This window comes from Microcaecilia unicolor, chromosome 2, assembly GCF_901765095.1.
Source record: "Microcaecilia unicolor chromosome 2, aMicUni1.1, whole genome shotgun sequence".
Lineage (NCBI taxonomy): Eukaryota > Metazoa > Chordata > Amphibia > Gymnophiona > Siphonopidae > Microcaecilia > Microcaecilia unicolor.
Genome location: NC_044032.1, coordinates 345,153,012 through 345,225,100, shown reverse-complemented (window position 1 = coordinate 345,225,100; position 72,089 = coordinate 345,153,012). Strand labels below are relative to the sequence as shown.

Here is a 72,089-nt window from a genome sequence, read left to right as displayed (position 1 = left end):
GGAGGCGGATATTGCAATGGATAAAAATTGCTGAGCACACTTATTGCTAATATTTGCTAATGGTCTGTCTGGCAGAAGTTCCTGAAGGGTCACTAGATTGTATTCTGCCATACGAGATATATTTCCAATTTTGGCAGCATTGCTCTTTTGTGGTATAATTTTTTGTTTGGCACTAGCTGTAACATAGTAGATGACGGCAGAAAAAGACCTGCACGGTCCATCCAGTCTGCCCAACAAGATAAACTCATATGTGCTACTTTTTGTGTATACCCTACCTTGATTTGTACCTGTCCTCTTCAGGGCACAGACCATATAAGTCTGCCCAGCACTATCCCCGCCTCCCACCACCGGCTCTGGCACAGACCTTATAAGTCTGCCCAGCACTATCCCCGCCTCCCAACCACCAGTCCCACCTCCCACCACCGGCTCTGGCACAGACAGTATAAGTCTGCCCAGCACTATCCCCGCCTCTAAACCACCAGTCCCGCCTCCCACCACTGGCTCTGGCACAGACCGTATAAGTCTGCCCAGCACTATCCCCGCCTCCCAACCACCAGCCCCGCCTCTCACTACCGGCTCTGCCACCCAATCTCGGCTAAGCTCCTGAGGATCCATTCCTTCTGAACAGGATTCCTTTATGTTTATCCCACGCATGTTTGAATTCCGTTACCGTTTTCTTTTCCACCACCTCCCGCGGGAGGGCATTCCAAGCATCCACTACTCTCTCCGTGAAAAAATACTTACTGACATTTTTCTTGAGTCTGCCCCCCTTCAATCTCATTTCATGTCCTCTTGTTCTACCGCCTTCGCATTTCTGGAAAAGGTTCGTTTGCGGATTAATACCTTTCAAATATTTGAACGTCTGTATCATATCACCCCTGTTTCTCCTTTCCTCCAGAGTATACATGTTTAGGTCAGCAAGTCTCTCCTCATACGTCTTGTAACGCAAATCCCATACCATTCTCGTAGCTTTTCTTTGCATCGCTTCAATTCATTTTACATCCTTAGCAAGGTACGGCCTCCAAAACTGAACACAATACTCCAGGTGGGGCCTCACCAACAACTTATACAGGGGTATCAACACCCCCTTTCTTCTGTTGGTCACACCTCTCTCTATACAGCCTAACAACCTTCTTGCTGCAGCCACCGCCTTGTCACACTGTTTCGTCGCCTGTGTTTTGCAGTATCGAATGGTGAGCTGTTATTTTCTCTGTTGTTGATATAAGTTCTTGTTATATATTGCGAGGTGTCATGGGCGGGGTCACTTCCCTTTGGGGTTTGTTTGTGTTAATGGTGGGTGAGGATGGGCTGGGGGAAGGGTTGCAGGGAGGGGAGGGTAGGGTGCGGATGAGGATGGGATGGTTGAAAAGTTGGCTGAGGTCAAGGGTTTTTTTTGGAGGGGTGGATAGAGTGGGATTTTTAAATTTGGTTTAATAGGGTATATAGAAGCTGGGGTGGCAGTTTTTCTCTTTTTTTGTGTGTGTGTGCTAGTCTGGATGGGATACAGTGTAATTTCTCTTTTTCTTAGTATCCTTGGTTCATGGGGGACTTTAAGATAATAGACTGCAAACGCACCTCTGGTACGATGTAAGCCACATTGAGCCTGCAAATAGGTGGGAAAATGTGGGATACAAATGCAACAAAATAAATAATTGAATGTAAATGGTTTGAATACTCCTTTTAATAGGCAATGCTTATAAAAGGAGATTGCTAGATTTTGGGCCCTTTTTACTAAGCCGCATAAGGCTCTACATGCGCCAAAATGGACTTACCGCCCGACTACCGCATGCCTCTTGCGGTAATTTCATTTTTGGCGCGCGTCCGCAAAACATTTTTTTCTGGCGTGCGTAGCGGATGCGCACCAAGTGACATCTGACGCTAGTAGGTCCTTATCGCCCAAATTCTTTACCGCTAGGTCTATGGCTGGCAGTAAGGTCAGAGACCCAAATGAATGCGTGGCATTTTTGATAGGTACGCTGAAAAATAATTCTGCGCGTGCCCAAAACCCGCGCCTACACTACCGCAAGCCACTTTTTACTGCGCCTTTATAAAAGGACCCCTTTCTGCCTCTTTGTTGTATTCAGGAGACTTATTTTCTGAGGACAGCTGAGAGGCTTTTCTCTTGGAAGCATTTCTCTCATGCTTTCTTCTCGTCCCACCCAAAGAAAAAAGTTCAGGGAGTAGGAATTTTGTTTAAGTATCTGCAACCTAAGGTACTGGAGCCCATTAAAGATCCCAAGGGCTGATTATTGGCTCTCCAGGTAGAGCTCGATGGTGATGTGTATAATGTGGTCTTGATTTATGCCCCTTTTATGTTCATTTAGGGCAACAATTGTCTAGGTTGGGCCCTTTCTCATGTATTCTGAAAGGTGATTTTAATGTGACCCTGATTCATGCCTTGGATTCCTCTAGTGCCGCTAAGTATTTTCTAGAGACACTGGGGGTTGTGGATGTTTGGAGAGTGTTTCATGAAAATGATAAATGTTAAACTTTCCATTTTGTGCCACATAGTTCTTTGTCTCACACTAATTACATTTTGATAGATAAGACCCTGATACCCAGGGTGGTTGAAGTGTGGATTGAATCAATAGTATGGTCGGATCATGCGCCTATATGGGTGCAGGGTAGGGGGCCTGACATGGATACAAGACTGACATTTTGGAAGCTTAATGAGTGTCGTTCAGGATTTTTGTCAGGAAATCTCTGAGTTTTTTTTCAACAGAATGTTACCCCAGGTATGAAGATGGGAATGGTGTTGTAATAGAAAAGTTTGTGCTTGACATTGAGTTCTGCCTAAGTATTGATATAATATTTCCTTGAAAGTACATAATGAGTTCTGCCTAAGTGTTGATATCATAGTTAATGTTCTCTTGAAAGTAATAGACTCTCAGGACAGGAATTGATAGTATTATCATATTAAATGAAGTAATTTGTACTAAATGGAATGACAACATTCTTAGGGCTAAGGATGATTCACATGAATCTCTGGAAACCTGGCCACTTCCTGGGGATGCATTAAGAAACTATCACTCCTTAGCTACATGTCAGCCTTATTCAATTGAATGAGATCATGTTTAATGGTCAGTATAAAAGCTGGGAGTTAAAGGTGAACAAATAGAGGTCTCAACTAGGAACAGACGTGTTGCCTAGGCCCCTTGTGCCCGCTGAGACTCTCTCTGTTTGGCTGTATCGGGACTTCCCAGCCTCTGACAGGAGATGTTGTCAACTCAAGCGGTAATGTATGGTTTGTGATTTACTAACTTGAATAAAGTTTATTTAATAACCTTTGACCGCCTCAATAGTCTATGTCTGACAGAGTAGATATCCTCGAAAGAACCTAAAGCAGAGCAGGTGTGGGATAGTTTTAAGGCTTTTGCTCGGAGTATGTTTATATTACGGGCTAGTAGACTTAAGAAAGAGTGAACTCGAAAAGATTTTGAAGAGAACTAGACTCAAATTGCTTGAGGAAGGGTTTAGCAAGGCCCCATCTACAATCAAGTTGAGATCCCTCAACATATGTAGGCAACAACGTCAGGATCTCTGGGCGGAAAAGGTGACACATGATTTTCTGTTAGTTAAGAGGGTCTATTTTGAAGAAGGTAATAAGGCAGTAGGCTTTTGGCCAGGGAAGTAAAAGCTATGGAGGTGCAGGCTTGAGTAGTTTGTATTAAAGATGATACTCAACAATTGCTGACTACGTCAGATAGGATTGGGGGAGTCTTTTCTCTCCTTTTATCAATCTCTTTACACATCTGAGGTTCAGGCTTCTCAATCTGATCTGCAGGATTATTTGCATGAGACTGAGTTGCCCACAGAGAGGCTTTAGATGGTCCTATCCAGGGTGAGATGATTGATGCTATTAAGCGCCTCAAGCCCCATAAGGTTCCTGGTTTAGACAGCTTGTCATCCAGATTCTATAAAACCTTTTCCCACTTTTTTTGCGCCTGTCCTGGTGGAAGTATTCAGTAGGGTGATCCATTGCCATCTTCTATGCTGGAGTCAGGTATTACTGTTCTCCCTAAACCCAGGAAAGACTCTAAGCGGTGTAGTTTGTATAGACCTCTCTCCCTTTTAAATTTAGATGTCAAGCTTCTGACCAGTATTTTGGCAACTAGGTTAAATGTTTGTATTTGTGATATTATTCAAGAGGACCAGTGTGGGTTTATTCCGGAGAGAACTACTGTTGATAATGTTCGGCAGGCAGAACATCCCCCGTGGTACTGTTTATGATTGACGCTGAAAAGGTGTTCAGTCGGGTTGAATGACCTTTTTTTGAGGGCGGTCCTTCTACGGTTAGGATTTGGATCACAGTTTATAATGTGAGTTGAGGTGCTGTATTCAGGTCCCACAACACGTCAGGTGCCCATTATCTCCACTTTTGTTTGCTCTAACAGTTGAGCCTCTAGCTTCGCAGATCCAGAAAAATTGGAATATTAGAAAAGGAGGCGTTTAAAATTACTTTATTTCCTGACAACAATATTTTATTAACAGTGGTGGATCTGGAGCATACCCTCCCATGCCTAGTAGATACTTTGGCATCTTTTGGTCAGTTCTCCAGTTTTAAAATGAATACCTCCAAATTTGAATGTAACATTGCATGGACCTAGAGTACAGGCTCTACAGCAGGATTTGCCCTTTTGCTGGATAAAAGGTAGCCTTAAGTATTTGGGAGTCCAGTTGAGTCCAGTTCATATTAAGTTGTATAAGCTGAATTTTGGTAAGGTTTTTCAAAACATTTCTCATTATCTTGATAGACTAGCTGTTGAGCCTGTAAAAACGGGCTAGTAAAGGAAGGGGGGGGGGGTTGAAAGGCCCCCCCCCCCCCACCGGAGTCCCCTCCGCCACCCCTCCACCCGGGTCGGGTACCTGGCTTCACTATTCAAACCGCCAGAACGCAGCACACAGCTCATCTGAGCTGCCGTCGGCCTTCCTTCTTCTCTGCGTGTGTTCCGCCCTCGTGTGACGTAAGATCGGCGAAGGCGGGACACAAGCAGGTAAGGAAGGCCAACGGCAGCTCAGAGGAGCTGTGTGCTGCGTTCCGGCGGTTTGAATAGTGAAGCCAGGTACCCGGGCTGGGTGGAGGGTGGGTGGCGGCGGCGACTCCGGGTGGGTGGGGGGAGCGGTAGCTGCAACCCTGGGGGGGGGGGGGGGAAGAGCGGTGGTGACGGCAGTTCCCTCACTCGCAGGTGTGCAGGTTCCCTCTTTGTCATGCCCCCGTCATCACGTATTGACGCGGGGGCGGGACAGAGGGTCTCTACTGCGCATTTGCGAGTGAGTACGCCTCTTGTCATTTATATGTTTGATGGCATGGGATGACCCATTCTTGGTTAGGTTGGATTACCCTAGTTAACATGATGCTTCTACTGTGCTTTTTGTATCTTTGTCAAGCTCTTCCTTGGTTTACCTGCAGAGGAAAATTTTTTCATATGTGTGGCAGAAGAGATCACCACAAATTTCTAGTAGAATTTTGACTAGAAGCAGGGATAGAAGAGGTCTGGGAGTCCCAGATTTCGCACGTTATTATCAGGCTTCCCATATTAGATCAATTATGGAATGGGGGGCAGTGGAATCTAAGGTTTGGGCTCGGATTGAGCAGGCCATTCTGGTCTCCAGCTCTAGGTATGAAGCCTTGCGGGCTTCCTGAAAGGGTGATAGATAAAGTTTTTCTTAATCCCTATCTGGGGAGCTGTGTTCGATTATGGAATAAGCTAAGTTTATCCTGATGGGGAAGCAGGGGGTGTCAAAGTTAGCTCCCTTGCTGATACTGCATCATTATACTCGGGGGTGGGATGTGAGGATGTTGCAGCTTTGGGAATATAGAGGTCTACTTATTAGCCAGCTGTTTGATGGTTGCATCAAGCTTCTCATACGCCTCACTCTGAATTTTATTTTTAATTTACAATTGTGACATTTATTATCCTTCTCCCCTCTGAAATCATGGCTAGCAGGTCGCCTTTCCTCTTTTGAAGAATTGATGCAAGGTGGAGCATAACAACGGAAGCTGATTACTCAGCTCTATGATTTGTTCATAGGTCCAGACTCTGGCCAAGTAGTTTTTGAAAAACAATGGGCAGTTGATTTGGGTTGAACCATCACTGAGCAGGAATGGGGGCTTCTTTACCATAACACTTTACATGTTTCAATTTCAACTAGTCTGGTTGAGGGACGTGTGAAATCAGTGTATCTGGTACCTTCTCCCTACTAGAATTGATCAATTCTGTACTCACCTTGATAGATGCTGTTGGATGGGCTATGGTCAGATTTGGGAGTGTTCAGTGCTTCAATGTATGTGAGTTCAATGTGCTTGTATACTTACTGCTATATGGGGCTTACTGATTGATATGGACCCTGCTTTATTTTTGCTTAATTTACCTTCTGTTGCTGTTCCACTCCCACAAGTGAGGGTGTTATTACCATGTATTGTTGTTGTACGTTGGGAGGTTGCCAAACGATGGAAAGAGCCCCGATCCCTGGGCTGCCTCATTTGCGACAAGCGTTTTTGGATGCCTGTTATCTTAGCAAACTTACAGCTATCAAGAATGGACAAGTGGAGTCCTTTGAAAAGCGATGGACTCCTTTTTTTTGCTTTGGTATGAGGAGATTGGTGGTGCTGAGCAGCTGCCTGTGGACATGTTTATGTTATTTTCAGATTTCTATGGCCGGTTGTTTTAGAGGGATGATTCTTCAGGCCTACTGATCCGGGACATCTACTGGTCTATCCCTTTGTTTTTCTTTCTTTTGTATGGTATGGCTTTTATGGGACTGGGAGGGGGAAGGGGGATGGATAAGTGAGTGGCAGGTCTCTTACTGGAAGGCTATATGATTGTCCTGTTTTGTGTTCTTTGCATAGTGTTGTATCTGCTTTCAAATGTTTTTTTTTTTATACTTTTTAAAAACTGTTATAAAAATAAAGTTAAAAAAAGAGTTTGAAAGTGTTCTTGCTACAAAGGTCTGATGGCTGAAAGTTTCAATACAGAAAGGCACAATAAAGTGACGTCTCATCCATTGGAAACTTTATAAATATTATAACATTGCTGGAGAATGAAGAGGTTATGATCACCTGGGTCATTCCTTTTCCAACTGGTAAAAAAGCTGGATGCAAAGAAACTGGTCATAGTGGTAAAAGAGAAAAACATCAGAATGGCATTGTTCAGTGAGTCCAAAGCAATTATTCTGAAATGCATGGAAGAAGAAAATGTGGCAGAAAAATACAGAAGTATATTTTTGTGCCACAGGCTTGATTAAATTGAATTTTCAAGCACACTTGGTTAGCTTGTGTATTCATGTGCAGACTGGGTGGACCGTGCAGGTCTTTTTCTGCCGTCATCTACTATGTTACCACGTTACATTTAGGGCTGCAAGTTAATGGCAGTGAACTGTACAATTAATGCATTAATTATTACTCTTGATTTTAACAAATCACATTGCAGCGCTGCCTGTCTCCTCCAAAGATCTCTTGTGCTCTTTTCCACTCCCAACCCCTGTCTTCAGTACCATCCAGCATCTTTTCCCCTGCCCACAATTCAACATTACCTCCACCCCCCCCCCCCCCCCCAGAGTGCTGGTCTATCTTAAAGGTGGTCTCCTGTTAGTCCCCAGTAGCAGTGGAGGCTTTACAATATGTACAATTGCTGCCTGAAGAGCCAGAATCATGAATGTATGTGTCAACTAGTGATATGCAGGCCTACGTGACTACTACTACTACTACTACTTAACATTTCTAGAGCGCTACTAGGGTTACGCAGCGCTGTACAATTTAACAAAGAGAGACAGTCCCTGCTCAAAGAGCTTACAATCTAATAGACAAGTGAACGGTCGGTCCGATCGGGGCAGTCAAATTGTGCCTTCACTGAATTCTGTGTTTGCTGGACTTTATCTTTCTCACTTTAGGACTTTGGTCTCTTCAGAAATGTCACCTCAGGGAGGTTGGCTATGAATGGACAAAGTGGCCAGCTTGAAATTCCACCTGTTTGACTGCCGGTGGTCCAGGTGGTGTAATGTACCATCCTTAACTGGCTGCTGGCTATATTATCAGCTTGATTCTCCCCTTTTTTTCAGATGGAATCTGGAGGATGGGGGAGAGGAAATGCCACGTTTGCTTGGTGACAGCTTTGCATTGAGCCTGTGGATCTGGCTTACAATGGGGATTTCCCTGTATGATTCATCAATGGTTATTTGCGCAGTTTGTAGATACAATGTAAGATTCTTGCAAAAAAGTGAAGTTATTGCCCTCTATTTCTTCCAATGGGGTGTAAACATAGTCGTGTTGACTCTCTTACATGATGCATCTTCATATACTTTGCTCCAGTTAGAAAACAACATTCTCTCTGTTCATGAGCTATGTTATATTTTCAGTGACTTAACGGATACTCTTGGTTCAGAAAATTTGCTGTTCAGAGCTTGGAAGATTTCCTTAAGACAATATACTTCAGGAAAATTTCATGATTTATATATTTTTTATGACTAAGATCTGTAATAGAGTGGACACCCGGGAGGGAGTGGAAAACATGAAAAAGGACCTGCGGAAGCTAGAAGAATGGTCTAAGGTTTGGCAATTAAAATTAAATGCGAAGAAATGCAAAGTGATGCACTTAGGGAATAGAAATCCACGGGAGACGTATGTGTTAGGCGGGGAAAGTCTGATAAATATGGATGGGGAGAGGGATCTTGGGGTGATAGTATCTGAGGATTTGAAGGCGACGAAACAGTGTGACAAGGCGGTGGCCATAGCTAGAAGGTTGTTAGGCTGTATAGAGAGAGGTGTGTCCAGCAGAAGAAAGGGGGTGTTGATGCCCCTGTATAAATCGTTGGTGAGGCCCCACCTAGAGTATTGTGTTCAGTTTTGGAGGCCGTATCTTGCTAAGAATGTAAAAAGAATTGAAGCGGTGCAAAGAAAAGCTACGAGAATGGTATGGGATTTGCGTTCCAAGACGTATGAGGAGAGACTTGCTGACATGAACATGTATACCCTGGAGGAAAGGAGAAACAGGGGTGATATGATACAGACGTTCAAATATTTGAAAGGTATTAATCTGCAAACGAACCTTTTCTGGAGATCCGAAGGCGGTAGAACGAGAAGACATGAAATGAGATTGAAGGGGGGCAGACTCAAGAAAAATGTCAGGAAGTATTTTTTCACGGAGAGAGTAGTGGATGCTTGGAATGCCCTCCCGCGGGAGGTGGTGGAAATGAAAACGGTAACGGAATTCAAACATGCGTAGGATAAACATAAAGGAATCCTGTTCAGAAGGAATGGATCCTCAGGAGCTTAGCCAAGATTGGGTGGCAGAGCCGGAGGTGGGGATTGTGATGGGCAGACTTATACGGTCTGTGCCAGCGCTGGTGGTGGGAGGCGGGACTGGTGGTTGGGAGCGGGGATAGTGCTGGGCAGACTTATACAGTCTGTGCCCTGAAAAGGACAGGTACAAATGAAGGTAAGGTATACACAAAAAGTAGCACATATGAGTTTATCTTGTTGGGCAGACTGGATGGACCGTGCAGGTCTTTTTCTGCCGACATCTACTATGTTACCATGTAATCTGGTTTGTTGAGTAACTATACTTTGTTATCCTTGAGACTCTCCGTGGCATGAATTATATCTTTGGATTGTACTGGGAAATCTTTTATTGGCTTTTCTTTACAGTTGATCATATATCGGAGGGGTTGCATGAACAATTATATACCCTTGCTTAGTCGCCTATATACGTGGCTCTGTTTGGGAGAGGACTTCTCCTGTTTATGAGATATGTCATGTTTTCAGTGACTTCAAGTGTTACCCAATTTAATATTATTTTGTCCAGTTACTGGAAGCTCTTATTAGGGCTCATGATCTCACAGTGAGTTTTCTGTCATAAGTACATAAGTGTTTCCATACAGGGACAGACTGAAGGTCAGTCAAGTCGAGTATCCTTTTTCCAGCAGTAGCCAATCCAGGTCACAAGTACCTGTCAAGATCCCAGAACAGTACAATACATTTTATGCTGCTTGTCCCAGAAATAAGCAGTGGATTTTCTCAAGTCCATTTTAATAATGGCTTATGGACTTTTCCTTTAGGAAGCTATCCAAACCTTTTTTAAGCCCTTCTAAGCTAACTGCTTTTACCACATTTTCTGGCAACAAATTCCAGAGTTTAATTACACGCTGAGTGAAAAAATATTTTCTCTGATTGTTTTAAATTTGCTACTTTGAAACTTCATCGCATGCCCCCTAGACTTAGTAATTTTGGAAAGAGTAAACAAACGATTCACGTCTACCCGTTCTACTCCACTCAGTATTTTATAGACCTCTCCCCTCAGCCGTCTTTTCTCCAAGCTGAAGAGCCCAAGCCATTCCTCATAGGGAAGTCGACCCATTCCCCTTTATCGCTTTTGTCACCCTTCTCTGTACCTTTACAAATCCACTATATCTTTTTTGAGATGCGGTGACCAGAATTTAATGTCCTCATTTTTGTTTTCCATTCCTTTCTTAATAATACCTAACATTGGTAATGTTGGAAACAGGATACTGGGCTACATGGACCATTGGTCTGACCCAGTATCAGACCTGTCAAGTCTTTCACATTCAACGGGTCATCTCCCACACTCCAGCCAAAGTGGGAAAGTCTCCCGCTGAGACACACTGCCAGGCCATTTTCCCCACACTGCCCCTACCGCTTCTCCCGATGAGTAGCAGCAGCTGTGGCAAAACAACAAAAAAAAGCATGTGCGGGGCTGCAGCAGTCTTCAGGCATGCGCTGTTGGCTCTGCCAGTCTTCTGCCCCCAGAACAGGAAGTTGACGTCAGTGGGGACAGAGGTATGGGAGAGCCAACAGCGCATGCCTGAAGGCTGCTGCATCCCCATGCTTGCTTTTCTTGTTGTTTTGCTGCTGCAGCAGCCACTGCTAATAATCTTTGGGAGAAGCAGCAGTGGCCAGGAAACAGATACTGGGGAGGGGAAGGGCATGGAGAGGGAGGCAGGAGGTGCTGAATGGAGAAAGCAGAGGGACCAAAAATGATAGAAGAGTTGGGGACACTGGATGGAAGAGGGGTACAGATAGAGATGAGTGGAAAGATGGGGAGAGAAAGAGAAGGCATGGAAAAAGGCAGGAGAGAAAGAAGCTGCTGGGGAGAAAGGGGGAGACCCTGGCTAGATGGAGACAGAAAGAGGGGTGAAGCTGGATGAAAGGAAGGAGAGAAAGAGGGAAGTTGCTGGAAGGATGGGGGCAGAAAGAAGGAAGACGCTGGGTGGAAGGGTAGGGGAAGAAAGAGGAGAGACGAAGGGTGGGGAGAGAGGACATGTTGAATGGAAAAGGGTAGAGAGACAGCGAGACACTGGATGGAAGGAAGGGAAAAGAGAGAGAGAGAGACTGGATGGAAGGATTGGAAGAGAGGTTAGATGTTGGGTGGAAGGATGGGAAAGAGGGAAGACGCTGGATGGAAGGGTAGGGATAGAAAGGAGAGATGGATAGGATGCAGAGAGAAAGGGGGAGACCCTGGAAGGATGGGGGGGGGGAAGAAAGAGAGAGACTAGCTAGAAGGAAGAGAAGAGAGAGGGAGACATTGGATGAAAGGATTGAGAGAGAGGGTAGATGGGTGGAAGGATGGGGAGATAAAGAGGGAAGATGCTGGATGAAAGTGTACGGAAGAAAGAGGGAAGATGCTGAATGAAAGGATAGAGAGAGAAAGAAAGAGGAGACGCTGGATGGAGGGATGCAGAGAGAAAGGGGGAGACACTGGAAGGATAGAGAGAGAAAGGGGAGATATTGGATGGAAAGGGGGGAGAGCTAGAGATAGTGAAATACTGGAGAATAAGAGAAAAGAGGCATGAGGAGAACAAGGGTGAGGAAAGATGAAAAGCCATAGTTTGATGAAGTAAAAAGAGGGAAATTAAAGATTGGATTGTAAGAATGAATTAAACCTGGACAGAGAGAGGCAGGAAAATAAATGGAAGAAAACAAAGAAAAAAGGAGAGAGAAAAATGATGACCGGACAGGAAACCCTGGCAAGGGAGTTAAGAGAAGATGAAGGAAAGCAGAATCAAGAGACTGGGACCAACACAATTAAAAAAAGTAAATGGCCAGACAACAAAGGTACATAAAATAATTTTATTTTTAATTTAGGAGAGAGTAATGTGGTAGCTGTGTTAATAAAGGTTAATAAATGCAAATAAAACACAAAATAGAAAATAATGTGATACCTTTATATTGGACTGATTTTAATACATTTTTGATTAGCCTTCAGAGACCAACACTTCCTTCCTTAGATTAGGAGAGGATTCCATAATAGCAGTATACGGTCCTGACCTGACCTGAAGCAGAGATTTTGGCCTCTGAAACCTAATTTTCCATTTTCAAGTTCTTATAGCCTCTCTTAAGGACTAGCACAGACCAATTCTAATATAGTCCACAGGCTGCTAATCATCACACTTTTTTCTTTTTTAATATATGTGCCAAAATAGTGCAATATTTAACCACAAGTCTGAGCTGTATTAAATGCCACTTAACTTTTACAGAGAGGGTGGTGGACTTTGGTCCTGGGGAACTGAGGAATTGAGCTCTATTCCCACTTCAGGCACAGGCAGCTCCTTGTGACTCTGAGCAAGTCACTTAACCCTCCATTGCCCCATGTAAGCCACCGCATTGAGCCTGCCATGAGTGGGAAAGCGTGGGGTACAAATGTAACAAAAATAAAAATAAACTGTATTAGATTAAATTTGTCTGTGCTAGACCTTAAGAGAATCTATGAGCACATAAAACAAAAAGTTTTGAAATAATGGCATTTTATTGATCTTCTACAGATATTTAAACTTAATGCTTTGAAATTCACAATGGGCGGGATCTGAATATAGTAGTTGTTGCCTCCAAGGAGGTTTAATAACCAGGAGTGGAAGTGAGCCTATCTAGGCCATTGTAAGCAATGAAGCCAATTAGGACAGTCTGATTCCTCTTCCCAGTGCAGCCATCATCCCCATTTACTCAAAACAAAGCAAGCAAACCTATGAGCTGGTGCATCCACATTGTCGTCTTTTTTTTTTTTTTTAATTGTTGGTCCATCTGTAACAAGTCTAAAGCTGTTTCAATTGGATAGGCAGTGCCTTAAAAGGTGAAGGACAAAATTTTGTTTTTTTTTTATTTATTGGACAGCTTTTTAATTTATTTGAAAGCTTCCATATGTAGATATAAATATCATTAAATAACAATTGAATATCACTAAAACAGCTTAAAAATTATTATTATTAATTTTAAACTCGGTATTTTGTGCTCATTTTTCTATACTAAAAACTAAATAAATACACTGTATACAATACAGATGGCCACATTTCAGTGAGGATATCCTGTTTCCTGATGGGTTAATTTTAAATGTTGTTGTAATCTGCCTTGGGAAGCCTGGTGTTATAAAGATGATGGAATATATTGAAATTAAATGGAAGTTGAATTAAACTACTTTCATTGAGGCACATGGAATCACATCTTCATCTGTTTTGTAGAACTTTACCTTTTAGATACACAAATGGATTATTCTGTTGTTTGAGCATGTTTCAGAGACAAGTGGTTTATAAGTCAAAATAATAAAAATATTTTCTGTCGAGGGTCACGTGATGCTGTGAGCAGTGGAAGACATGCTGAGAGAGAGCTGCTCAGGGGACTCCCTCCCGCCGTAAATTTACCTCCCACGAACCGCTTATAAAAGAAACTTGCCGTTGCTAAAGGGGAGAGGAAGCGAATGGACAAATTTGTGGCCAAGACCGAACGGCAAATGCCTGCTAAAACGCCGAGAAAAGGACCGGATCGCTCGCGCCATAGCGAGGACAAAATGGCGGCTTCCTCCCCACCGGCTTCGCCGGCACTTCCAGACTTCATTCCTGAGCTAACGGACGCTGTGGTGAAAGCACTTGACTCCCGCTTTGTGCAGCTATCGGAACAAATAGCAGGGATGGTTCAAACAACAGCAGAGCTGTCTCGGCGGACAGGCGAGCTTGAATGCAGAGTCGCGGATGTGGAGGACACAGCACAGGAGCATGCAGAGAGTATTACAGTACTGAAAGCTCTTACAGAGTCACAGCAAGCCAAAATCGAAGATCTTGAAAATAGAGCTAGAAGGGAAAATCTGAGATTTGTGGGCTTCTCAGAAACTATAAAAGACACAAATTTATTGACATGGCTGGAAGGCTGGCTGTTGGAAAATTTCCCAGAGGTGGGGGAACAGGGCCTGATCCGCCTGGATAGAGCACACAGACTTGGACCGGTGCGGACCTCGACAGACAGACCAAGGATTGTGATAGCGAAGTTCCACAGCTTTACTCAAAAAGCGCATATTCTGCGTCTATTTAAATCTCAAAAAGAGGATCTACAATTTGAAGGCCGGTCGATCCGGATATTCCAAGACTACTCGACAGCACTAACCCTAAAACGCAGGGCATACTCAGGAATATGTTCGCAGCTGGTAACAAAGAACATTCGTTTCTCAGTGCAATATCCAGCCACATTGAAGCTGCAGCATAATAACAAGTGGCACTCTTTTAGCTCCCCGGAAGAATTCCGAACCTGGGTGAGCACACAGGAGGGAATGAGTGATATGACCTGAGAGTATAGATTGTCAAACACTAGGTAAATGGCAAGTTTTAATGCTGTTATTTGTTCCATGTTAAAGGAGGTATGTGTGTAGGCTTGGTAACCATTGAGCGAGGGGGGGTAGTCCCCGCAAAGCATTAGGAGTGACCTGTGGCCCGCTCTTGATGGGGGTGGAAGCCAGAGTTAGAGAAGGGGAGGGGGATAAAGGGGAAGGGGAAAGGGTGGGGATAAGGGAGAAGAGGGGGAGATTAGTAGGACTGTTTGGAGTGAGAGGTATTATAAATGGAGTGGGAGTAATTAAGAAGATGGAAGAAAAAAAGGTGATAGGAACACAGGGGACCACAGGCTGGGGACAGATACCTCTGGGGGAGGCTGGGCTCCCGGGGGTTGTGTATGAGAAGAGAATCAGGAGAGAACAGATTTATCCCAATATAGATGACGGATAAACGTCACTTGAGAATATTGTCATGGAATGTAGCAGGGATCAACTCACCAATTAAACGTTACAAAATTTTATCCCAACTAAAGGCGCATGGAGCTGATATCGCGTGTTTACAAGAGATGAAACTCTCGGATATCGAACATGCGAAGTTATCCCAACAGTGGGTGGGAGAGTGTCACTACTCTTCTTCCGGGAATAGTAGAAGTGGTGTGATTGTTCTATTTAAGAAAGGCCTCCCGTGCCAGTCTAAATTAATATATAAAGATTCAGAAGGAAGGGTGGTGTCCCCGGAAATTTAAATTTCCGGGGACACCAGTTTTATCTGTGCACAGTATATGGGCCCAATAATTATTGTCCTACTTTTTTTCAAACTCTAATCGCATTGGGAATGCAATATACAGATGCTCCCTGGGTATGGACCGGGGATTTCAATCAAGTCATGGACCCAGTTTTGGATAGGTCCTCCCCAGGGGCAATAGCTGCATTGCGAGGAGGGAGGGGTCTTCCAGCACTATGTAAATCACTGCAATTGGTAGACCCTTGGCGCCTGCTCAACCCTGAGACCCGAGATTATACGCACCAGTCTAAGGCGCACCAAACATGGTCACGTATTGATTACATACTAATGACACACACATGGTTTTTCAGAGTGGGGAGGGCATTTATAGGACCCACAGAGATCTCTGACCATGCCATAATTGGAGTAGATTTAGATTTAAATTCTGGAGGGTTGACTAACACTCATTGGCGCTTCCCCTCCTATCTTTATCAGGATAGACAATTTATAGATCACGTGAAATCACGTTGGCAGTTTTATATAGATACAAATGCACAACCTGATACTTCACCAATATTGTTATGGGAGGCTTCTAAGGCAGTCCTCCGGGGGGAAATAATTGCATTTGTGAGCGCACGCACCAAACGATTAGCAGCAGGTATAGTTAGACTAGAATCGGCCTATAGAGCTGCAAAGAGATTGCATCTAGCTAAGCCCAACAAGGAAAACCAAGAAAAAATGGCAGCCGCTCTGGTAGCTTTGAACATGATGATTCATGAAAAATATCAGAGACTTCTGTATGCTAAACGATTAAATTTCCAACGATTTGGGAATAAATCGGGCAGACTGTTAGCACATGTAGCTAGAGCCCAAACAGCCAAAAAATTTATTCCCTATATAAATTCTCAAAAAGGGTCACAGCTCTCTAAACCTGAAGAGATTGCAAACGCATTTAAGGAATATTTTGAGGGGTTGTATGCCCAAAGACAGGGGCAACAGGGCTCTCTGATAAAAGACTACCTGGAAGATGCAGGTATGCCGCGTTTGGGACAGAGGGTGCAGGAGCAGCTATCTCTTCCCATAAGAGCACAGGAACTTCAGACAGTGCTGAAATCTATGCCTTTAAGATCAGCTCCAGGCCCTGATGGGTTTTCAAGCGAATACTATAAAATTCTGAGTCAAGATTTAATGGGACCTCTTATTTTGTATTACGAAGCAGTGATAGAACGCGGGCATCTTTCTCCGGGGGAGAATGAGGCCCTAATTACTTTGATCCCCAAACCAGGTAAGCCCCAAGATCAAGTAGAATCTTACAGACCAATATCCTTGTTGAATGTGGACATAAAAATCCTGGCGAGAATATTGGCAGATAGATTAGCACAACACCTACCGACATTAATAGGAGACCATCAAGTAGGGTTTGTGAGAGGCAGACAGGCCACAGTAAATGTGCGCAAGGTTCTTCTGTCCATAGCATGTAGCCATTCTACAAAAGAACAGCTAATTCTGTTGAGCCTCGATGCGGAAAAGGCATGCGATAAAGTGCAGTGGGAATACCTGTTTAAAGTACTAAACCATATTGGACTGGGGGGCTGGTATATGGAGGCGGTTGCAGTATTGTACTCGAACCCATCCGCGCGTGTAATCACAAATGGTACGCAATCTGCAGCCTTTCAATTACAAAGAGGCACCCGGCAAGGTTGCCCATTATCCCCACTGTTATTCTTATTATACATAGAGCCGCTTCTCCGCACAATTATTAAAGATCCAGATATTGTGGGGATTACTATGCCTTCGCTGGCAGTTAAAGTATTGGCGTTTGCTGACGACATCCTCCTGACCCTGACAAACCCTAGGTCATCAACAAGGCACTTGATGGCAGTCCTGGATGAATTTAGCTTTCTTACGGGATTCTCTCTAAATTACCACAAATCAATGGCACTACCAATCCAGTCAGAAATCCGAGAGCAATGGGCAGGTGATTTTCCTTTTCAATGGGCACAATCTAAAATTAAATACTTGGGGGTTTATATCCCTGTAAATCTCTCAGAGCTCTATAGATTGAACATTATCCCCCTGAGGCAACAGACAAGTGAAGTTTTGCAAAGATGGCAAGCACTCCCGATTAATTTATTGGGACGCATTGCATTGTACAATATGGTCCTATTTCCAAAGTGGACCTATGTGTTCCAAATGCTTCCCCTACTTCTGCGGACCAATGAGGGAGGTTGGCTACGGAGGAAGATAACCTATTTTCTGTGGCAGGGAAAGAGAGCAAGGATGCCATTATCTAGAGTAATGTTGCCGCGCTCAAGGGGGGGACTGGGTTTGTTAGACCTAAAACTGTTTTCCATGGCTAGTAATATGAGACATCTGTCAGATTGGTTTCGCACTACCAACTATTTTTCTTGCACAGAAGCAGAAGTGACAGTTCTGGGTAAAATGCATTTTTCATATTGGCTCCAAGCGCCCTCAAGGGAATTACCTCAATTAGGGCACTACAAATATATTTTTTCCCCGATGCGTGCCACGTGGAAGGGACTAGGTAAGCTCCATCATATAGATACTAAAGTCTCAGTATTATTGCCAATCAAGGGGAATCTGGCATTTCCAGTGGGAAGTTCCTCAATTTCTTTCCAGAATTGGGCTGCAGCAGGGGTTAAGTATTTATTTCATGTGGTCACGGAACAGGGGGTTATAAAGTCATTCGATGTGTTAAGAGAAGAGTATAAGTTGGGAGCAAACGAATGGCTAGCATACAAACAACTGCAACACTATATAAATTCCTTGCCCACTACCTCATTAAGTGCTGCTTCTTGGGAGAAGCTGAACGAACTGCTAGGACTGGATGCACAATTACGAGTGCCACTGAAATATTTTCATCGCAATTTGAGGGATTCATTGAAGGCCAATGACTATCAGATGGTGGCACTTGCCTGGAATACAGAACTGCGGACCAACCTCAAGTCAGAGCAAATTGGGGTGTGCCTCAAGTCCTTATACAAAATTACGGAGAACGCAGCGTGGTGGGAGATGCAGTATAAATTTTTGCTCCGTCTGCACATATCCCCCCATAGGGCATATAGAGCTACTATTAGAGATACAGACACCTGCCCAAAATGCAATGGTGCTAATGCGCACTTGGGGCATATGTATTGGAACTGCACATTGATAAAACCTTTTTGGATTGAATTGAACACACACGTATCTCTGATATGGAATAATTTGTGGAAACCATCACCACGACAATTGTTTGATCTCTTTGGAATACAACAACCAGCTCCAGTGGGATTTAAAGCTTTTTTGAAAAGAGCAGTTTTGATGGCAAAACGTGTCATTCTGCAGCTGTGGTTGGTAGCAGATCGCCCCACTTTATCTCACTGGCGGTCAGCAATGATTCAAGCCTGTGCGATAGAGAAGAAAGGAATAAAGGACCTGGCCTCCAAGCGAGGCGAACAGTTTTGTGACATTTGGTCTCCATTTTGGGACACTCTCACTCCAGTAGCAAGAAGTAAAATATTGAATTCTTAGATAAGGGGGGGGGAGGGGGGAAAGGGAGGGAGGGGGGAGGGAAGGGGGGGTTTAGTTGATATAATGTTTTATAAACAAAAAAGTTAAGCAAATCACACACTGTACTTGTTTCCTGTTTAATCTGAGATTGATGTATACAGATATTGTTTGGCTTGCAATAAATAAGAATTTAAAAAAAAATATATATATATTTTCTGTCAAACAGATCTCTCATTTATAGAAACATAACTAAATGGGCTATAAGCCCCTAATGCAGCCCATTGGTTTTCTTATATTTTGTTCTTGTGATGGCTCATACTGTGCCAAAACTGGAAATATAGTGAGACAGAATAATAGAATTCAGTAACATCCAAAACTTATTTTTTTTAATGTTTTAATCATCTTTATTAAAAGTAAAACATGTTGGTTGATAAGCTTCATACAGATCAAGAAAAAAACAAACAAACAGTAAACCATCCAACATGGCACAATAAAAACTTTTACTTTTACCCCAAGAACCCTTCCCCTCCCGTACTCCCCTCCCTCCCTATAAGCCCACCTGCCAAAATAACACAACAGATGTACAGATCAGTAGGACTCAAAGCATTTCATAACAAGTAAAGCCATAAACAACACAGTTTATACTAAACTGTTTAACCACACTTTGGTTTTGCCTTCGGGTTTAATAAGCCTTCAGGTTTAATTGAACATGAAGAAAAGACAGTCCCTGCTCAAAAGAGCTTACAATCTAAATCAGGACAGACAGACAGGACTTACATGTAAGGTCAAGATAAAAAACAATCTATGTTTAAGACATGTGCCCTAAATATGTAATACTTGGTAGCAATAATTAAACAGTGACGGAATATTCACATAGCAGGCAGCCAACAGATTTATTTTCCACTGAAAACAATCAACTTTGTATAAACTTGGCGACTAATACTATGCTGCTTGCTACTTTGTATTTTGGTGGTGTATTGTTTGCCTGCATAATAAAATCGCACTTTCAAATATTTTTCTGACACAGCTTTAATTAACAAAAGCTACCGTAAGAGGCAGACACAGTTGTATAATTAACATTATAATTTTACTTGTATTTGGGTAATGACTGAGAAAATGCTATTAAAAATTATATAACAAAGCATGAAGTTGACTTGCAGGCTCATTTTCGAAAGAGAAGGATGTCCATCTTTCAACATAAAACAGAAGATGGACGTCCTCACTTTGGACGTCCCCAACTGCAGTCTGTCGCAAGGACATCCAAATTTCAAGGGGGCGTGTTGGAGGTGTAGCAAAGGCGGGACTTGGGTGTGCCTAACACTTGGACATCTTTGACTCATAATCGAAAAAAAGCAAGGACGTCCCTGATGAACACTTGGACGTTTTCACCCGGACGTGTTTTTTTTTTATGAATAAGGCACAAAAAGGTGCTTCAAATGACCAGATGACCACCCTCAAAAAACATCTTTAAAAATATTTTGTGCTAGCCTCTATGCCAGCTTCAGATGTCATACTCAGGTCCATGACAGCGCATGCAGGTCTCTGGAGCAGTTTTAGTGGGTGCAGTGCACTTCAGACAGGCGGACCCAGGTCCACACCGCCCCTACTTGTTACATTTGTGGAGGAAACAGCGAGCTCTCCAAAACCCACCACAAACCCACTGTACCCATATATAGGTGCCCCCTTCACCCATAAGGGCTATGGTAGTGGTGTACAGTTGTGGGTAGTGGGTTTTGGGGGGCTCAGCACACAAGGTAAGGGAGCTATGTTCCTGGGAGCAAATTATGAAGTCTACTGCAGTGCCCAATAGGGTGCCCGGTTGGTGTCCTGGCATGTCAGGGGGACCAGTGCAATACAAATGCTGGCTCCTCCCACGTCCAAATGGCTTGCATTTGGAAGTTTTTGACATGGATGTCTTTGGTTTCGAAAATCGTTGAAAGTCAGAAACATCCAGCTAACAGGAAATGAGGGCGGGACCAGAGGCACAGCTGAGAGAGAAGGGAAGGCAGGCTGAAGCGCTGTGCCTGCTCGCCTTTCACTGCTGCCACTGGACCCCGAGGTAGGAACTTAAATTCTGGGCAGCACGCAGGAACGAGGGGCAGGCGGAGGACTGAGAGAAGAGGGAGGGCAATGCAGGTTGGGCTGCCACTCAGAGGGGAGAGAGAGAGGGAGGGAGGCACGGGGGTCTGGAACTCAGATGAGACGGGGGCATGGAACTCGGAGAGGAGGGAGGGAGGGGGCATGGAACTTGGAGGAGAGGGAGGGAGGAAGGGAGGGAGGGGGCATGAAAATCGGAGGAGAGGGAGGGAGGGCGGGGGCATGGAACTCGGAGGAGAGGGGGGGCCTGGAACTCGGAGGAGAGGGAGAAGAAGGGGCCAGGAACTAGGAGGGAGGGGGCCTGGAACTTGAAAGAAGGGCGATGAAAATGATAAAAGGGATGGAACGACTTCCCTATGAGGAAAGGCTAAGACGGTTAGGGCTCTTCAACTTGGAGAAAAGGTGGCTGAGGGGTGATATGATAGAAGTCTACAAGATAATGAGTGGAGTAGAGCGGACAGATGTGAAGCGTTTGTTTATACTTTCAAAAAATAATAGAACCAGGGGACACAAGAAGAAGCTAGAAAATGGTAGATTTAAAACAAATAGGAGAAAGTTTTTCTTTACTCAGCGTGTAGTTAGACTCTGGAACTCGTTACCAGAGAATGTAGTGACAGCAGCTGGCCTTATGGAGTTTAAGGGGGGTTTGTACAGATTCCTGAAGGAAAAGTCCATTGAACATTATTAAATATATATATATATATTTTTTTTTTTGGGGGGGGGGGGGGGTTGCAGGGTTCTTGAAGCCTGGATTGGCCGCTGTTGGAGACAGGATGCTGGGCTTGATGGGCCCTTGGTCTTTTCCCAGTATAGTGGTGCTTATGTGCTAAGGGAAGGAGCGAGGGGGGCCTGGAACTCGGAGGAGAGAGAAGGAGGGAGGGAGGGAGGCCTGGAACTCGGATGAGAGGGGGGGAGGGGGGCCAAGCTGAAAGAGGATAACCTTGCTAGCGCCTGTTTCATTTGTGTGAGAAACGGGCCTGTTTTACTAGTAAATAAATAAGTAGAAACTCTGAATGTTAAGCACCTGATTCCAGGGGCGTAGCCAGACAACAGATTTTGGGTGGGCCTAGGCAAGAAGTGGGTGGGTACCAAGTGTTCTCCCCCTCCCCCCCACCACCAAAAAAATATCTCAGCTGGCGGGAAAACGCTTCTTTCCACCTTCGCAGTCTGCTGCAGGCATGTGCTGAAAACTGAGCATGCGCAGATGCTGGTTTCATGGAAAGTAGCATTTTTGTTACCTTCAGGGTGAAGTCTTCAGCTGTTGGAGATTGGGAATCCCACCAGCTACCACTAAATGTGTGCTACTATTGGGTGATGTCTGTTTTAGTGGCCCATTACCAGGAGAAAAAAACCTCAGCACGAATATAACACATGCTAGGGTGTCCCTGTAACCAGCCCCTCCAACTGACCACTGATTAAGATTTATAACAAATTAGTACTCTACCTATGAATGAAAAGTTATCCCGTTTTTTTGACTCTTGTCACTTGCTCGTAACCTTTATCTTGTCTTCTTCTCTTCAATAGTCCCTTTCCCTATGTGTCCTTCTGTCTGTCCTATCCTTATCCTTTATTGGTCCTGTCTGTCTGTCCTGATTTAGATTGTAAGCTCTTTTGAGCAGGGACTGTCTTTTCTTCATGTTCAATTGTGAAGCGCTGCGTACGACTGGTAGGTAGCGCTGTAAAACTGATTTATAGTAGTAGTAGTTTTTATGCTTCCTGTGTGTACATCCGTATGCTTTTCAAGCTGGCATGTTTGAAAATATAAGTGAGATTAAATGAAAATGCTGCCAACAATAAAAAATGACAACGCATATGCAGCAGTTCTTAGGTTTGCTTACTTTGTTCTGAGTATACGGGGATGACAGCACCGCAGGTAAGGGAAAACTCAGACTAACCTAATTGGTTTCTGCGTTTTGACGTGACTTCATCTCCTGTCTATTAAACCTCCATGGTTGCCTCTATCTGCCATTTCTAGAGATCCACCTTAAGATGGTGGGAATAGCCTAGAGTGACGCCACAAAGGGGCGGGGTGCAGAGTATCTGAGCATGCTCTGTTGCTTTTACACCTCTAGGGCTGCAAAGAGCGGAAAAAGACTGAATAAAAATAAAAACTTTGTCTTCCCAGCATTTGGGATCCCTGCAAGTTCCAGATCTGGAGAGGAGGGATTATATCTGAAATTCAGGAATCGGCTCAGTATCCTCCTGTCTTAATCGTCTTTTCAGGAACAGAGAAATCTCCAGACAGATTCCATCCTAGCCGCTGCAAAATTCAGAAAGAAATGTCTGCCCTCGTTTCTGATCAGGTAGTAAATCCTTCTCTATCCTCTTGTACACTGTGGATTCCAACAACACTAAAAGGAAACTGTGTCCCTATGCACCTCTTCCAGCCTTCCCTTCTGTTTCCTTGTTTCTCTGTTTTGGAGTAGAGGTGTTGGTAGAAGACTTGAAGATCGCAATATCATGTCTGAAGAATTTAGAAGATCGGAAGGAGGAAATCTGGCCTCGAGGATTTATGATAATACAAGGAGGGAAGAAGAGCTTCCTCTTTTATTTTAACCATGTCTGGCTCCTTTAATAGACTATATGCTCAGAATTAGGGCCCACATTGTGCATTTATGTGGTCAGGAATGTGTGATGTTCCTGTCTGCATTAGCACATGTAAAAGTACTTTGGGATTTCTTAACCTGCAGACAGGATGCTAAAATTAAAAAAAATAATCCATGTCCTATTGGTTAAAGTCTTCTACTAACAGTACTTCCCCTTCACTCCCACCTGTTGTGCATATTCTGCCAGATCTGGCTATCTGAGCCAGAACACCTCCTCCTTTCCCCATGGCCCCTGCATTTCAGCCTCTTTGATGTTATTTATGATATAGTACCACTGTATAATCAGGAAATCAATGCAACTGCTGCGGATATGATATGGAGTCATTTTCAGGATGTCCAGTGGAGAAGTGTGAATCAACTGATAAACTAATTTTCTAGATCACAGTGAGCTGTATTTTCAAAGCACTTAGACTTACAAAGTTATGTGGTAGGGCATTTTCAATATGACCTCTAAGTCCGATTACATTCAAAATCCGAATAGGAAAGGTCATTTTTTAAAAAGAAAAACGTTTTTTTTTTTTTTTTAAATACTGTTTCGAATAAGGTTTTGTGATTTGGATGATTTGTTTTTTGATCCATTTTTCAGAAAAAGAGAATTAAGTGCAAGATGTAAAAAATCAAGCTATTGGGATGTAGGAGGGGCCAGAGGCCAGCATTATTAGTAGACTGGTCCCCCAGACATCCCAGGAGAGCAACCCTAGGGGGCACTTCTGTGCACATCATCATAAGAATGCTCCCAGGTACACATTTCATCTTTGCTCCCTTATCTTGTTCCCTGAGCCCTCCAAATCCCACTAGCCCCCACTGCACACCACTACAATAGCCCTTATAGGCAAAGGGGGCACCTATATGTGGGTACAGTAGGGTTTTGGTGACTTTGGGAGGGGTCACAGTTTCCACCACAAGTGTGAGAGGTAGAGGGAGGTAGGGACCTGGGTCCCCCACTGTGCACTGACCACTACACTACACCAGGGACCTGCATGCTGCTCTAATAGACCTGACTTTAACATCTGAGGCTGTTACAGAGGCTGGTAAGTCATATTTTTATTCACATTTTTTGAGGGTGGGAGTGGGGGGTCAGTGACCACTGGGAGTGTATTGGGGGGTCACCCCTGATTCCATCCAGTGGTCATCTGGTCATTTAGGGCACCTTTTTGTGCCTTATTCATTCTGAAAACATGTCTAGACCAAAACATTTTGGTTTTAGTCCTGATTTAGAGCCAGGTACTGGCATAATTGAGCCTGCAAATAGGTGGGGGAATGTTGGATACAAATGCAATAAATAAATAATACTTCTATAATTAAATGGTTAACGTATTAAGAAATGCAGAACGAATCCTAGATGAATAGGTCTGTAAATATGGAGTCCATATAGTTACAAAACGTTTTCTTGCCTTCACTCCATCCACCCTCCTCCACCCTTAGACTGGCTTTAGTGATTAGTTCATGCATGTGATTCTTCCAATGTGTCAAGGTAGGTGGAGCTAGATAGATCCATTGTAATAAAATACAGCGCTTGGCCATCAGGGTCAACTTTTGTTTTATATGCATACAATATATAAAAATCTAACTCAGATGTATTTTCATGATTTTGTAATAAATTTAATAGCTTTATTGTTTTCTATGACTCCCAACCTCCTTCCTCCCTGATTGTAGTTTTGAGGTGAAGGGGTGTGTGTGTTTGAGTGTGTGTGTGTGGGGGGGGGGGGGGGTGCACCATCTCATCTTTCGCCTCAGGCAGCAGATTGCCTTGGGCCTCCTCTGTTGTTACGCAGTTTGAGTAGTATTTGCATAACAGGGAATGTTCTGAACTGGTTTAAAGGTTTTCCACTATGAAGAGAACTGGTTTGGATAAATGGACTGCAGCTTGTGGAGTCCCGTGGGGATCTCTGCTGTCACCTATTCTATTCAGTGTAGTGATGTTTACAAAATTAGAAGAAGCAGGATTCCAGGTTTTTCTGTACACTGACATCACTTTTTGTATTCCTGTATTCACTGATATTAAACCTAGAATAGATGTGTATTACTTTGATTAGTAGTTGAATGACTGATAGTCATCTGAAATTAAATAGGAATAAAACTAAGTTGTTTCTTGCAGGAGTCAAGGACAAGAAAGATTTGGAGAATTCCTTAACTATAGATAATTATAGGTTGGAACCATCATTAAAACCTTAGGTATTACATTTGATCAGAATTTAACAATGGAATCCCAAGTGAATTCTGAAGAGTTGTTTCTGGATTCTATGCAATTTGAGAATGATTCAGAAATATCTACATCAGGGAAAGTTCAGATGAGTTGTACAAGCCTTTTTTTCACTTAGGGTGATTTCATCCAACAACCCCCCCTCTCAGGCTTTTCTTTGAGCCAGACTCTCCTTTCCTCAAGCAGTCATGAGTTCTGGTACTTCTTTAAGCCTTTAGGTTATTCAGGCCACAAAACAACCTTGTCTAGGAGGCTCTTGGTAATATGCAAATTAGGCCTTTTTTTCTGGGCCCTGGCTTATGCCAGCCAGCACGGCCCCCTTCCAACCAAGGCTGTGGGGTACCCTTCTGACTGCTTCCTTCTGGGAAATGCTTTTATGGGGCTTCTAATACCTGACCCCACCATTTCTGGGCCCCTCCTCCTAACTCCAAATGGGTCCAGAATATTTTTTTTAAGAGGGAAATACCACTTCCACTCTACGACGGGCCCTCCTACCCTTATCCTAAAAAAGGGCAAGACCATTTCCTACAGCCTTCTTGGGTTAGGCTGTCACATGTGAGGCAGAGCTCCCTCTAGTGGCCCCTCAATAGCAAAGCATTCACTCTCCTCACTACACTTCCTACAGAAGCCAGAGTTTATTATAAATGGTATTGTTTAATATTCAAAACTGTTCAGGGAATTGCACCACCTTATAGGTATAGATGAATTAATACCTTGAATTCCAGTAAAAGACATGAGACGTGCGATCAGTTGACATTAGCATTTCCAAAATGTAAGGGTATAAAATATAAAGAGTATTTTTTCTTTGTCATTTTTTTATCGGGCAACAAAAATGTTGAATACACTACCTATATCCATAAGACAAGTAGCAAATTATGATGTTTTTAGGAAGTCTGAAGACAATGTTATTTAGAAAATCGGTAATCTCTATTTAGTGGCGTTGAAGGCCGATTTTACTTATGATCACTCTATTATTGTTTGTGTTTTAAGTTTGATGTGCTCTTTTGTAAGTTCCCAGAATTGTGTTGCTGGCCTCTTTGTATGGAATTCACCTTCAACTTAACGGTACAGCGGAATATAAGAAATGGGAAATGTAATGTAAAGAGCTACTCCTTCCCTCTTTTCTGCCATCTCTGCCCTTTCTAAACAGATTACAGTCTCCTAATAGCAACAATACAAACAGACACGGACACACTAATGCTCTCTCTTTTCTTCCTCTCCCCTGCCTTGGACAACAACTTACCAGCCTCTCTCCCTCCCACCTCTTCAGCCACTGCTGCTTTCTCCACCCATTCCACACAGGCCAAAGTTTCCGGTCCACATGTGCTCAGTGGCGTATGAAGGGCGGGGGTGGGTGTTGGGATGCACACCGGGTGCAGGGAGCAGCCGTGTAGCTGTCTGCTCTGCTGGTTCACTGCTTCCTCTGACATTACTTCCTATTCGAGGTCAGGGAACTGGTGGAGTTGACAGCTGTGTGACTTCTCCCTGCACCCCCAAGAGGTGATGCGTCCGGGGGGGGGGGGGGGGGGGGGTGTGCAGCAACGATCCGCCCTGGCTGGCAGCTGACATAGGAACTCCACTGCATCTGCTGATTCCTGTAGCTCTAACCAGCATGTGAGATTTCTACTGTGTCACTGGAACCAGACAATTTATCCACAATACCAGATAGTTAAGGGAACACAGCTCTCTTCCTACTATAATCTACAGGAGATCTGATCTCACTAGGCCCGGGTGGGCACAGGCCCTCCCACTTTGGACTGAGGCCCACCCAGCAATGGCACAGCAGCGAAGTGGCTGATGGGGGATCCCCAATCCCTGCCAGCTGAAGTCTCCTAGCATCTCTCCCTCCAGGAGAGCGGGGGGGGGGGGGGGGGGCAATCACTTAACACCACTCCCCACACCCCCGGTACGTTTAGATTCTTTAATTCTTCACCAGCAGCAAAACATTCTTCCTGCCTGTGCCATCCCAAGCCTTTCCTGTGATGCATCAGAGGGAAGGCTTGGAGCTTGAGTGAGCAAGGAGAATGAGTTGTTACTTCTTGCTGCTGCTGAAGACCTACAGGATTTAAAGGTATCGGGGGAGGGTCAGGGAAGTGACCACCCAATTGCCTGGGGAGGGGAGAGGAAGAGATGCTGGGGGGCGGGGTAGTCATGCCCACCCACTTTGGGCTCAGGCCTGTCCAAAATTGGGTATCTGGCTACTCCCCTATCACTGGCAGAGGTACTACTACTACTACTACTTAACATTTCTAAAGCGCTACTAGGGTTACGCAGCGCTGTACAGTTTAACAGAGAAGGACAGTCCCTGCTCAAGGAGCTTACAATCTAAAGGACAAATGTACAGTCAGTCAAATAGGGTAGTCAAAATGGGACAGTCTAGATTTCCTGAATAGAAGCATAAAGGTTAGGTGTCGAATGCAACGTTAGAGAGGTGGGCTTTGAGCAAAGATTTGAAGATGGGCAGGGAAGGGGCTTGGCGAATGGGCTCAGGAAGTTTATTCCAAGCATAGGGTGAGGCGAGGCAGAAAGGGCAGAGCCTGGAGTTGGCGGTGGTGGAGAAGGGAACTGAGAGGAGGGATTTGTCCTGTGAGTGGAGGTTACGGGTAGGAGCATAAGTGGAGATAAGGGTAGAGAGGTAATGAGGGGCTGCAGATTGAGTGCATTTGTAGGTTAGTAGGAGAAGCTTGAACTGTATGCGGTACCTGATCGGAAGCCAGTGAAGTGACCTGAGGAGAGGGGTGATATGAGCATATCGGTCCAGGCGGAATATAAGATGTGCAGCAGAGTTCTGCACAGATTGAAGGGGGTTAAGTGGGAGGCCAGTGAGGAGTAGGTTGCAGTAGTCAAGTCGAGAGGTAATGAGAGAGTGGACGAGAGTTTGGGTGGTGTGCTCAGAGAGGAAAGGGCGAATTTTGCTGATGTTATAGAGAAAGAAGCGACAGGTCTTGGCTATCTGCTGGATATGCGCAGAGAAGGAGAGGGAGGAGTCAAAGATGACTCCGAGGTTGCGGGCAGATGAGACGGGGAGGATGAGGGTGTTATCGACTGAAATACAGAGTGGAGGAAGAGGAGAAGTGGGTTTTGGTGGAAAGACCAGCTCATTCAGGGTCAGGGAAGTGACCACCCAATTGCCTGGGGAGGGGGAGGAAGAGATGCTGGGGGGCGGGGTTGTCATGCCCACCCACTTTGGGCTCAGGCCTGTCCAAAATTGGGTATCTGGCTACACCCCTATCACTGGCAGAGGTCATATGTCTCTTACACAAAGATCGGAATGAAACTGTGGCTGAGAGTGTCCTGTTTTGCTGTACTAGGCATCGATCACATTCAAGGATGTTGCTGCTTATTTTTTGGAAGTGGAGTGGGACATTCTGGGAGAATGGCAGAAGGAGCTGTACAAGAAGGTGATCAAAGAGATTCATGACATCCTCACATCACGAGGTAAATATGTCTTCTGTGTCATATACCACACAGGCACATTATGGAATTAATGGTATAAAAATCACAGGTATCAGGTCCCACAGACACCTGTGCTATAAGATAAAATATATACCCTAAACTAGAGGCTTCACATGAGACCAGCTGAAGTCTGTCTCCCTTTTCTAAATTTGGCACTGAAGATCAGAGGGAGGATTTGTCTCTCAGATTTCTTGCTGAGAACTACAATTTCTGTTTATGACATGTCAGCTATGCACTAGTCATCTATACTGTGCAATGTGTAACCCCGTTCGGAGATTGACACCTGTAGTGCCTCCACCTAGGGGGGTCATCAATAGAAATGATTATACCAGCAAATCTCCAATGCTTAATCTAAATGGCAGGCCACAGGTCCCTCCTTTCTCCAAACTTTGTCAAGCAAAATACACACTGAAAGATATATATATATATATACTCATCTACCTGCACACACTCATTCACTGCTTCTTCAGACAACAGGGATTCTATAAATATAATTTTAATGTAATTTTCCTGCTTCTTATTGACAGGTTATTCAATTGTTAATCCTGATGTTATATTCAAAATTAAAAAGGAAGATAAAAAATATTTCACCCAACACTTTGAGCAGGCGGAAAAAGAAAACCTGAATGAGCCCACTAAGTGTAAGCAAATGTTTTCCATTTAAAGGGCTTTGCATTTTCAGATCACAGGAAATGGGACATTGTATAAATCTGATAAGGGGGCATAGGTATAAGGTTAAACACAGCCAAGGAGTTTTTCTCCAAGCAAAGAGAACTTCTCTACGGCTGAAGTGTAGTCCCCTCCCCAGGGGCAGGGGTCGGGATTACAACACTCATATCAAATGTTTGGAGACTTAAATCTATTTCCTAATTTAATATTATCTGATCTTTGGTGAATCCTTTTAGATGTGCTTTTTCATAACAGGTCTTCCGATTGTAACGTCTGTATTTTCACTAAGTGTTAAACAAGAGGAAGATCTCCCCCTCAAGGATCATGTTGAATCAGACATGTCTGAACAGACTCCCCCATCTGTAACAAGTAAGTGTAAGATTTCTCCTTCACATCTTTACTGATTTCAGCTGGGACCATTTCAGGAATTCAGTGCTGGTGGGATAAGAGGCCTTCATCCTCTCTCCTCCTCCCACTGTCTTGTTTCCCTACTTTGGATAGAGTAGGCTGCGAGGCACCTGGTGGAGGTGGGTGTCTTGGGGACTAGGATCTGGCTTGCGAAACCTTTCATCTTAAAGTGTCATAGTGTTGAGAAATGTGTATTGTTGAAAGGGCTGGTGGGGGTGGAGAGGCTTCTCCATTGTTACGAGGGGGTGCATGACTGATGAATGTGCTGCTCTTTGACTTAGCCAAGACGTTTTTGCATTGCTGGTGGATTAGTACAAATCATTGTACATAATGTAGTTTACAGTAATGGATCATTTTTCATGCAGTGCAGCTCATTAAAGGTTTGTTCATTGGTGTTACAGAATATGTAACCTGCTATGAGCGCACCTTACATTATGCACCTGCAGTTTCAGCAGCCATAAACCTGGTGTTACTGGTCACGTAAATGCAGCAGGGACACTTGTAACATACAGTATGCTGTAAGTTTTGCATATAAGAGGGAGCCATGCCCATGTCCCACCCATATGCACAACCCCTTATATTTACACACTATGGCAAATACATCACAGAATAGTGCTTAGGCCCCCTGCTGCCACTTCCGTGGGTAAATGTACACGTATGCACATAAGCACTTGTGTAATGTGCAAGGGATGGATATATGCCCCGAAAAGGCCACTAGACCACTGGGTCTTTTAGAAGGTTGGGAATGGCCTATGGGAAATGGGTTTTCTGGCTGGGGGGGGGGGGGGGGGGGGGGGGACAGGCTGGCAGCAATGGCAGGAGGGCCTCAGTTTCAGCCGAAACCGAGCAGCAGATTTCAGCCATGGATTTGGTTTCAGCCGGAATCAACACTGCCGGTTTCATTCAGCCTCTATTTGGAGTGACTGTAGACACCCAGGGCTCTTTTGCAGCCTTCAAGCCAATCAGTAGACACTCACAGCTTCTCTTCTCCTGGAAACAGATCTCTGGTTTTCATCTTCCTAACGACCACCAGAGAGTACAAAATAACACAAAACTCGCTATGACTTAAAAGCCCACCCTAGGGGTTTATAGGACCTGACAACTGATTCATGGACATTGAGTGCAGGTCACAGACATAAGAGGTAAACTGTGACAATTATCTGCCTGATAGTTCATTGTGTGACTTGTACCCTGAAAAAGCGGCTGCTTTTCTCAGTGCTCTGTATGTGGGGTGGGGGAGCTTTTTGTGCTATTGTACTTCTCCCTCCCCCCCCCCCAACCCTTTCCAAGAATTTTGTTTTTGGTGGGGGCTGAGACTTCTTCCGCTCTGTCTCAATGTTCAGGTATTTTCGAAAGAACATCAGAGTCAGATTTGGGACGTCCTGCTCATAACATCAAAAATAAAATTCCATTTTGAAGAAATTTTCGAACAGGAAATACATCCAGATTTACGGTCTGCAAATATGTGAGAAGGATGTTCTTATGCTGTAGACAGCCATCCTGAACAACCATTTTACACACTGACAGTCGCTCAAAAGTGCATGGTTCGGGATAAGGTATCTTTCAAAGATATCACCAAAACAGGGAAGATAGGGTATCCTGTGTCAGGTTCTCAGGTTCAGAGCCCGCGGGACTGGGCTCTGGAGCAAACGTGAGCCCTTGGGCTGCTGATGAGGAGCGACAGCAGCAGGCAAAACCCACCAACCAACACTGGGTAAACACACCGGCAGGGACTGCAGGCACTGCCCAGCGAACCGGAACACATGGACTGGAATCCCCCAGACTGGAGGACACAGGACTGGAACACAGGACTGGAGCACACTGGGCTGGTCCACACAGCTTCACCTGCACTTAGCTACTAAGCCCCCCAGAAGTTGAGCTTCTGGGTTCGAGTAGCCGACAGGACTTACTGGATACCGGGTGACATAGGGACCAGGACTGGAAACAGAAGTGCTCCTAACCCTAAACTGATCTACGTGCTCCCAAGCCCTAAACCAGCAGGAGTGTTCCTAACAGTAAACTGACAACAGGACTTCCTAAGCCCTATACTAAAACAGGAGCTTCCTAATCCCTGCTCAAGAAAGGGACTTCCTAAGCCCTAAACTAACAGAGCAGGGAACTAAACACAAAGCTAACACAGGTGCTACTAAGCACCAAGCTACAAGCAGAGCTTTACACTAATAAGCTAAACACAGAACTAACCAGCTACCTAAGCACTGCTCTAGCAAGCTAGATACAACTAACAAGGTGCTTCCTAAGCACTACTCTGGCAAGCAACCAGAAGAGCTCCTAGCACTAAAAGGGAAGACAGGGGAGCCACAAGGAAAAAGAAGGGAAGCTAACACATAAGCCAAAAGTGATTCTAAATCACCAAACACCAACAGCAAAGACTGCAATGCTCCCAATAGCACAATCCCAGAAGTACTTCTAACAGCAAACTCTGCAGTGTTCCTAACAACACCAAACCCTGAAGTACTTCTATCAACAACAGAGCTTCCAAAGCCCTACACACAGCAATGCTTCCAAAACCAAGAGGGAAAAGCAGGGGAACCAAACACACAAACACCAGTGCACACTGCACTAACACTAACCTGGACCTTAGCAAAAGCAAGCAGGGAAACTAGACACAGAGTCAGAAGTGCACACTGCACCACCCTACCTACAGCAAACACCACTGTTGCAAAGGCACTGAAGGAAAGAACCCACTTCCTTATCAAGGCCCTCCCTGATGATGTCACACTCCCTAGACCTAGGCAAAAGCACACTGACCCAGAGAGGCCCAACCCACACCAATGCAAAACCGTGAAACACTTGAAGCCAGTACACCCAAAGAGAGTTAGAGCAACTCAGACTACACCCACAGCTGCAGTGAAGAGACAATTAGAGCCCTGCTGCTGGAAGCTGCCAGCACAGAGAGACAGAGCCAGCTCAGAAAGGACAGAGAAAGAAACAGAAGCCAGCTAAGAAGCTGACTCCCAGGAAAGAGGTAAGTTTGAGAGGGGTTCAGACCCCAATCATAACATCCTGATAGTGAGGTTGCAAAAGAGACCGTAGTAGATCAGTTGCCCCTAAATAAAACTAAAAATCAGACAAAAGATTGCAAATTAATACTGTCAAGTACTAAGCATGATTTGAATAGGAGCAACAAGCACAGTTTGAAATGTCTATATGTGAATGCCAGGAGCCTAAAAAATAAGATGGGAGAGTTAGAATATATTGCACTAAATGAAAAATTAGATATAATAGGCATCTCTGAGACCTGGTGGAAGGAGGATAACCAGTGGGACACTGTCGTACTGGGGTACAAATTATATCGTAGTGATAGGGTGGATCGAATTGGTGGAAGGGTAGCATTGTATATTAACAAGAGCCTTGAATCAAATAGATTGAAAATTCTGCAGGAAACAAAACACTTCTTGGAATCACTGTGGATTGAAATTCCATGTGTAAAGGGGAAAAGGATAATGATAGGAGTGTACTACCGTCCGCCTGGCCAGGATGAACAGACAGATGCAGAAATGTTAAAGGAAATTAGGGATGCAAAGAAACTGGGCAACACAATAATAGGGTGATTTCAATTATCCCAATATTGACTTGGTAAATGTAACATTAGGACACGCTAGGGAGGTAAAATTCCTTGATGAAATCAAGGACAGCTTTATGGAGCAGCTGGTACAGGAGCCAATGAGAGAAGGAAAAATTCTAGACCTAATCCTTAGTGGAGCACATGATCTGGTGTGAGAGGTAATGGTGCTGGGGCCGCTTGATAACAGTGATCATAATATGATCGGATTTGATATTAGCTTTGAAGTAAGTATACATAAGAAGTCAAATACGTTAGTGTTTAACTTTAAAAAAGGAGACTATGATAAAATGAGAAAAACGGTGAAAAGAAAACTTAGAGGAGCGACTGCGAGGGGTAAAAAATTTACATCAGGCGTGGATGCTGTTCAAAAACACCATCCTGGAAGCCCAGGCCAAATATATTCCACATATTAAAAAAGGAGGATGGAATACCAAACGACAGCCGGCGTGGTTAAAAAGTGAGGTGAAGGAAGCTATTAGAGCTAAAAGGAAATCCTTCAGAAAATGGAAGAAGGAACTGACTGAAAATAATAAGAAACGGCATAAGGAATGTCAAGTCAAATGCAAATCGCTGATAAGGAAAGCTAAAAGGGACTTCGAGAAAAAGATTGCGTTGGAGGCAAAAACACATAGTAAAAATTTTTTTTTAGGTATATTAAAAGCAGGAAGCCGGCAAAAGAATCGGTTGGACCGCTAGATGACCGAGGAGTAAAAGGGGCGATCAGGGAAGACAAAGCCGTAGCGGAGAGATTAAATGAATTCTTTGCTTCCGTCTTCACCGAGGAAGATTTGGGTGGGATACCGGTGCCAGAAATGGTATTCAAAGCTGAGTCGGATAAACTTAATGAATTCTCTGTAAACCTGGAGGATGTAACGGGGTAGTTCTATAAACTGAAGAGTAGCAAATCTCCTGGACCAGATGGTATTCATCCCAGAGTACTGATAGAACTGAAAAATGAGCTTGTGGAGCTATAGTTAGAAATATGTAATTTATCCTTAAAATCGAGCGTGGTACCATAAGATTGGAGGGTAGCCAATGTAATGCCGATTTTTAAAAAAAGTTCCAGGGGAGATCTGTGAAATTATAGACCGGTGAGTCTGACGTTGGTGCCGGGCAAAATGGTAGAGACTATTATTAAGAACAAAATTACAGAGCATATTCAAAAGCATGGATTAATGAGACAAAGTCAACATGAATTTAGTGAAGGGAAATCATGCCTCACCAATCTACTACATTTCTTTGAAGGGGTGAACAAACATGTGGATAAAGGGGAGCCGTTTGATATTGTGTATCTGGATTTTCAGAAGGCGTTTGACATAGTACCTCATGAAAGACTCCAGAGGAAATTGGAGAGTCATGGGATAGGAGGTAGTGTTCTATTGTGGATTGAAAACTGGTTAAAAGATAGAAAACAGAGAGTAAGGTTAAATGGTCAGTATTCTCAATGGAGAAGGGTAGTTAGTGGGGTTCCCCAGGGGTCTGTGCTGGGACCGCTGCTTTTTAACATATTTATAAATGACCTAGAGATGGGAGTAACTAGTGAGGTAATTAAATTTGCTGATGACACAAAGTTATTCAAAGTCGTTAAATCGCTGGAGGATTGTGAATAATTACAAGAGGACCTTACGAGACTGTGAGACTGGGCGTTTAAATTACTACTACTACTACTACTATTTTGACAGATGACATTTAATGTGAGCAAGTTGAAAGTGATAGATGTGGGAAAGAGGAACCTGAATTATAGCCACGTCATGCAAGGTTCCACATTAGGAGTCACGGACCAAGAAAGGGATCTAGGTGTCGTCGTCGATGATACGTTGAAACCTTCTGCTCAGTGTGCTGCTGCGGCTAAGAAAGCAAATAGAATGTTAGGTATTATTAGGAAAGAATGGAAAACAAAAATGAGGATGTTATAATGCCTTTGTATCGCTCCGTGGTGCGACCGCACCTCGAATACTGTGTTCAATTCTGATCGCCACATCTCAAAAAAGATATAGTGGAATTAGAAAAGGTGCAGAGAAGGGCGACGAAAATGATAAAGAGGATGGGACGACTTTCCTATGAGGAAAGGCTAAAGCGGTTAGGGCTCTTCAGCTTGGAGAAAAGGCGGCTGAGAGGAGATATGATAGAGGTCTATAAAATAATGAGTGGAGTTGAACGGATAGATGTGAAGCGTCTGTTCACGCTTTCCGAAAATACTAGGACTAGGGGGCATGCGATGAAGCTACAATGTAGTACATTTAAAACGAATCGGAGAAAATTTTTCTTCACTCAATGTGTAATTAAACTCTGGAATTCGTTGCCAGAGAATGTGGTAAAGGTGGTTAGCTTAGCAGAGTTTAAAAAAGGTTTGGATGGCTTCCTAAAGGAAAAGTCCATAGACCGTTATGGACTGGGGAAAAGCCATTATTTCTGGGATAAGCAGTATAAAATGTTTTGTACTTTTTTGAGATCTTGCCAGGTATTTGTGACCTGGGTTGGCCACTGTTGGAAACAGGATGCTGGGCTCGATAGACCTTTGGTCTTTCCCAGTATGGCAATACTTATGTACTTATGTATAAATGAGGGAAAACAAAGCACAGGGACATTTGTCTGGCAGGATTCTTATTAAAATGGCCGAAAAGAGGAGTAGCCTAGTGGTTGGTGCAGTGGACTGTAATCCAAGGGACACACATCTTCCCTCTAGGTCTTTATGTTCATGTAAGAACTACTCAAATTAACAAGCTGTGTGAGGTTCTTAAAAGAATCTAGAGTTGGTTAGTTTAGTTGATTAATATATCTAACATCTCACATTGGTTTTATCTTTATGCTCAGCCAACCATTCTTTGATGTTGGTTCCTTCACATGTATGAATGTAATGTTTTCATCAGCTCTTTTTTTTTTTTGGTAAATTTGATCCCTGCAGGAACAGAAAAATAACTACTGTACCTGAACGTACACCACTTCAATAGCTTTCAGGGTTGCTGGTGTCTTATATCTTTAGCTGCGGTATGTATTTTTTTGTTACAGTGGGATATCTCAGTCCCTTGGTTTACAGTCCACTGCACTAACCACTAGGCCACTCCTCAGACCTGCTTCTTGCTTTGTTTAGATACTTGTAATACCTACAGCTCTCATACAGCCGGGTTTTCCTTTCTGGTTTCACTTTCAGGGAGGAGGGAGACAGCAACCACCGAGGGATTAAGGAGGGGTAATGCCTTAATCCCTCTAGTGGTCTGTTGCTCCATTAGAGCACCTTGTTGTAACTTGGCTGAAACAGGTCTAGATAAAAAATGTCCTCCTTATTAGAGACAGACATTTCTTCCTGTTCGTAAATCACTGTTGGACGTCTTACTTTTGGGTCCTCTCTCCTCCCACCCAGAATATGCCTACAACACACCCCCTTGCTATTTGGATGAACTGCGGTGTGAAACGTCCAAATTCTGAGTTTCCAACATCGGGATTTGGATGTTTTTAACAGCTGGCTGCTTCAAAATGCCTAAAATTCATCCATCTGCTTTGAAAATGAGCAGCATAGAATCGTCAAGGACATTTTACTAAACCTTAGCATGCGCTAACAAACAGGATGTGATAAATGCTGCAGGTCCTATTTTATACCTGGGGACCATGTTTCACCTAACGCACACTAATGTTCTTTAGCACATACTAAGCTTTAGTAAAAGGGTCCCATAGTGATTTAGCAAATTTCCAGTTGGTGGTGTCTGGCAGAATCTGATTTCTGATCTACAGCAACTAGATGAAGTACCTGTGCCAAAACAAAAAGAAAAAACTCCTGATGACAAAAATTTCCATTCTGTTTATGCAGTAGCAGTATCCACCACAGAGCTGTTTGTAGCTCTCGAGGAAGGAGTTGCCTGCCATGGTATTGTTAGACTATATTTCTGATGATGATCAGTACAGCGACACCCCTCTGCTTTTAGCTCTGTTCTGGTGGCAGAGCCTATGAAAACAGCATGATTCTGTGCGTTATTATAGGTTTTTCAGTAACTTGTTTTAACGATATTGTATGATCTTTTTCATATAACAGGCTTCCACAATGTCAAGCCTGATGTTTTAATCAGATTTGAGCAAGAGGGATTCAGGTCTGAGCCTCTGGGACCTGAGGAAAGAGAAAATCAGACCACCACAGGCACATGTGAGGAACTTCATGAAGCATGTGATGTAGCTTGAATTAAAGTTAAACTTTTCTTACATGAAAAATGACTCCTCTGGACCAGGCATAGGCGTTATAATCATGGCCCCTGCTTCTAACATTTGCTTTGTGGATAATGTGCTTGTTTGTTCCATTTCCCTTATTGCTTCTTTTCTCTTAACACCATCTGATATGTTTTTTTTTTTAATGCCTTTCATTTCTTCTCTTTCTCTTATTCTCACCCACCAGTTCCCCATGGCTCCTCTGTCTCTTCCATTCTTTTTCTCAGCACCTACTGTTTCTCGTTCTTTTATCAGCTTTAATAATCTTTTTTTATATACCGTATTTTTCGGACTATAAGACGCACTTTTTTTCCCCCAAAATTTGGGAGGAAAATGGGGGGTGCGTCATAGTCCGAAGGTAGAGAAATTCGAGTTCCAGGATCCCCTGCCCGCCCTCCGAGTTCCAATATCCCCCTCCCTCCCTTCTTCTGAGTTCTTTTTTTTTTTTAAATTTTAAGAAGTCTTTATTAACAGGTAATACAAAACATCTGAAACATAATGCATTATACAAATCATGTTACATGTCCCTTATGTAAGCCAACAGTCTCTTAGAATATCACGAATATAACAGTTCTTACAGTGTTGAAATGTCAAATAAAGTATTCAGATTTACAATACCAAAACTTCACTTTTTCAGATTTTTTATTTGTATTTACTAGTCCCCGCTTCATATTCTCTCTGGTCACATATATCCCCATCCCACCCTCCCTCCCCTTCCCACCCACCCTTCCGGCACCACCTTAACAGAACACTTTAATCAACTTATACATGAAGGAGAAAAGAGTCCCAGATCTGATGCCATCTACATATTTGATTACGCCTTTCCGCTAGAAGTTTTTCCATCTCGCAGACATGCCTCAATTTTTGGACCCATCTGGTAATGGGCGGAGTCATAGGCTGTTTCCAATGGGCAGCAATTATAACTCTTGCAGCGGTTATAGCCTGTCCCACAAATATGTGCTGAGTTCTAGAAAGACCTGCAGCTCCCCCAAAGAATAAGAAGGTTGGGCTCCATGGTATTGGGCTGCCCGTCCACCTCTGTAACCTGCTGTGGATCGCTCTCCAATAAGCCCTGACCTTCCTACAAGTCCACCATATGTGTCCAGCTGTGCCCCGCACCCCACAACCCCTCCAGCACAGCCCCGTCAGTGTAGGGTATATGCGCTGGAGACGCTCAGGCGTCAAGTACCAACGATACAGCACCTTCACCGCATTTTCCTTGAAGGGCACATGAGACGACACTCTCACCACAGCCCGCTCCATCCTCTCCCATATTGCCTCCTCCAAGTCTATGCCCAGCTCCCTCTGCCAACTCTTCCTATGAAGTGTATAATTCGGAGATTGCCTGTTAATAATGTGATAAAGGCGAGAGACCAGCCCAGTAGTCTTAGGTGGACCCTCACAGATAGTCTCTAGTGCTGTTTGCTCCCTGGCCATAACCTCCCGAACCGCCCTTGTCTTAAGAAAAGAAGCCAATTGGAGATAAGCGTACCGGTCAGACCCCACTATCGGGAACTTCTCAAGAGCTGCAGGATATGACAACAAATTTTCACCCTCAAATAGTTGACCCCACATTCGTAAACCCCCAGTGTACCATCTTGTGAATACTCCTTTCGTCGTTCCGGGGTAAAACAATGGGTTATAAGCTATGGGAGACAGACGAGACAATGTTGTACGTCGGTGTAAGAACATGCTATCCCAATTTGAAAGGGTGACATATACTGAAGGACAGAGTCCTGCCTCCAGGGATCTAAAAGAGCCCGGGATCCACATAAGAGCCCCTAATGACCTTTCACCCAAAGTGTATTGTTCAAGCTGCACCCACTGCCTGTCCGGATAGTCCTGAAACCATTCCACTGCTGCGCGTGCCTGGACTGCTCTATAATACCAAGCCAAGTTGGGTACTCCCAGCCCTCCTCTCGCCCTATCCTGATACAGGACCGTGCGTGCCAAGCGCGGACGCTTTCCCGCCCAGATAAAGCGCATAATACGGTCCTGTAGCATTGATAAAAATTTACGTGGCATTTTGATTGGGAAAGCCTGAAATAGGTAAAGCAGGCGCGGCAAGACATTCATCTTTACTGCTGCTATTCGGCCAAACCATGAGAGAGCAATATCCCCCCATCTACCCAAGTCCTCAATAAGTGCCTCTGCCAACCCTTTATAGTTAACCGAAAAAAGATCCGAGAGGTCTGCTATCAGATTAACCCCCAGATAGCGAATGCTCTTGTCCGCCCATCTGAAGGCATAGGAAGTCCTCAATGACTCCATGAGCTCCGTCGGAAGGGTTACGTTCAAAACTTCAGATTTGGACATATTAACTTTAAATCCCGACACAATCGAATATTCCTCTATCTCCCGCTGAAGCCCAGGGAAAGTGGTCAGGGGGTGAGTAACAAATAACAAGACGTCGTCTGCGAAGAGGGCTAATTTATGCGTTCTCCCACCCATGGAGAGTCCTGATATGTTTGGATTAGCTCTAAGCCTGGTTGCAAATGGCTCCATTACCATTGCAAATAATAGAGGGGACAAAGGGCAGCCCTGTCTAGTGCCTCTATATAAAGGTATCATCCCTGAGTTACCCCCGTTTACACGAATACAGGCTTTAGGGGAGCTGTAGAATGCTTGGATCCATCCACGGAACTGCGGTCCTATCCCAAATGTCTCCATCACCTTGTACATGAATGGCCAATGCACCCGATCGAAGGCCTTTTCAGCGTCCAAGCTAAGAAGGCAAAGAGGCCTCCTCATTCTCCTAGCCAGGTACATTAAATCGACCACTCGCCTAGTATTATCAGTAGCTTTTCTATAGGGAACAAATCCCACCTGATCAGGGTGGATAATAGCTGGGAGCAAGGGTGCCAATCGATTAGCCAGGACTTTAGCTAGAATTTTGACATCAGCGTTCCTTCTTCTGAGTTCTAAAAGTAATTTTACCTAGTCGGGGCAGCAGCAGAAGCGAAAAACCATGCAGACTCAGCATGTCACTCTTCCCTTCTGTCTCTCTCAGCTCTGGTCCCGCCCTCATTTCCTGTTTGAGGGCGGGACCAGAGCTGAGAGAGACAGAAGGGAAGAGTGACGTGCCGAGTCTGCATGGTTTTCGCTTCTGCTGCTGCCCCGACTAGGTAAAATTACTTTTAGAACTCAGAAGAAGGGAGGGAGGGGGATCTCGGAACTCCGAGGGTGGGCGGGCAGGCGGGGGATCTCGGAGGGAGGGCGGACGGGGGATCTCGGAACTCAGCAGGAGGGAGGGAGGGAGACGGGCGGACCCTGGAAACGGGAGAGTTTCGGACAAGACGCACGGGAGCACCTAGGTTTTAGAGGAGGAAAAAGGTGCGTCTTATAGTCTGAATTTTTTTTTTCCTATTTCCCTCCTCTAAAACCTAGGTGCATCTTATGGTCCGGTGCGTCTTATAGTCCGAAAAATACGGTACCTCACTATTTTTGACCTCTCTCAGTGCTGCTCCAAGATGCTGAACCTACTTTCCTCCCACTCACAGGTTTTGACTTTTATTCTCTGTGAGGCTGGCAGGATGGTTTTACTGGAAGAAGCTGGAGGAAAAATGACCTCCACTGTGTTCAGCAGGAGGGATGAGGAAGGATTGTGAAACTGACAGCAGTAGGAAGTGGGAGTGAGGCAGAATAGCTCAACATGACATTATCAGGATAGATGGATGCGGAAAGGAATAGAATAAGGAGAAAGAAAGTGACCCTCCCCCTCAATGGAAGTAAGGGATAGATGCAATTAGACCCCCCCCCCCCAAAAAAAAATTAGACCCCCCCCCACCAAAAAAAAAAAAAGAAGCAGCAGGAGGGGAAAAGGAAGGTGACCACTAGTCTCCATATTAGGAGAGAGGAAGGTTGAGTAACCCACCCACTGGCAGCTGCAGGGGGAAGGAAGACAGGAAGATCCACATTGCTGGCACCAGGTTGGAGAAAGGTGAGATTCTATAACAAAGGGCAGATTATGCAGCAGTTTTCATTACCATAATACCTGTTTGTGTTGAATGTCATGGTTTATTTTCAGAACTACAGAGGTTCCTTAACGCCTTCCAGCAGGATACTTATATTTTCAGAGTTCATAAAATTTGCATCAGTTTCAGCCAAGTGTTGCTTTTCTTAGAGCTTAAGCTTTGCTTTAAAACCTGAAGTTATTTTCTACAATTCTTACAGGCAGCCAAAGTTACACTGCTGAGACCACAGTAGAGATCCTGAAAATGGAAGAGGATCCTGTCAGAGTCCAGCTGGAAGGCAGAGAAGAGGATACTGATTCCAGGAGCAGTAAGCCAAGAATTCGTTAATAATAAAATCCTTACTCTGTGCTGTGTCGAATTTCTACATTTTCACTAGAGGTTGATCAATTTTGGTTTCTGCTTCGGTGCCGAAACCAGCCTAAAATTTGTGTTTGGCCTTGTTTTAGTTTGAGCTGAAAATGCCAGTGCATTTTCAGCTGAAACAAACTATGCTGTGCATCCCCTGCTCCCTCCCTCCTCCCCCAGACCCGAAAGATCCCCCTCCCAGACCCAACTATCAGCGGTAGCCCCACTCCCAGGCCTACCATACTGTTAATGGCTAGTTGGAGCCAAAGTAGTTCCCACTCACTCTTGCATCAAAATGGCTGCCGGGACCTCCAGCAGCATTCATTTTGAGATTGGAGCCAGCACAGGCAGGAACGAATGAGATCCCGACAGTTATTTTGACACAGAAACTAACATGGGCAGGAGTGAGAGGGAACCGTTTCTAGCTTTCTGCCCTCTCTTGCCAACAAGAATACAGTAGGCCCAGGAGAGGAGCTTCTACCAATGGGTAGGTCAGTGAGAGGGGCTTTTTCTAGGGGGAAAGGGCAGGGCTATTTTTGGTTTCAGCTAAAACTGGAAGGCCAGTTTCGGCTTCAAATTTGTTTTCAGTTGAAACTTGAAATCCTGTTTGTGGTCTGGCTCTAATTTTCACAAAGATGGTAAATGTTACTAGTGATTTTCAGTTACATTTCTTTCTTAGTAATTACAATTCAGTTCTCTTAAGCTACCAGGTGTGATGTTCGGGTCTCCAGCAGGGTGTTTAGAGTTTTTGGTCAGTGAATATAATCAATGTTAAGAGAATTACTACAGAGACCAGAGTGAGGATGAGCTGGCCAGAGCCAGCAGATGAGATCAGGATGGCCTGTCTATATCTCTTCATGTGTCATTGCCCACTTGCACCTGTCAACAAGAAACATCTTTCCTGTTATGTGACATAAGGAGCTTTAGCCAAGCAAATATCTTTAAAATACTCCTGTGGAGGATATTGGCCTATATATATGTCTTTTACTAAAGAGGTGTATAATTTATATACATACTCTCATTTTTATCCCATAGATGATGGGTTTTGGAACAAGAGTAAGAGAATGAGAGAGTGCGATGGGCAGCAGAGGGTGGAATGGAAACACAAAGACAGCCCAGATCCTTCAGTTGATTGTCTGGAAGGTACAAGTAGAGTAACACCTCCTAGCATGAAAGAAAATGCCCCAAAAGGAGAGAGAACCAATGTATGTATTGAAGAAGAGGGGAATTCAACGTACTGCGTAAATCTCAAACAAAATCAGAAAATCAGTGGAGAGACACTTCAGAGCACTGTGTTCAAGGAAAGTTTCATTGGGAAGTCAAATCTGATAGGACAAAAACAAATTCACAGAGAAGATAAGCCGTTTCATTGTACTGAATACGGGAAATATTTTACAAGCTCTGTACACGATAAAAACTTTAGTCAGATATTTGAACTGAGAAGACATGAATTAATCAACACTAGAAAGAAACAAGTACATAAAAGGAACCTCAAGGGAGCAAAGCTATTCAAATGTTCAGTATGTGATAAAGGTTTCAGTCAAAACAATAACCTCAAAATACATGAAAGAATTCACACTGGAGAAAAACCCTTTAAATGTTGTGAATGCGATAAATGTTTCCATTCCAAATCAGACCTAAGAAGACATGAAAGAATCCACACTGGAGAGAAACCATTTCAGTGTTCAGAATGTGATAAAAGCTTCACTCAAAAAACTAATCTCAGAATTCATGAAAGAGTCCACACTGGAAGGAAACCATATAAATGTTCTGAATGTGATAAAAGCTTTAATCAAAAAAATAACCTCAGAATTCATGAAAGAATCCACACTGGAGAGAAACCATATAAATGTTCTGAATGTGATAAAAGCTTCAATCAGAAAAGTAATCTCAAAATTCATGAAAGAATCCACACAGGAGGGAAACTGTATATGTGTTCTGAATGTGATAAAAGCTTTCATCATCATCATAATAATAATAATATAAAGATTCACGAAGGAATCCACATTGGAGACAAACAACATAAATGTTCTCAGTGTGATAAGAGCTTCCATAAAAAGTCTACACTCACAATTCATGAAAGAATCCACTCTGAAGAAAAACCATATAAATGTTCTGAATGTGATAAAAGCTTCCATCAAAAAATTAACCTCAGAAATCATGAAAGAATCCATACTGGAGAGAAACCGTATAAATGTTCTGAATGTGATAAAAGCTTCAATCAAAAAAATAATCTTAGAATTCATGAAAGAATCCACACTGGAGGGAAGCTGTATAAATGTCCTGAGTGTGATAAAAGCTTTTATCATAAAAATAGTATCAAAATTCATGAAGGAATCCACACTGGAAACAAACCACATAAATGTTCTCAGTGTGATAAGAGTTTCCATCAAAAATGTACACTTACTATTCATGAAAGAATTCACACGGAAAAAAAACTTTTTAAATGTTCTGAATGTGATAAAAGCTTCACTCAAAAAAATGATCTCAGAATTCATGAAAGAATCCACACTGGAGAGAAACCATATAAATGTTCTGAATGTGATAAAAGCTTTACTCGAAAATACAATTTCAGAATTCATAAAAGAATCCACACTGGAGATAAGTCTAATAAATGTTCTGAATTTGATAAGTTAAGGAAAAACAAATGGCAAATGAATTCATTGACCAAAACAGGCCACACAAAAGGTTTAAATTAAGTTTCTCCTTAACCATAAGTTGAGCACGTGATAATTACAGCCCAGGAAAGTGGATTACAAATAAGATTATTCACAGCAAGCATAGCAAAAGCTAGTACAACAGACATTTGTAGATTCTATAAGAAAGATATTTTTAAAGAGTTCCTCATCTGATAGCTGGTTGCAAAGGTTTGATGGCTGAAAATTTCTGTACTGAAAGACACAATAAAGTGGTATGTCTCATCCACTGGAAACTTTATAAATATTACAATATTACTGGAGAATGAAGAGGTTATGGTCACCTGGGTCATCCCCATTCCCAAACCACTTGCTCTGAATTGCATTGAAAGAGATAAAAGAAAAGGGAGATTTAGTGGTCACTGTGGAAGGGCAGACTCGATGGGCCATTTGGCTCTTATCTGCCATCATGTTTCATCTACTAGAAACTGTGTAAATACTGTCGCACTACTGTACCAGAAATCACTGGGATCATGGCCCTTGAGAACTGTGGACCATGAAGTTGCCATGACTTGAAACTTGATGCAAGAAAACCAAACATAGTGGCAAAAGAGAAAAACACAAGAAAGGCATTAATATTAGAAGACATTGGAATTTAGCTCACACCTTTTTGGTAGCAGTGGAAAGTGAGTTATATTCACATACAGTAGTGTAGGTGCAAAATGATTATTCTTGATATCATGAAGAGAAAGAGAAGGTCCTCAATATCAAAATATGCATAAGAACATAAGAGTAGCCATACTGAGTCAGACCAGTGGTTCATCTAGCCCAGTATCCTGTTTCCAACAGTGGCCAAGCCTGGTCACAAGTACCTGGCAGAAACCCAAGTCGTGGCAACATTCCATGCTACCAATTCCAGGGCAAGCAGTTGCTTCCCCAACTCTGTGTCAAAATAGCAGACTATGGACTTTTCCTCCAGGAACTTGTCCAAACCTTTTTTTTAAACCCAGATACTCTAACTGCTGTTACCACATCCACTGGCAAAGAGTTCCAGAGCTTAACTATCCATTGAGTGAAAAAATAATTCCTCCTATTTGTTTTAAAAGTATTTCCATGTAACTTCCTTGAGTATCCCCTAATCTTTGTACTTTTGAAGTGAGTAAAAAAAAAAACAATTTACTTTTACTCGTTCTACACCACTCAGGATTTTGTAGACTTCAATCATATCTCCCTTCATCCGTCTCTTTTCCAAGCTAAAGAGCCCTAACCTCTTTAGCCTTTCCTCATCTTTAGTCACGTAGTAGATGACAGCAGAGAAAGACCTGTACAGTCCATCCAGTCTGCCCACTAAGATAAACTCATCTGTGCTACTTTATGTATATACCTGACCTTGATTTGTATCTGCCATTTTCAGGGCACAGACCGTAGAAGTCTGCCCAGCACTAGCCCCGACTCCCACCACCAGTGCTGCCACCCAATCTCAGCTAAGCTTCTAAGGATCCATTCTTTCTGAACAGGATTCCTTTATGTTTATCCCATGCATTTTTGAATTCCGTTACCGTTTTCATCTCCACACCTCCCGCGGGAGGGCATTCGACATATCCACCACTCTCTCCATGAAAAAATACTTCCTGACATTTTTCTTGAGTCTGCCCCCCTTCAACCTTGTTTCATGTCCTCTAGTTCTACCGCCTTCACATCTCCGGAAAAGGTTTGTTTGCGGATTAATACCTTTCAAATATTTGAACGTCTGTGTCATATTACCCCTGTTGCTCCTTTCCTCCTGACCTGAACATGTATATCCTGGAAGAAAGGAGTCACTCTTCTTTGAACTTTTTCTAATTCTGCTATATCTTTTTTGAGATACTGCGACCAGAACTGAACGCAGTTTGGCTGCCACCGCACATTGAGCAGAAGATTTTAGCGTATTATCTACAACGACACCTAGATATTTTTTGTGGGTGTTGACCTACCAAGGTGAACCCTAGCATCAGGTAACTTATGATTCAGATTATTCTTTCCAATATGCATCACCTTATATTTGTCAATATTAAATTTCATCTGCCATTTAGATGCCCAGTTTTCCAATTTCCTAAGGTCTTCCTGCAATATTTCACAGTCCGCACGTGCTTTAACAACCTTGAATAGTTTTTTGTCACCTGCACATTTAATTACCTCACTCGTTCCGATTTCCATATCACTTATAAATATGTTAAATAGCATTGGTCCCAGAACTCATACTTGCGGCACTCGCTGTTCACCCTCCTCCATTGAGAGAAATGACCATTTAACCCTACCCTCTGTTTTCTCTCCAATAACCAATTCCCAGTCCACACCAGAACATTGCCTCCTATCCCATGACTCTTTAATTTTCTCAGGATTCTCTTGTGAAGAGCTTTATCAAAAGCTTTTTGAAAATCTAGATATAATACATCAACTGGTTCACCGTTATCCACATGTTTATTCATGCCTTCAAAGAAATGAAGCAGATTGGTGAGGCAAGACTTCCTTTGGCTGAAAATGGAGGAAAGATCCCTCATGCAGACGTGAGCAATAAAACAAAAAAGTGAGGCAGACTCAAAGAGGAAATCAAACTGTAAAAGTCTTTATTAGAAAAAGGTGTAAAGCGGACTCTAAGTGTAAGAGTCTGTATAATAAAATGCATTATTACATCCCCAGCTTCACCGGCGAGGCAGTGTTTTCTTTGAAGAGCAATCTCTCGACTTCAGACCACACGGCATTTTAGCGGCCAGAATCTTGACATCTTCTTTAGGTCAAATCTTGTCACCATCACACAAGAGATAGGTTTGACCCCTGAGGCTGGCCTTTGGGCCAAAACATGACTGTGTCGGGTCGGGTTTATGCCTTTTATTATATAGACTCTTATATTTAAAGGATTTTTTATAATAAAGACTTTTACAGATTGATTTCCTCTTTGAATTCGCCTCACTTTTTTATTTTATTATTCCCTTGGCTGAACCCATGCTGACTCTGTCCCATTAAACCATGTTTACCTGTGTGTTGCATAATGTTATTCTTTATAATAATTTCCACTAATTTGCCTGGCACCAATGTCAGGCTTACCAGTCTGTGGATCACCCCTGGAACCCTTTTTAAAAATCGCCAACACATTGGCCACCCTCCAATCTTCAGGTACTATGGACGATTTTAACGACAGGTTACAGATCAGTATCAGCATCTCATGTTTGAGTTCTTTCAGTACCCTGGAGTGTATACCATGTGGTCCAGATGATTTATCACTCTTTAATTTGTCAGTTTGGCTCAGTACATCTTCCAGGGTCACTGAGATTTCTTTCAGTTCCTCCACATCATCACCCTTGAAAACTATTTCTGTTACAGGCAGATCTTCCGTAAATACCAAAGTAAAGAATTCATTCAGTTTTTCCGCTATGACCTCCTCCTCCTTGAGTGCCCCTTTTACTCCTTTGTGATCTAACAGTCCCACAGATTCCCTCGCACGATTTCTGCTTCTGATATACCAGAAAAAGTTGGTACTGTGAGTTTTAACCTCTGTGGCAAATTTCTCTTCATATTCTATTTTAGTCTTCTTTTTCCATTCTTTGAAGGATAATCTTTTGGCTGTAATAGCCTCATTCACTTCATCTTTTACTATGCTGGTTGATGTTGTCTCTACTTTTCACCTTTGCAAATACGTGGAATGTATCTGGTCTGGGCTTCTAAGGTGGTATTTTTGAATAATGTCCACGCCTGATTTAGTTTCCTAACCTTTGCTGTTGATCCTTTTAGCTTCTTTTTAACCATTTTCCTCATTTTATAATTGTCACCCTTTCGAAAATTAAATGCTGCTGTAGTAGATTTCCTTTGTGGGTTCATCCCAGATAGTAGCTCAAACTTGACCATGTTATGATCACTATTTCTCAGGAGACCCAACACTGCCATCTTTTGCACTATGCCCTGTACGCCACCAAGAACCAGATCCAAAATGGCCCCCCCTCTCTTGTCGGTTGAGTTCCTGTACCAGTTGCTCCAAGCAGTCAGTTATTACATGTAGAAATTTTATCTCCCTGGCACTCCCTGATGTAACATTTCCCATTGGGTTGGGCACCACAGGTTTGATTAAGAGCAATTTCCAAGCATAAGTTGCCCATTCGTATTACTTCCTATAGAAGGAAGCTCTCTTTGACACATTTCAAATACTAAGGTGAGTCCTAGCAATAAATTTGAGATTACAATCAGACCCAACATACTCTGATTTAGCAGTGAGTTTCATTACTATTTTGTATATGCAAAGAAACCCAGTCAGAGCAACTGCTCCCAAGAGAAAACTATTCTATTCTGAGTGTCACAAATGTTTCAATCAGTAAAGCAACCTTTGCATGAAAAGATCCACATGGGAGGTTTTCAGAGATGATCTTGTTGCATAAGATCTATACCAAAACTTAGTAGCAGAAAAACAGTGGGAAGTGGGCCAATGACTCAAGAGCCTAGAACAGCAGTCTGGGATCTTAAGAAGTTTATTGATGAAAGATTCAACATTCGGCCACAGGCCTGCTTCAGGCCATTGACGCACGGATCCAGAGCTTATGCTAACTTTTGACAAAGGTCTTTCTCAACACCAACATTTTCCACAAGGGCTTGAGGGATACAATTAATTGAACTGTTCTAATATGTGCACACACATACACATAAGACTCCAGAAGTAGGCCTGTGGCTGAAACACAGTACTATGTTGAATCTTTCATCAATAAAAACTTCTTAAGATCCCAGACTGCTGTCCTAGTTTGAGTCCGTGGCCCACTTCCCACTGTATTTTTGCTGCTGCGCATTCTTTGTGGGATTTTGGCGTTCTTCCGCCCAGGTGGATTCTTAGTGGATCTATACAAAAACAGCCAGGTGACCACTACTGTGAAATTATGGTAGAAAGGAAAATGAAGTGTACATACTGACAGCTTATTGTCCATGATGAAAAGGCTTATGAATTTAGCCTTAACCCTTGAGATACTCATGTTCCACAGGTAACATCACACCTACTGTTTGTAGATAATTTGAAATGTTGCAGTTCCTGTGACTATCAATTAGCTGAACCCCCTACTCTTATATTCCTCTGAAGAATCTATGAACCTTTGAACTGTAAACGTGTTTTACACAAGATAAATACACAAATAGATATCAACACATTAATATTGTTTAAAAAGACTTGGTGGTGTGGTTTTGGACTCTTTGAGGGTCGATATTCCAAGCAATTTGACTGGCCAGAAATGGCTTCTGGCCAGTTAAATCACTTGTTCGAGGCTAAGCGGTCATATTCAGCAGCACTTAACTGGTTTGCGCCTAATGCAAAACCGACTATTTTGAGTCAGCACTTGGCTGATTAAGAGTCAATAGTCAGCACTTAACCAGCCAAGGTCACTGCCTAAATAGGACCTCAGAAAAGTCCATCCTATCTTTATAAGTTGATTAACGCATATGTTTACTAAGGCGTGCAATGGGTGCGTTTGCATTTTTTAACGTGCATAAATGGTTTATGCACATTAAACGCTAATGCGCCCATAGAAATGTATAGGTGCGGTAGCGTTTAATGTGCCATAAATTTAAGGGTGTGTTAGAAACGCTAACGCACCTTAGTAAACATACCCCTAAGTGCTGAATATCACACTTAAAATCAAAAACCAAATAAATAGGGAATATGCAAAATATATAAAAAAGAAAATATCCCAGAACAATAAGAACTGGCCAGCCCCTTGAAAGATTAATGTTTTATTTATTTTCTAGTCAGTCTGTTTATGATCATCCTGTTTTTAAAATGCTTACTATGATGTATTTCCATTCCTTGTTTACATTGAAGGAGGGGCTACTGAAAATGATTTAATTCCTTTAACTTAAATAGTATTAATACCTGTTTAAAAGCACCCCATAGGCAGGTTCCTGTAGAGTTTGCAGGAGCGAGCTCCAAGATGGCGGATTGAACCAGGGAAAGGGTGGTAGTCCTTTTTCCTCTTTCCTGTGTCTCGAGAATTTGGCCATGCCAAAATGAAGGGGGAAGCAGGTAGCCATGGGAACCCCGAGCCAGCCTCCCATTCCGACAGCGGGTCCTATCGAGCCCTTTCTGCAGAGGTCTGGAGTGCCAATGCGGTCGTAAGGCAGCACACAAGTAATTCCCAGGATGAGTGAAGATCCATGGGCGATGCCTGTGCTGGATGTGACCTTGAGCCCTGACCAAAGAGCTCCTCTCCTGCATCCCCACAGCACTAGCTCTCCAATTTTGGCGGCACTCCCTCTGTGGTCTGGAATTGAAGCAGAGAAGGAAAGTTTGGGGCCTCAAGAACAATAATTGGAGAGTAAGGCAGTCAAAAAAAGTTTCTAATTCCCAACAGGCAGCGGAGAAATCTTCTGTAACTGCGGGTAATCAGTTGGCTACAGGTGAAATATGATCAACTGATCAGGTACAAACTTTAGTTTTTCCTAGTTTTTTAAGTAGAGGAGTGTGGTAGCCGTTTTGGAAGAGAAGCCAGCTGAGGTTACACAAGTTAATTTATGGGCTTTAATTGCAAACCTGGGAAAGGCTATATGTCCGCAAATCCAAGTTTTGGAGACGCGTATATCTAAAATGGAAGAGAAAATGGAAATAGTAGATACTGGTATGAAACAGCTTTTTGAGAAGAGACTCAAGAGAAAGAATTGGTTAAGACTCAAGATACTCAAATAACAAAGGATATAACATATTTGAGAAGGAAAATTGAATTCATGGAGAATTCTTTGAGAGTTAACAATTTGAGATTTTTGAATTTCCCTAGGGCACTATCAGTGACGCCTAGGGAAATGTTACGAAGATATTTAAAAGAAGTGTTTGGGGCTTTGGATGAAGCTATTCTCCCAGGTATACTATTTACCAGGCAAGCCACTATCAGCTCAATTGAATGGTGATCAAACTGACCAACCTTGGATGTGTCAGCAATTTTGGAATCAACAGATATAGACGAGGCATATTTTCAAAGCACTTTGGGAGGCTAAGTTCCATAGGTTTCTATGGAACTTTGGGAGGCTAAGTGCTTTGAAAATAAGCCCATTAGTGTCCACATCTACTTTATTGGCTACAGTGGCATTGACCATAGATAAAACTTGGATAATGAAGATGTTCTTTAAGAATAAGGACAAGGAGTTTATGGGACATAAAATACGTATTTTCCCAGATGTAGCTAAAGATAAGCAAAAAAGACGGTGTCAATTTCTTTTGTTAAAATTGGGGGTACTTCAGATTGGGGCAACTTTCTATTTGCGCTATCCATGTAAATGTGTAATATGTTACCAGTCAGTAAAATATGTTTTTTTTGATCCATCGCATTTAACAAAATTTCTTGCAGCCAAAAGATTAATGGTGTAGATAATGTTAATGATTATTTTATTTTATTTATTACATTTGTACCCCGCGCTTTCCCACACATAGCAGGTTCAATGTGGCTTACATAATAATAAATAGAATTACAAAGTCTTGTAAGGAGAATATTACAGTCTGTAATAAACATAGTAATAGTAAGAATAGAATATATCAATTGAACATGGGAAGGTAAGCAAGTCATAGGAGTTATCATTAGAGCTGTTATATTATATTGACACTTTGTTAAACACAGGTTCTTTTGCTTCGTTCCTTTTATCTCACGGCACCTTATGCCTGGAGTAAACTTCCTGAGTCTGTACGTCTAGCACCATCTCTACCTGTTTCAAATCTATGCTGAAAACCCACCTTTTCACTGATGCTTTTGGCTCTTAGCCAGTACTCATTTGCCTCCCCCCTCTTGTTCCTTCCCACCCAGTACTTCCCTCACCCTTAATTGTCTTGTCTGTCTGTATTATTTTAGATTGTAAGCTCTATGGAGCAGGGACTGTCTCTCTGTGTCAGGTGTTCAGTGCTGCGTGCGGCTGGTAGCGCTATACAAATGCTAATAAAAATAATAATTACAATATTTTCCTTATATGTCCACTTTTCGTAAATCTGGGATTTCAAAATGGAGGACTTGAGAGTATAAAATTTTATATTTTTGTTGCTTCTTTAATAATTATATAATTATAATTATTAGACATTCAAATTTATGTGAAAAACTATACCTTTCTGTAAAAGTGTTTACTTGAATTGAAAATTAAATGATAATAAATATATATAAAAAAAAGTACCCCATAGGTACAGCATAGTTCTTGTTGCTCTGTATGGCAAATGACTTGAGACTTATTACCCAAGCCTTAGAACTAAGATACTGCTACAATAGAATTGAATTAGGCTGCTTGGCACGAATATGTGATCATATACATGATCAAAGGGGGGAAACTGATGATATTAAGGATATACTATGAAAATGAGTTAAACATTGGATTTAGTGAAGGGAAATCTTGCCTCACCAATCTATTACATTTCTTTGAAGGAGTGAACAAACATTTGGATAAAGGCGAGCCGGTTGATATTGTGTATCTGGATTTTCAAAAGGTGTTTGACAAAGTACGTCATGAAAGACTCCAGAGGAAATTGGGGAGTCATGGGCTAGGAGGTAGTGTCCTATTGTGGATTAAAAACTGGTTAAAGGATAGAAAACAGAGAGTAGAGTTAAATGGTCAGTATTCTCAATGGAGAATACTTCTCGACCTCCTCGACCTATCCACCGCTTTTGACACTATCAATCATAATTTACTTCTTGCGGCACTATCCTCATTTGGGTTCCAGGGCTCTGTCCTCTCCTGGTTCTCCTCTTATCTCTCCCAACGTACCTTCAGAGTACATTCTCATGGATTTTCCTCCACCCCCATCCCACTCTCTGTTGGAGTTCCTCAGGGATCTGTCCTTGGACCCCTTCTTTTTTCAATCTACATCTCTTCCCTGGGCTTGCTGATTTCATCTCATGGTTTCCAATACCATTTTTATGCTGACGACACCCAGCTTTACCTCTCCACACCAGACATCACTGCGGAAACCCAGGCCAAAGTATTGGCCTGCTTATCCGATATTGCTGCCTGGATGTCCAACCGCCACTTGAAACTGAACATGGCCAAGACCGAGCTCATTGTCTTTCCACCCAAACCCACTTTTCCTCTCCCTCCACTCTCTATTTCAGTCGACAACACCCTCATCCTCCCTGTCTCATCTGCCCACAACCTCGGAGTCATCTTCGACTCCTCCCTCTCCTCTGCCCATATCCAGCAGACAGCCAAGACCTGTTGCTTCTTTATAACATCAGCAAAATTCACCCCTTCCTTTCCGAGCACACCACCCAAACTCTCATCACCTCTCGCCTTGACTACTGCAACCTACTCCTCACTGGCCTCCCACTTAACCATCTATCCCCCCTTCAATCCGTTCAGTACTCTGCTGCCCGTCTTATCTTCCGCCTAGACCGATATGTTCATATCACCCCTCTCTTCAAGTCACTTCACTGGCTTCTGATCAGGTACCGCATACATTTCAAGCTTCTCCTACTAACCTACAAATGCACTCAATCTGCAGCCCCTCATTACCTCTCTACCCTCATCTCCCCTTACACTCCTACCCGTAACCTCCGCTCACAGGACAAATCCCTCCTCTCAGTACCCTTCTCCACCACCGCCAACTCCAGGCTCCGCCCTTTCTGCCTCGCCTCACCCTATGCTTGGAATAAACTCCCTGAGCCCATACGCCAAGCCCCCTCCCTGCCCATCTTCAAATCCTTGCTCAAAGCCCACCTCTTCAATGTTGCTTTCGGCACCTAACCATTGTACCTCTATCCAGGAAATCTAGACTGCCCCAATTTGATTGTCTGCACTTTTTTGTCCTTTAGATTGTAAGCTCCTTTGAGCAGGGACTGTCCTTTGTTAGATTGTACAGTGCGGCGTAACCCTGGTAGCGCTTTAGAAATGTTAAATAGTAGTAGTAGTAGAAGGGTAAATAGTGGGGTTCCTCAGGGGTCTTTGCTGGGACCGCTGCTTTTTTATAAATAATTTAGAGATGGGAGTAACTAGTGAGGTAATTAAATTTGCTGACAACACGAAGTTATTCAAAGTTGTTAAATCGTGAGAGGATTGTGAAAAATTACAAGAGGACCTTACGAAACTGGGCATCTAAATGGCAGATGACATTTAATGTGAGCAAGTGCAAAGTGATGCATGTGGGAAAGAGGAACCTGAACTATAGCTAAGTAAAGCAAGGTTCCATGTTAGGAGTCACCGACCAAGAAAGGGATCTCGGCATGGTTGTTGATACGTTGAAATTCTCTGCTCAGTGTTCTGCAGCAGCTAAGAAAGCAAATAGAATGTTAGGTATTATTAGGAAAGGAATGGAAAACAAAAGTGAGGACGTTATATTGCCTTTGTATTGGGCCATGATGTGACCGCACCTCGAACACTGTGTTCAAGTCTGGTCATTGCATCTCAAAAAAGATATAGAAGGGGCATAATCGAAAGGGACGCCCAAGTTTTGTTGAGGACGCACTCGCAAAACGTCCCAATGGATGGGTGGGGGAACCCATATTATCGAAACAAGATGGACGCCCATCTTTCGTTTCGATAATACGGTCGGGGACGCCCAAATCTTGAAATTTTGGTTGTCCTTAGAGATGGTCGTCCCTAGCCTTGGTCGTTTCTGATTTTCAGCGATAATGGAAACCAAGGACGCCCATCTCAGAAACGACCAACTGCAAGCCCTTTGGTCGTGGGAGGAGCCAGCATTTGTAGTGCACTGGTCCCCCTGACATGCCAGGACACCAACCGGGCACCCTAGGGGGCACTCCAGTGGACTTCATAAAATGCTCCCAGAAACATAGCTCCCTTACCTTATCTGCTCAGCCCCCCAAACCCCCCCTAAAACCCATTACCCAGAACTGTACACCACTACCATAGCCCTTATAGGTGAAGGGGGGCACCTAGATGTGGGTACAGTGGGTTTGTGGTGGGTTTTGGAAGGCTTGCTGTTTCCTCCACAAACGTAACAGGTAGGGAGGGGGATGGGCCTGAGTCCGCCTGTCTGAAGTGCACTGCACCCACTAAAACTGCTCCAGGTACCTGCATACTGCTGGGTTGGACCTGAGTATGACATCTAAGGCTGGCACAAAATATTTTGAAAGATGTTTTTTTGAGGGTGGGAGGGGGTTAGTGACCACTGGGGGAGGAAGGGGAGGTCATCTGGTCATTTCTGCCACCTTTTTGTGCCTTGGTTGTAAGAAAAACAGCACCAGATAAAGTCGTCTAAGTGCTCGTCAGGGACCCACATTATGGGTCGAGGACGTCCATGTGTTAGGCACGCTGAAGTCCCGCCTTCGCTACGCCTCCGATACACCCCCTTGAACTTTGGCCATCCCTGCGACGGAAAGCAGTTGGGGATGTCCAAAATTGGCTTTCAATTACACTAATTTGGACGACCCTGTGAGAAGGACGCCCATATTCCGATTTGTGACGAAAGATGGGCGTCCGCTTTCGAAAATGAGCCTGATAGTGGAATTAGAAAAGGTACAGAGAAGGGCGATGAAAATTATAAAGTGGATGGGACGACTTCCCTATGAGGAAAGGCTGAAGAGTCTAGGGCTCTTCAGCTTGGAGAAGAGACGGCTGAGGGGAGATATGATAAAGGACTATAAAATAATGAATGGAGTGGAATGGGTAGACATGAATTGTTTGTTTACTCTTTCCAAAAATACTAGGACTAGGGGGCATGCGATGAAGCTACAAAGTAGTAAATTTAATATGAATCATTATAAAATTTTTCTTCACTCAATGTGTAATTAAACTCTGGAATTCATTGCCAGAGAATGTGGTAAAGGTGGTTAGCTTAGCGGGGTTTACAAAGGGTCTGGATGGCTTCCTAAAGGAAAAGTCCATAGACCGTTATTAAATTGACTTGGGGAAAATCCACTGCTTATTTCTGGGGTAAGCATCATAAAATGTATTGAGCTTTTCTGAGATCTTGCCATGTATTTGTGACCTGGATTGGCCACTGTTGGAAACAGGATACTGGGTCTGATGGACCTTTGGTCTGTCCCAGTGTGGCAATACTCATGTACTTATGAGTTCATTTTAAGACGGAGCAGGACAGGTGCATTTAACCTTGTTACAGATTGCTGAATTAACAGTTTCAACAAGCTTAAGTAATGAATGTTTTATTCAGATTCTGGGAAGTCACTAAGAACACAAGTGTTTTGAAGGGAATAGGGAAGTAAGAGAGAAATATGCAGATGTAATATGGAATAATGTATGATAGTTCTGCAGTTCTATAAATATGAAATTTTTACTGGAACCACTAGCACTAGGATTGGTAGCATGGAATATTGCTACCAATTGGGTTTCTGCTAGGTACTTGTGACCTGGATTGGTCACAGATGGAGGCAGGTTACTGGACTAGATGGACCATTGGTCTGACCCAGTATGATTATTCTTATGTTCTTATGTCATATGAGAATTCCTGTCTCAAGCCTCTTTCACTCTCATTAAATCCAATACAGGAAAGGAGCATAGCTAAGGATAAAGGGTGGGGGAGAGACCGGGCCCCACTGAGGATCATTGCAGTTCGAATAGTGAATCCAGACTAGAAATCATCCAGCATTACTCCCTGTTCAACTGACACCCAGAATAAACCAGATCAGGAGCTGCCAGAAGCTCTTTCCTGCCCTGCCCACTAGACCACCAGAACATATTAAGGTATGGTTGAGGATGGCACCCTGAAGCTCGTGGGGGGTGGGAGAGGGCAGTGCAGTGCAGGTAGATATTCCGCCAGTGTCGTTATGCTCATATTAGCCCTCTCCTCAAGTCACTTCACTGGCTTCCTATCCATTTATGCATACAGTTCAAACTCTTCTTATTGACCTATAAGTGCATTCACTCTGCAGCTCCTCAGTACCTCTCCACTCTCATCTCTCACTACATTCCTCCTCAGGAACTCCATTCACTGGGTAAATCTCTCATCTGCTCCCTTCTCCTCCACTGCTAACTGCAGACTCCGTTCCTTTTATCTTGCTGCACCATATGCCTGGAATAGACTTCCTGAGCTGGTACGTCAGGCTCCATCTCTGGCCGTCTTCAAATCTAAGCTAAAAGCCCACCTTTTTGATGCTGCTTTTAATTCTTAACCCTTATTCACTTGTTCAGAACCCTTATTTTATCATCCTTACTTTAATATTCCCTTATCTTGTTTGTCCTAATTAGATTGTAAGCTCTGTCGAGCAGGGACTGTCTCTTCATGTTCAAGTGTACAGCGCTGCGTACGTCTAGTAGCGCTTTAGAAATGATAAGTAGTAGTAGTAGATGGATGGAGTGGTGTGGGTGCAGGGAAGGGTGGCCTGTAAAAAAGGTGGATGGAGTCTGGGTGCAGGGATGGAAGGAGGGGGAGCTATTAAAAAAAGGTGGATCATGGCTATGGGTGCAGGGAGAGAGGGCTGTAAGAAAGGTGGATCATGGCTATAGGTGCAGAAAGGGAGGGAGATAGTGACTATAAAAAAGATGGATTAGGGTGGATACAGGGAGGGGGTGTAATAAAGGTGGAGGAAGGGAGAGGGGGCTGTATAAAGGTGGATTATGGTGGATGCAGGGAGGGGGCTGTAAAAAGGTGGATGGAGAGAGGGAGGGAAGGTTGAGAAAAGGTGGCTCATGATGGATGCAGGGAGAGGGGCTGTAAAAAAAGGTGGGCCATAGTGGATGCAGGGAGGGGGCTGTAAAAAGGTGGATCATGGCTGTATATGCAGGGAGGGGGCTGTGAAAAAAGGTGGATAGAGTGTGGGTGCAGAGAGGGGGCTGAAACAAAAGTGGGTGGCTGGAAAAATGACTGGTGAAGGGGACATGTTATACATGGAGGGGAGGTGGACATGGTGCTCATGAATAGGAGATAAAGCAAAGGAGGATCACAGCATACTTCTCGATACCCTGTCCTCATTTGGATTCCAGGGCTCTGTCCTTTCCTGGTTCTCTTCCTACCTCTCCCTCCGCACCTTTAGTGTTCACTGTGGTGGATCCTCTTCTGCTTCTATCCCTCTGCCTGTCGGCGTACCTCAGGGTTCTGTTCTTGGTCCCCTCCTCTTTTCTATCTACACTTCTTCCCTTGGTTCATTAATCTCATCCCATGGCTTTTCCTACCATCTCTATGCTGATGACTCCCAAATCTACCTTTCTACCCCTGATATCTCACCTTGCATCCAAACCAAAGTTTCAGCGTGCTTGTCTGACATTGCTGTATGGATGTCTCAACGCCACCTGAAATTAAACATGACCAAAACCGAGTTTCTCATTTTCCCCCCCAAACCCACCTCCCCACTCCCCCCGTTTTCTATTTCTGTTGATGGCTCTCTCATTCTCCCTGTCTCCTCAGCTCGAAACCTTGGGGTCATCTTTGACTCTTCTCTCTGCTCATATCCAGCAGACCGCCAAGACCTGTCGTTTCTTTCTTTCCGAGCACTCTACCAAAACCCTCATCCACACTCTTGTCACCTCTCGTTTAGACTACTGCAATCTGCTTCTGGCTGGCCTCCCACTTAGTCACCTCTCCCCTCTCCAATCAGTTCAAAACTCTGCTGCCCGTCTCGTCTTCCGCCAGGGTCGCTTTACTCATACTACCCCTCTCCTCAAGTCGCTTCACTGGCTCCCTATCCGGTTTCGCATCCTGTTCAAACTTCTTCTACTAACCTATAAATGTACTCACTCTGCTGCTCCCCAGTATCTCTCCACACTCGTCCTTCCCTACACCCCTTCCCGTGCACTCCGCTCCATGGATAAATCCTTCTTATCTGTTCCCTTCTCCACTACTGCCAACTCCAGACTTCGCGCCTTCTGTCTCGCTGCACCCTAAGCCTGGAATAAACTTCCTGAGCCCATATGTCTTGCCCCATCCTTGGCCACCTTTAAATCTAGACTGAAAGCCCACCTCTTTAACATTGCTTTTGACTCGTAACCACTTGTAACCACTCGCCTCCACCTATCCTCCTCTCCTCCTTCCTGTACACATTAATTGATTTGATTTGCTTTCTTTATTTTTTGTCTATTAGATTGTAAGCTCTTTGAGCAGGGACTGTCTTTCTTCTATGTTTGTGCAGCGCTGCGTACACCTTGTAGCGCTATAGAAATGCTAAATAGTAGTAGTAAGTAGGATTCTGTTTATGGATGTTTGCTTTCCTAATTTTATATTTAGTAGAGTATGGAAGAAAATACATTTCTGTTACTTTTACCAGTATTTTCACTGCTTATATAATCTGGCTTTCTTGGGCGGATGTCTCCAGCTTTTGACTGCATGCTTTTGTGGCCCCTTACTTTGTATCCTTTGAGGGTCTGTCCATGTTCTGCATGTGTGACTGAGGTGACAGATTCTGCTGGCATGTGTGTAGGAATGTGTAACAGTCCAGCTTGTTCCAGTTTCCCAGTAATGGGTATACATTGGTATATATGGTGAGATATAGTCTGACTGTAAATCATATCTCAGATTTAATGTCAATACATTTATTGGGAAAAGAGCAGATTGGGATGCAACTTTATTTATTAAATTTTGGATGAATAGCAAACATAGGTTGGTTACAGAGTGTGGCAAAAATCGAGCAAAGCATTCTGTGAAAATCAATTGACCGTATGGAATTTATAGTAAAGAATATCAACACCCTGCTATGAAGTTAAGTATGTCCCACCAATGCCCCTCCCATATGTACCCTCTTACAGATACCTGCTATGTAAGTTAAAAATGTCTCACCATACCCCACCTATTTGTACCCCTGTTACAAATACATTGTATAAGTGAAAACATCTCTCACCTATACTCATAGTAACATAGTAGATGATGGCAGAAAAAGACCTGCACGGTCCATCCAGTCTGCCCAACAAGATAACTCATATTTGCTGCTTTTTTGTGTATACCCTACTTTGATTTGTACCTGTGCTCTTCAGGGCACAGACCGTATAAGTCTGCCCAGCACTATCCCTGCCTCCCAACCACCAGCCCCTCCTCCCAACCACCGGCTCTGGCACAGACCGTATAAGTCTGCCCAGCACTATCCTCACCTCCCAACCACCAGCCCTGCCTCCCAACCACCGGCTCTGGCACAGACCGTATAAGTCTGCCCAGCACTATCCTCACCTCCCAACCACTAGCCCTGCCTCCCAACCACCGGCTCTGGCACAGACCGTACAAGTCTGTCCAGCACTATCCCTGCCTCTCAACCACCAGCCCCGCCTCCCGATCTTGACTAAGCTCCTGAGGATCCATTCCTTCGGCACAGGATTCCTTTATGCTTATCCCACGCATGTTTGAATTCCGTTACCGTTTTCATTTCCACCACCTCCCGCGGGAGGGCATTCCAAGCATCCACTACTCTCTCCGTGAAAATACTTCCTGACATTTTTCTTGAGTCTGCCCCCCTTCAATCTCATTTCATGTCCTCTCGTTCTACCATCTTCCCATCTCCGGAAAAGGTTCGTTTGCGGATTAATACCTTTCAAATATTTGAACGTCTGTATCATATCACCCTTGTTTCTCCTTTCCTCCAGAGTATACATGTTTAGTTCAGCAAGTCTCTCCTCATACGTCTTGTAACGCAAATCCCATACCATTCTCGTAGCTTTTCTTTGCACCGCTTCAATTCTTTTTACATCCTTAAGATACGGCCTCCAAAACTGAACACAAGACTCCAGGTGGGGCCTCACCAACGACTTATACAGGGGCATCAACACCCCCTTTCTTCTGCTGGTCACACCTCTCTCTATACAGCCTAACAACCTTCTAGCTACGGCCACCGCCTTGTCACACTGTTTCGTCGCCTTCAAATCCTCAGATACTATCACCCCAAGATCCCTCTCTCCGCCCGTACCTATCAGACTCTCCCCGCCTAACACATACGTCTCCCATGGATTTCTATTCCCTAAGTGCATCACTTTGCATTTCTTCGCATTGAATTTTAATTGCCAAACCTTAGACCATTCTTCTAGCTTCCTCAGATCCTTTTTCATGTTTTCCACTCCCTCCCGGGTGTCCACTCTGTTACAGATCTTAGTATCATCCGCAAATAGGCAAACTTTACCTTCGGCAATGTCACTCACAAATATATTGAACAGAATCGGCCCCAGCACCGATCCCTGAGGCACTCCACTACTCACCTTTCCCTCCTCCGAGCGAATTCCATTCACCACCACCCTCTGGCGTCTGTCCGTCAACCAATTCCTAATCCAGTTCACCACTTCAGGTCCTATCTTCAGCCCCTCCAGTTTATTTAAGAGCCTCCTGTGGGGAACCGTGTCAAAAGCTTTGCTTAAATCTAAGTAGATTACATCCATAGCTCGTCCCTGATTCAATTCTCCTGTCACCCAATCAAAGAACTCAATGAGATTCGTTTGGCACGATTTCCCTTTCGTAAAACCATGTTGTCTCGGATCTTGCAACTTATTGGCTTCCAGTAAATTCACTATCCTTTCCTTCAGCATTGCTTCCATTACTTTTCCAATAACCGAAGTGAGGCTTACCGGCCTGTAGTTTCCAGCTTCTTCCCTATCACCACTTTTGTGAAGAGGGACCACCTCTGCCGTTCTCCAATCCCTCGGAACCTTTCCCGTCTGCAAGGATATATTAAACAAATCTTTAAGAGGACCCGCCAAAACCTCTCTGAGCTCCCTCAATATCCTGGGGTGGATCCCGTCCGGTCCCATGGCTTTGTCCACCTTTAGCTTTTCAAGTTGTTGATACACACTTTCTTCCGTGAACGGTGCTCTATCCACTTCATTCTCAATTGTACTATTTCTAGTCCATCGCGGTCCTTCTCCAGGATTTTCCTCTGTGAAAACAGAACAAAAGTATCTATTTAGCAAATTTGCTTTTTCTTCATCATTTTCCACATAGCGGTTCGCAGTATCTTTTAGTCTCACAATTCCCTTTTTAGTCATTCTCCTTTCACTAATATACCTGAAGAAATTTTTGTCGCCCCTCCTTACATTTCTAGCCATTTGTTCTTCCGCTTGTGCTTTTGCCAGTCGTATCTCTCTCTTGGCTTCTTTCATTTTCGTCCGGTATTCCTCCATGTGTTCCTTTTCTTGTGTTTTTCTGTATTTCTGGAACGCCAGCTCTTTAGCCTTTATTTTCTCAACCACTTGCTTGGAGAACCATATCGGTTTCCTTTTTCTCTTGCTTTTATTTACTTTCCTTACATAAAGGTTCGTGGCCCTATTTATAGCTTCTTTTAGCCTGGTGTAACACTAGGGGGCGCTGTGCTTATGACAACACAAAAGCCACCAGACACAATATGCGGTATATCGCTTTTATTGGTGATACATATGTGAACACATACACCAAGATACTTACAGCACCTGCAATTCAGTAAGCATCTGGGAAGACCACCAGGGAAGCACTAGCTCTTCCTCAGAGATTACAGGGACATCACTGAACAAGGCGTCCCTTACGTTCAGGCAAGCTTCTAAAGAAGGTCAGTGCTCTCGCCTCTTTTATAGTGTGAAACAGAGGTGCCTTTCCCAGACCTGCACAAGCTGAAGGTGCCTTTCCCAGAGGTGCTGGCATCCCTTAAACAACCAGCCTGTTTCCCATAACAGAGAATAACTCTCCCAGACCTGCACAGGTTGAAGGTGCCTTTCCTAGAGGTGAAGGTGCCTTTCCCAGAGGTGCTGGCATCCCTTAAACAACTAGCCTGTTTCCATGTTTCCCATAACAGAGAATATCAACACATAATTACAGCCAAAACATTCCACTCATTCCATCCCCAGCTGACCTTCAATCCCATGTATTACATTCCACCCCTTGATATTCTCTGCTTATGAGGAGACAGAAGTATACATAGTATTATGGACCACCGTAGGTCGTTTCCAAATTTTACATGTCAAAATACAATTCCAAATCACTAGCAGGATGCTAACTAATAGTACTACAAGTAAAGGATGAGTGATCCATTTTAGGAAAGCATCTGCACTAGGAGAATGTCCCAATAATGGATCCCACCAATTATGATGTAATTTACTTCGAATATTTTCTGCCACTATACGAACAGTGTGATTGTCAAATTGAGCATCTACTTGCATGACTCTTAAGGTGTGATTCACACCTTGAATATACTCATTAATAAGAGAGGATATATGCAACATGTGGGTCAACTTACTATAATTTACAGCTAAAATTGGCTCCGTAAAGAAGGTATAATTGTACTGTATGAAAGCAGAATTAAATAAATCCGGATATAATACATATTTTTGTCCTTTCCACCAAAATACTGATATGGTAGTAAAACAGGAACTGACTCCTGACAGATCGGTCAGGAAGGTATTATTTGACAAAGTTGTGAAATTAGCAGTGGAAATACATAATGTCCGCGGACTAATTTCTACAAAGAACTCATAGTTGGCAGGGAAAACAGTAAATGTGCATTCCCCAAAACGTGGGGATAAGCAAGGTTCAAATTGTGGTGGCTGGAAAGGACAAATCATGCGATTTCCCTGCTCATTACACATATCCAATTTATATGTCTCATTATATACAGTTATATACTCCCCATTCATATGCGGGGCCCAAAAGGTTACGATACCAGAAACATTCACTAATATTGGAGATATATAATACTTACATACTATATGAGTATGGAAAATCTTATATGAAGATAAAACCCCTGTACAGAATCGATCAGTACAGACTGTACTCTCTGAATGTGGGAACAACCACTCATCAACCGGAATATATCCAGCGAAAAGGGTCTGCAACTGGGTATGCATCCCCAATTGTAGAGCCATCTGGACTCTGTCCCGCTGATGCAAAGCGTACAACGTCTGTAATGAACACCAAGTATAATTCAATGCTTTTGTCAAAGTAATGTCAGTATAATTTTCAAACTTAAAAGTTTGGGCTAATAAATTATTAATGTCTGCTATCGCAGGCACCATTAATTGTCCTGTTCCTGGAATGGCAGGTAACCAATTGGCTAAAATATTCAGTTCAGTATGCAAGTCCTTACCTAGATAGTGTAGTTTACTAAACAGAGTATCTGTATCTACAGTATTCAAAATTCCCAGTCCAGTTCCCGCACCCCCCAAAATAGTATCATACCATGCTCGCCGTATCCTAGTACAGCGAGGCAAGTGTGGAAATGTAACATTGTAAGTTAATACTGTCTTTCTATACTGCATAGACATGTTTTTGCATGTAGTGGGAATGCGTGACAGTGGAGCAGGATTAGTCATATTACTAACAGCAAGCAACACATGCAAGAAGTCCATCCAGGGTGTAAAACGGTTTGCAATTGGTGTAGCATTAGTGAAAATCCATTCAGCAGTTCGATTCAAAGTAATATTTACTATAGAGCTGTTACAAGTTTGGAGGAACTGCATTTTGCGTGTCCGATTCCATAGTCTCCATATCTGGTCCCGGAATCCCATAGGCTGGATGCACATAACCCAGGACGTAGCATTATGGATAGTCACATTCACAAAACTGGATGAAACGACTACAAAGCGCTGTTCAGTTTTATGAAACACAGCTTGGGAAGCAGTTACGTTCAATACCGGACATGCAGTATGACATGTATAATTATCTTGCTGTAAGGTTGAGTTATTTTTGTTGCTCCACCAATAGTGGACACGCGAGGTCACTCCCAGCACCCGCTCGCCAGGAGTACGGGCATCGAGTTCCCAACCCAAACAGAGAAACAGTATGCCCTGAAACAAAAAGAAATAGAGAAACACATATAAATCCTATTCCCTTAAATAACAATGATCAGCAGGAACATTCGTCCAACTCTGTTGTCCTGGCTGAACTACTGTAACAGTATTGTCCTCCCCTCGGGCTATAATTTCGGCAGGTTGAGGAGGACCTGGGTGTGCAGGGTCCTGATGCCATACCCGACCACCCACACCCCTCCCAGTAGATCCAAATCCCTGTGTACCTCGCTCAGTGACTCCCACAAAATCAGAAATTTGAGTAAAAGAGGAGGAATTGACAGGAATTATCAACAATTGTGCTATCCTATCCCCAGCCTGCACCATTACATCCTCCTCAGTGTGATTCATCAGAAGGACTATGACCTCCCCCTGATAATCTCTGTCAATGACACCTCCCACAGGAAGTAAGCCACGAAGAACCCAACTGGAACGGGCCACAATCTGAGCATAATGGCCAGCTGGGACAGATAAAGCAAACCCGGCTGGAAATTTTGTCACCACTCGGGACGCACAAAGAGTGTCAAAGAGGGCTACAAGATCAAAACCAGCAGCGTCAATCGTATGACGGAGCGGTATAACAGCTTTCGGATGTAAGAGCTTAACTCCCAGGGTGACATGTGTACTGGGCAAGACTTGAAGATGGGGAGTCAACATACGCATCAATGATGTTTCACTCTCCCCTATTGGACGATTATTGAGGATAGTTAACTGCTGGGTACAAATATTTGCGCCATTGCGCAAGAGTGTGAGTAGGAGTTAATTTCCGGATCTGTGTTTTCAACAGACCGTTCATACGTTCCACAAGACCAGCAGCTTGTGGATAATAGGGAATATGGAAAACCCATTCAATGTTAAATTGGGCGCAAAAGGCAGTAACAGGATGATTTTTGAAATGAGAGCCATTATCACTTTGAATTTGCAGTGGAACGCCATAATGTCTACATATGGATTCCAAAAGAACAATAGTCTGCTGAGCTGTAGCTCTACGACAAGGGTGGACTAGCAAAAATCCGGAATAAGTATCCACGGCAACACAGACATATTGACATCCCTGCGAAATTGGTAAAGGGCCAATATAATCTAGTTGCCAAATTTGGCCAGGTAACTTACCTCGAGCAAGTGTACCTTTGACTGGGTGTGGTATAGGGCGTTTAGTCAAATGTTGACAAACAGGACAGTGAGCAATAACATTTTTAATGGTAGAAAGAGACAATGCTAACCCACGCTGCCGCGCCCAGTGATAGGTGGCTTGCTCTCCGAGATGTCCACATTTTTGATGTGCCCAGCTTGCAATACCGGTCTCTTCTTCACCCCGATGAATAGTAGAATCATCTGTTCCAGAGATGACATTCGTGTGAATAGTAGCTAAGGAATCTGCTGTCTGATTAAAAATATGATCAGAGTTTATAGGGGAAACATGTGCATCAACATGATAGACATAGGCAGATGTAGATTGCAAAAATTCACTAATTTCTTGCCATAACTGTGATCCCCAAACCAGTTTAGTAAGAATATACCAATCATTCTGTTTCCATGTAGGTAACCAGGTTGTTAATCCATTTGCCACAGCCCATGAATCAGTATATACAGTGGGGGAAATAAGTATTTGATCCCTTGCTGATTTTGTAAGTGTGCCCACTGACAAAGACATGAGCAGCCCATAATTGAAGGGTAGGTTATTGGTAACAGTGAGAGATAGCACATCACAAATTAAATCCGGAAAATCACATTGTGGAAAGTATATGAATTTATTTGCATTCTGCAGAGGGAAATAAGTATTTGATCCCCCACCAACCAGTAAGAGATCTGGCCCCTACAGACCAGGTAGATGCTCCAAATCAACTCGTTACCTGCATGACAGACAGCTGTCGGCAATGGTCACCTGTATGAAAGACACCTGTCCACAGACTCAGTGAATCAGTCAGACTCTAACCTCTACAAAATGGCCAAGAGCAAGGAGCTGTCTAAGGATGTCAGGGACAAGATCATACACCTGCACAAGGCTGGAATGGGCTACAAAACCATCAGTAAGACGCTGGGCGAGAAGGAGACAACTGTTGGTGCCATAGTAAGAAAATGGAAGAAGTACAAAATGACTGTCAATCGACAAAGATCTGGGGCTCCACGCAAAATCTCACCTCGTGGGGTATCCTTGATCATGAGGAAGGTTAGAAATCAGCCTACAACTACAAGGGGGGAACTTGTCAATGATCTCAAGGCAGCTGGGACCACTGTCACCACGAAAACCATTGGTAACACATTACGACATAACGGATTGCAATCCTGCAGTGCCCGCAAGGTCCCCCTGCTCCGGAAGGCACATGTGACGGCCCGTCTGAAGTTTGCCAGTGAACACCTGGATGATGCCGAGAGTGATTGGGAGAAGGTGCTGTGGTCAGATGAGACAAAAATTGAGCTCTTTGGCATGAACTCAACTCGCCGTGTTTGGAGGAAGAGAAATGCTGCCTATGACCCAAAGAACACCGTCCCCACTGTCAAGCATGGAGGTGGAAATGTTATGTTTTGGGGGTGTTTCTCTGCTAAGGGCACAGGACTACTTCACCGCATCAATGGGAGAATGGATGGGGCCATGTACCTTACAATTCTGAGTGACAACCTCCTTCCCTCCGCCAGGGCCTTAAAAATGGGTCGTGGCTGGGTCTTCCAGCACGACAATGACCCAAAACATACAGCCAAGGCAACAAAGGAGTGGCTCAGGAAGAAGCACATTAGGGTCATGGAGTGGCCTAGCCAGTCACCAGACCTTAATCCCATTGAAAACTTATGGAGGGAGCTGAAGCTGCGAGTTGCCAAGCGACAGCCCAGAACTCTTAATGATTTAGAGATGATCTGCAAAGAGGAGTGGACCAAAATTCCTCCTGACATGTGTGCAAACCTCATCATCAACTACAGAAGACGTCTGACCGCTGTGCTTGCCAACAAGGGTTTTGCCACCAAGTATTAGGTCTTGTTTGCCAGAGGGATCAAATACTTATTTCCCTCTGCAGAATGCAAATAAATTCATATACTTTCCACAATGTGATTTTCCGGATTTAATTTGTGATGTGCTATCTCTCACTGTTACCAATAACCTACCCTTCAATTATGGGCTGCTCATGTCTTTGTCAGTGGGCACACTTACAAAATCAGCAAGGGATCAAATACTTATTTCCCCCACTGTATGTATGCCTCTGGCGCATTTTGTTTAAGTACCAGATAGACTGCATATAATTCAGCATATTGACTACTCCCATCTGGGCCCGTGCTCTGCAATATCTGTTGTGTATGAGGATTGTACGCCACACTTTTCCATGCCCGCTTACCATCAGTATACTTGGCTGTACCATCAGTAAACCAGGCATACTGACGTTGGTCAATAGTTAATTGGTCGTAAGGTACTCCCCATTTAGCAACATGATGTGTGGCACTACCACTACCACCCCCAGACACTAATACTTCCTCCCCCTCACCTACGGGAATCTGAGCAATTTGTTCATGTAATTGCGAGACCCCATTGGGACCACTTTTAGTCTGCCTATTTTGGATGTACCACTTCCACTTTATAATAGATGCCTCCTGTGCATGGCCAATTTTATGAGTATGTGGTTCACTATTAATCCAAGTTAAAATTGGAATTTCTGGTCTCAAAATTACTTCATGCCCCAAAGTTAGTTGTTCACTTTCCACAAGAGCCCAATAACAAGCCAACAATTGTTTCTCAAAGGGTATATATCGTTGAGCTGCATCGGGTAATCTACGTGTCCAAAATCCTAACGGACAACGTTTCCCATCTTGTTTCTGCCACATGCTCCAATTGGCATACTCTGCATGCACTGATACTTGTAATTCAATTGGATCATTGGCACGTATTGGCCACAGACTGACACTTTGTTGTACTACTAACTTGGCTTGGTCAAAAGCCTGTTGCTCTGTAGCACCCCACTGAAATACACATTTCTTTCGTGTTACTCTGTATAATGGCTGTAACAGCTGCCCCAAGTGTGGGATATGTTTACGCCAAAATCCAAACAACCCAATAAATTTCTGTGTTTGCTGTTTGGTAACCGGTACTGGAAATTCTGCTATTTTGTTTAGTGCTTTCTCAGTAATTTCCTGGTGTCCCTTATTCCAATTAATTCCCAGAAACTTCACTGTCTGGGCGGGTCCCTGGATTTTTGCTGGGTTAATTTCCCAACCCTTATTCTTCATGTGTTGTACTAGTTGTTCTAGCCCAGAGGCCACTAACTCCTCTGTATCCCCTTGGATTAGTATGTCATCAATATAGTGGGTTAACTCTAGACCTGGTGGCAACGATAGTGCATCTAGATGTTGCGCTACCACCCTATGACAAATTGTAGGACTATGCAACCATCCCTGTGGCAACCGTGTAAACGTGTACTGCCTTCCCTGCCACGTAAATGCAAATTGCTCCCAAAATTCCTCTTTTAATGCTATTGTAAAGAAGGCATTTGCTAAATCTATCACTGCATACCATTTTCCTTTTCTATTTTGTATGTTCTCAATTAAAGTTACAATGTCGGGGACTGCAGCATGCAACGGGGGTGTAACCTTATTCAATTGACGGTAATCTACTATCATCCGCCAGGATCCATCAGATTTCTTCACTGGCCATACTGGATTATTCCATTTGGTAGTAACTGGGACAATGACCCCTACCTCTTGTAATTCCTGTATTGTTCGTGTAATTTCTGCAATACCACCAGGAATCCGATATTGCTTTTGTGCAACTAATTGAGTGGCGGCTGGTATGGTGAGAGGCTCATCAACAATTTTTCCCACTAATACTGCGTGAATATTATAAGTGGAAATATACTTCAAACGCCGGGGAACTGCGGGAGACGTTCCAAATTGCCAACTTCCCCCTTCAATAGTAAGTTTTAAACCTCTCAGAATATCCATACCAATTATATATTCTGGCACTGGCGTAATCATTACAGCATACTTTTGGAGCTGTAAATCCCCAATTTGCATAGCCAATTGTGTTTCCACTGCAGGAATACTCTTCCCCCCTAGTCCTACAATATTACACTTTGGTCCTTTAAACTTAGAAGGGTTACCAGCTATAATTGTTGCTTCTGCTCCGGTATCTATCAAAGCTCGTACTTGTTGAAAATTTCCCGGACTCCATTGTATTACAACATCAATATAGGGACGCGGATCAATTTTTACATTGCATCCCCGTACTAGTCAATCCTCTCTAAACGGATTGGTTTCTGCTTTAGATGGGGGCAGAGTAGTAGTAGATGGAAGTGTCATTCTCTGCAGGAGAGTACGGACCTCATGATACAAATCTGAATAGTCCGGACCCTCCACAGGTGGGGCTGAAGGAAGTTTTTCTTTTCCCACTGTCCGGGTTTTCCGAACCGGTTTCATCCCTCTCTTATCCAATCCTAATTTTTTATATTGCTGCCATAACTCTCCAGTGGGAATTCCATCTATTTTCTCCCGAGCCACCCCCGCTTGTAGTAGAGCGGCAAACATATCCTTACGAGATACTCGCTCTACCTCTGAACCTTGCCCCTTCGGCCCTTCCCCAATTCTCTGCCCCTCATTATTTTTCCTATCTGTCAGCTTCAGACTCCAATCCCCCAAATCTCCTAATTGCTCGATTTTATCCATAATGCCCTCCAACGGCTTATCTGTTTCATTCATCAACAGGGTCAAAATAACTTGTTTATACATTGGAGGAGACCCTTTAATTACTTTGTTTCTAATTGCCGCTGACATAGGCACTTGGGTAAGTGTATCCATCTGTCCTGTGACAATACACACTTTCATTGCCTCTTCCTTTAATCGCTGGATACAATCTTTCAAAGTATACCAGGGCTTGTCATCCCCAGGCCAATCTGATTCTAAAGGGTACTTTCTACGACACCCTGTTCCCACTAACTCAATCAGAGTAGTAGCCTCTGACCCATTCCCATCAGGCATTGCTAAACTATGTTCCCGAAATGCACTTTGAATTATAGCATCTCGAGATAAAGGTATAAATTTCAAACAGTCCTCATTGTCCATCCGTATCCCCATTGCCCCAGTATCATGCAGCCTTACACACCAAGCAATAAGGGATTCATTTGGACGCTGCTGGAATTGCTGCATGATATTGAGAATTTCTTGTTGCGTATAGTCTTCTGCTAAATCCATGCGCACTGGCGCTGCCCCACCCAACTGTGCTCGTCGCCGAATTATCGGCTTCATTTCCGGAGCAGCACTTTCCTCACCCCCTGACTCACTCTCGGGTGTGGAAGACCAGATATCCCCATCCCACGTCTCAGGATCCCATCCGTTAGGATTCTGTGTGGCAGTAGCCATCACCTTTGCAACCTTTACCTTACTCACACGCCCTCTCCTTTTCCGATACTTATACTGCGCTACTCGCACCGCCGCCCGCTCAGCAATTTGCTGGTACCCCGTACACTTATCCATCATCAATTTGCCCTGACACTGTGACATTACCAAGTTGCTTTTCAATGTCAGAATCTCAGCCTGTGATTCCAACAGCTTCTGTTGTAATAA

At 43.6% G+C, this 72,089-nt stretch overlaps 1 protein-coding gene across 1 annotated transcript; it reads left to right on the top strand.

Moving 5' to 3' along the window:
* The first annotated feature begins 22,955 nt into the window (after positions 1–22,955).
* LOC115463705 (zinc finger protein 2 homolog) lies at positions 22,956–45,398 on the top strand. The gene is made up of 7 exons (XM_030194421.1): positions 22,956–23,177; positions 28,995–29,121; positions 29,667–29,780; positions 30,064–30,177; positions 37,830–37,937; positions 42,170–42,277; positions 43,351–45,398. Exons 1-7 carry the CDS (start codon positions 23,154–23,156, stop codon positions 45,012–45,014), a joined length of 2,259 nt encoding a protein of 752 aa, XP_030050281.1. The 5' UTR covers positions 22,956–23,153; the 3' UTR covers positions 45,015–45,398.
* The last annotated feature ends 26,691 nt before the right edge of the window (positions 45,399–72,089 follow it).

What these genes read in the sequence shown, in the direction of transcription:
- LOC115463705 (XM_030194421.1), top strand. Translation starts at nt 23,154, where the DNA reads ATGTCTGCCCTCGTTTCTGATCAG. An exon ending in CTGCCCTCGTTTCTGATCAG is followed by an intron (nt 23,178 to 28,994) that starts GTAGTAAATCCT and finishes TTGCTGTACTAG; the next exon opens with GCATCGATCACATTCAAGGA. An exon ending in GACTCCCCCATCTGTAACAA is followed by an intron (nt 30,178 to 37,829) that starts GTAAGTGTAAGA and finishes TTCATATAACAG; the next exon opens with GCTTCCACAATGTCAAGCCT.